This window comes from Convolutriloba macropyga, chromosome 4, assembly GCF_964194025.1.
Source record: "Convolutriloba macropyga chromosome 4, txConMacr16.3, whole genome shotgun sequence".
Taxonomy (NCBI): Eukaryota; Metazoa; Xenacoelomorpha; order Acoela; family Convolutidae; genus Convolutriloba; species Convolutriloba macropyga.
In genome coordinates, this window is record NC_134471.1 from 48581910 (window position 1) to 48653998 (window position 72089).

The 72089-nt window shown below is 35.3% G+C and overlaps 1 protein-coding gene across 1 annotated transcript; it reads right to left on the reverse strand.

Annotated features, from left to right (window-relative positions):
* Positions 1-262: 262 nt before the first annotated feature.
* Positions 263-29617, reverse strand: LOC142338469 (procathepsin L-like). The gene is made up of 7 exons (XM_075388237.1): positions 29359-29617; positions 22973-23118; positions 18678-18843; positions 15980-16120; positions 12835-13029; positions 1028-1200; positions 263-574 (listed from the first exon to the last, which is right to left on the reverse strand). Exons 1-7 carry the CDS (start codon positions 29450-29452, stop codon positions 446-448), a joined length of 1044 nt encoding a protein of 347 aa, XP_075244352.1. The 5' UTR covers positions 29453-29617; the 3' UTR covers positions 263-445.
* Between the last annotated feature and the right edge of the window lie 42472 nt (positions 29618-72089).

Sequence of the window (72089 nt, forward strand, 5' to 3'; positions counted from 1 at the left end):
AAAACTGGGAAAATTGTACCTACTCGCGGCTTTACGTGTACACTGTTCAGATGAATTAACCTGCACATTATTTAGAGTGCTGTTGCTAACTGAGCAATATTGATTTGCAAAATAAATGCTTTTTTGCAAATGGTGGAGGGAGAATGACACTATGACAAGAGTTGGTTTCAAGGTTTTACCGGGAAATAATGCAACAGTTATGGCGTATAGGAGTTATGAAATAATGTTTTACTACTACGCTCCCGCAGATGTTAGACGTGAATGCAAGTAAGGACTCCACAATTGCTTCAAGATTACAAAAACCAATCAATGATTTATTTCACGCCTGTAAAATTATTGAGTTATAAAAAGCCTTAGAGTTGTTCTTTGTGTATTCTTCGAGTTAATCATTTGAGAAGTTTTCGGTCTTTTAATTGAGTATAAATGTCATCTAGCCAAATCCAGCTCAGGTAAGTGGGTACAGGGCATTAGTGGCAATTCCACAGTTGTTGTTTCTATTTCTGGCCATCTTTATGTACCCACTCTCTCCCCAGTTCACTCCCCATGAATTCTTCGCCAGCCAGTAGTCTTGACCCTGAAACAGTTTGATCAAAATTGAATGCATGTAAGAATATGGCACTAGACTTAAGATGTTCGGCTAAATAGAGAAAGGGCGCTAGGAATCGGAGCCCAACTTTCGCAGAGCGCAAGAAAAAAAGATAATCAAGGCGGGATGGCTCAATATGCCGCAAAAAACTGGCTTTTAAGTGATGCGTTCAAATCTGGCCAATCAGAGCTCGTACAAAATTCTGCTTTAATTCTCATTTTAGGCCTCTCCGCTGTACGCCATTTTGTATTCATTTAAAATAGTATGTAGCAGTTACAATAAAGACAAGCAGTCAGTAGGAAATGAAGTATGTCTTATTTAGTATAAAACCTGAAAAAAAAACAAACATCAGAACTGATTGATTTTTTGGGTACGAAAAACTAGAAACAATTAAGATGAAATGCGCGACAATTATGGTAACAACCACTGATTTGGGCGCACCTGTTCTGTTCCGTAACCCACAACGAGAAGAGTGTGGTCCAGATTATTCGAAGAACAGTCTGGCTCGTAGTAGACCACACCAGTGTACAACTGGAAACTGAAGTGACTGGCATCTACGTACACAGCCACTGGACCCACCAATGCAACTGCTATTTGAAGTGCTTGCTCATTGCCTGTTACATATAAGAAAACAGTAAACACATAGATTCATAACCCTAGAGCGGGCCGCAGAAATGCCTGTCTGGTGTAAACTCTTAGTATTGTTTGACATTTTAGCTCCAGAAGACAATGGGAACCAATTAATTTAATATATAACAAACTAGCAGCATCTCTTCTGCCCATTACATGAATTGGTTTGCAACTTTTGTCTATAACAGTTTTCCAGCAAACTTTCTTGGAACTTTTCACCGAATAACAGCAATTTTTTGCAAACTTCACCCCGGAAACGGTTTTAACCAATTGTTCATAGTTGAACTGAACCACATTCCCACAAGTAGGTACAAAAGATCAACAACTGCTTTTTCGGTCAGAGAAAATAAAAAAATTAAAAAAACAACTTTGCAATAAAATCCAAGATATCTTTACACCCAGCATAAGCAATAGTTGTTAATTGTTCTATCAAAACTCAGGAACTCCTTTAAAAAAGATACCAAACATTTATTTCATACTTTTTTATAAATCGGAATTGGCCAGAATTTTTAGTGAACAGATTTTTTAATTACTGTTTAGCCAGCATAGCAGTTTCTGTAATTGCTTAGAAAGGATAACAAAAACGATATTTATTTCGTATGAGAAAAAAATCGAAAAGCAAAGATGTGTTATTAAAGGAAGGTATCAGTTTCTGCAATAATTTTTTGTGAAGATCTTGGTGTTCATTGGCGGTTTCCTTGTTTATGTTTTGTAAGAAAAAAGAGTTTAAAAATGTAAAATTGTAGCGAATAAAAATGTAAAATTGTCTTTTTGCTAACTTAAATTTTAACTTCAATTTATATAAATGTTTGTAAAAACTTAAGCAAGTACTTTCAAAAATTGGTTCAAGCCTTCCTCTGACAAAGTTTGAGTTGAGAAATCAATTTAAAAGGCAGTGGAAAGATTATGACAAAAAAATACCAAATTTTAAAGCATAGGAAACCAATTTTTTTGTTATGGAGCTATCTTAAATGGCAGGCATCTTTTTTTTTAACAGAAACGAATATTTGGAAGCTAATAATGTAAGTAATGTCCATGCGTGTTTTTTCTGAAGAATATGCTGAAGAAACCTCAAATTGATGGCTCAATTTGAGATACTGCGGAAACATAGCAATTAGCCATTGTTTCGTTGGGCAAACTTTTGTTCGTGTGATTGACTCAAAAACTATTTCCACCCTTTAAGGTTTTGTTCGCGTAATTGTATTGTACGTAAAATTGTACGATTTTCCTATCCATTACAGGACAGTCATAATAAACCAAGCTTTACTTGCATGTTATAGAATAAAAAAATTCTTAGCTTATCAAAAACGCCCGCTTTACGATAAACAAGACTGGAGTTCAATTTAATATTTTACAAAATTTATACTAGTGAGTTTCACCTAATATGCAGCTTAAATTTAATGTTGACTTATATATTTTTTGTTGTGAAATTAAACAGTTTACGTAATTTTGAGCTTGATGTAAATGCGAATCTGATAAAATTGAGTTAACAGTTGAACCAATGATTTTTAACCAAGTTTTACGATAAGTTACTGCAAACTATAGTACACGTTTTTTATAAGGCCGTGCGGTTTGACTTTTGAGATAAATTATAGGTGCATTCCACGTTCAGATCAGCTCAGGTTTGTATGGTAACTCTTTTTTACAAGCGTAGTCATCAGCTTGTAATTTGGGTGAGGTAAATATACAAATCGGTAGCCATAGCATTACTTTGTCATGACCTTTTTTTTACATTTTCTCAAATAATAGATCAATTTTAAGTGGTTTTAAATTTCAGCAGCATTTTTAGATGTCAATGTTTGAAAAACGGAAAGAATACTTCAGAAAGTTATTAGGAAAACCGAAAAATCCAAGAGCCACTTTTACTCTATGGATCTTGCAAATGAATTTGTAACAAATTTCTCTCGTCTGCATTTAATTCCTGGGTCGAGATGTCAGTGACGTTTCCGCTCATTTTAGTGGAAAAAATGTGTTGAAGACGTTAGAATTAGATAAAACAGCCACTGAATGCGCTGAAATGTAATGAAATTTCGAGAATACGCGGAAACTTTAAAAATTCAGCGCAAGTTCAACACATTTCTTACATAATTTTACTACCTTTTCAGCACATTTCCAGCTTTAGTTTCAAAACCACTTTCAGCACTGTTCTTACAAAATTTAAATGCATCCTTTCCTAAAATTCAGCGCCTTTCAACGCATTATTATTATGTAGGTTATTTGTGCCCCGTAAACTTTTCCACCTAATTCGACATTATTTTGTTAATCATTGTTCTATAAGAAATATGCTGAAGAACGCTTATATGCGTTGAAATTATGTAAGACACGCGCTGAATTTTCAGTGCATATCTTTCATAATGTCAGCGCACATCGGCACTTTTCAGTGCGTTTCTTGCGAAACAATTCATTAATAAAAAAACAAACTAAATAATTAGAAAGTCAGGATGCGATGGTGTAATGGATTTCCATTGAGCAATTTGATTGGACTAAAAAAGAATGAAAAGCAAGGCAGTTACAAAAAGGAGAAAAGAGAACAGCACGAAAAAAGAAAAAGGATAAAAAACCAAAGTCTGCAAAAATTGAATAAGGGAAAAAAGGAATGAAGGAGAAGCGAGTCAATTTCATTCGAAAACAGTGGGTTTAATATTCACATTACGCATTTACTCTATCTCCAAAAACCAGTTTTGCAACCTTATTTAAATCTTTCACAAGTTAGGCAACGAGCCCCCGTTGGTTGCTGAGGTTAAACTCTAGTAGCCAGACCACTCCGCTTTGAATGATAACAATAAGAAAACGTTTCGTCAATAAGAGATTTATTTCACTCACCAAAAGCGTTTTTATGTAGTTAAAAAAGCACAAGTTAAGCATTCAGATTTGAAGGATAAATCTGGGTTAGAGATACACAGCAAAGCAAGTAAACAACATGGTGGGGCAAGAGTTATGCCTAAAGTTATAAATAATTTTCGTCAATAACCACGTCTTCAGAAAAGAGGTTTTGACTGAATTATGAATTTTACCGAAGTTCATAGCCAAAATCTTCGCAGTAAAATAGACGATAGAGAGGGCCAAATACTTTTTTATAGTTTCTCACCTTGTCTTAACCAATTGCGTTTACTCTTCAAGGAACAAAATTCCGATATTCTATCTGTTTTCGTCACCGACAGTACCTCACCTCATTTTGAACGAACTAAAGCAAAAATTCAGATGTCAAACACAACACTCACTTTTGCAGCACAATATTCATTTATATTACCAATTGCAGAATAATTTGTTCTTTACTTTTTATCACTTGTCAATAAATGGATTACAATAGATACAGGAATTATGAATTATGTCTCAACTAAAAAAAGAGGAACAAGAACAAACAGTCTACTTGAAAATTTTACATTTGGACGTCTTTGATTAACTCTCAAGATAATTGAGGGATTCTTTGAATTTATTTTTCGAAAAAACGAACAAATTTAGTTGCAGAAAGTAACAATCAGCCGTACACTCAAGATGACGACTGCGATGAATCACCTATTTCACCACACTAAGTTGATTGGGGACGTTCCGTTGTGCTTGAGTTTGAGGAAACATCGACTTCTCAACAAAAACGAAAACGTCAACAGATAAGTTATATCGATGCTCCTAATACAGGTTTGTGAAAAACGAGTAAATTTTTGACAGTTAGCTTATAGCTGTAGACTCTTTCATTTCTCATTGCATCATTGTAAATGCATGATTTTAAAAAAACAGAAACAATGGTAGTGAAAATACAGCCTTGTATATAAGTTGACAAATTTAGTGGAAATTTAGGAGAATCTTTTGACGACTTACGCTCCTCCATTGAATCCGCAGTAGCATAAGCAGGAATTGACTATGTTCTAAGAACGTAGATTGTGAGAATGAAATTAGTTAAGAGTGCTTTTAGGTTTTCTAACGGCCTTCCACAAGCAGTGAGCAACGATTTCGACCAACTAATGGATAGATTGGGTCGCCGATATAACAATACAGATAACGGAGCATTCCATGTCTTAAGATTTAACGGGAAAATTTTCGACTCGAGCAAAGAAATAGCCGAGGTCTTCTTAGTTGCATTTCAAAAATTAGCGGATCTAGTTTTCCCAGACAATGTTGCCACAGGAGTTAATAGAGCTCAGGAGTGGACTGATCGAATAAAAGAGACGTTCATACAAGGAATGCCGTTAAAATATAAAAGCAAGTTTTGAAAGCACCAGCCGCTGTAGACCAGTTATGCGACAGAATCAAAACAGAAATGTGGGCCTCTAACACATATCCCGAAACCAGCTACCTTGCTTATTTCAATGCTTTGCAATCAGAGGCTAACCAAAAGTAAGACGCCTTCTTCAAAAAACTAGACAGGTTGGTAGACAAAATGTCCAAAATAAGTTCAAGAATCAATGAAGCTTCTGCAACCATCGTTGTGACTGTAAATCCACAGCCACAACAGCAACAGCCCACATATGCACCAAACTGCCGTACTAATGCGACACAAAGTTCGTCAATGCGTCAATATGATCCTCAATTCCAAAATTTGTACAGAAATTCGCTTCCGAAGGACCACAACCAGAGAGGAGATATCCACGAAGTCCAACACACGCACGAGACAAAGGTCGTAACTGTGATTGCAGAGGTCATACTCAGGGACAGTGCTGGCAAAGACCAGCTCCAAGAGTTGGAGAAAACATTCTATTCCAACGTCAACAAAAAAACTAACTCAACCACGGAACTGCAGCACAAAAACCTCTCAAAAATCAACCACAATTAGATATGCATTTTTTTCTATAATTTCTCTAGATGAGGATTTCTCTAGTGACCAAGCCTCAGCCATTTTTGTAGCACGCCCATTTTTTATTAAACTTGCATTTGGATCAAACTGTAAACAACTAGCTCTCATTGACACAGGCGCGTTTTGTAGCGCAATGTCGCAATGAACGTTTCACAATAAAATTAATTTGAACCCCTCTATATACTTCCAAAAGCATAACCCGCCCAAATACAAAGTCTCGGTGACATCCCGTGCAAAAGATGACGTAGTCTTTCAAGTCGTTTTAAAGTTCCAATTGGGCAATAAAAACTTTCTGGACAGATTTCTCATCTTACCAGATACGAAAGATATTCTTTTGGGATTACCCGTTCTTGATAAAAATAACGTAGTGGTAGACTGCAAACGACGCTTTCTTCGCTTTCCTGATTTCACATTTTTTTTTCATTCTCTTAGAATTGAAGGCTAAGAAAAGAAAAAACTGTGAAATGCAGAAAACAATTTCTCACAAATTTGAGAGGATTCATTTGATTTGTGTCCCTCATCATGACACATGATTCTTGTACACTGTCTAGATGGAGAGGATTTGAAAGAATTTACAGGTTTGATTGATCCAAACAAAGAATTTGATAAAGCATAGTTTGAGTATCACCAGTGCAATTGAGACCACTCATGATAAAGGTCGAATATGTCTGGGCCTCCTTAACAGATCAGACACAATGGTTGAAAATCCTTCGAAAGAGATGTTAGCCGAATTTGAATTAGTTACCCCATATCAAGCAAAGTTCATCATTCCAAAAGATCCAAAGCTGCTAAGGTTGGGAAATGACACTGAATGCGACAAAATTCTGAACGAAACAATCCTAGCATCAGTAAGCAAAGGTCAAGCTCCCAAAAGAGTACCATGCAATTTCTGGTTTCCAACTCTAGAAAACTGTCAAAACCCTGATTCCCTTACAGGAATAGAAATACAAATTTATGAGTCTTTAGTTAAATTCAGAGAGCAGGAAGGACTGAATCCTGAAAATTCCCCAGAACAGGAAAAACAATTTTTTCAAAGGTTTTCATGGGATAAATCATTTATTTCGGCTTCGGAACGTTCACAGATTGAAGCTTTGTTGAAAAAAGTTCACACAATTATTGCCAGACATAGACTAGATGTGGGTCGCAATGATGACTTCAAAGTTCTTCTAACGCCTGAGCATGACAAGCCAGTTTACTCACAGAGTCCAACCACAGCAATCCATATCCGGGACGAGCTCTTAACTGAATTGGCTTTACTTTAGTATTATGGAATCATAACGACCATACCTTTTTTCCAAATACTCTTTTCCAATTTTTGCTCAACAGAAACCAAGTGGAACACTGAGACTCCTAATCGATTAAAGGAAAATCAATTGCCTTCTCCGATTCGATTATGACTCCAATAATTTCCCAATTTCAACACTTGCCGATGCAGGAGCACACCTCGCGGGAACAAAAATGTTCTGTAAGCTAGATTGTAGCCAAGCCTACTTTGCACTCAAAATGGCAGATCAACGCTCAGCTGAGCTTCAAGCATTCAATTTTGCATCTCCAACCTATGCATTCTTACGATTGGCACAAGAACTAAGTCGAGCAGTGAGCACATTTAGTTTCTTCATGAGACAAAAGCTGGATCCTTGTATCATAACTGAGTAGCAGAAATGATTGACAACCTTTAGTGCATCTTCAAATGCATTCAAATTGCAGGACTAAAACTCTTTCCCAAAAAGTGTGAGTTTGGAACCGAATCTATTGTATTTTTGGGACAAACAATAACTTCAGAAGGTGTTCAAACCACAGAAGAAAAAATGACAAATTTCCTCGAAAAGCTACATATTCCCCAAACCGAGAAACAAGTCAGACGCTTCATCGGTTTCTTGCAATTTTACAATTGTTTCATACCTCATCTTTTTGAATAACTTCTACCATTCTACAAACTATTACATAAAGACCATGACATTGTAATCGAAACAATCCATCAGGAAATATTTGAAGAGTTGAAACATGAACTAAAACGTATTTGCCAAATGACATTGAGGTTACCAAAAGTTGGTTGTTGGTATGTTATTCTTGCTGACGCATCATATCATGCAGCAGGGTTTGTCTTAATGATAGAAGATTACGTTTTTAACAATGCAGGTAGGGAACTGAAAGTCTATAGCCCAGTTACATTCGGATCCAAAATCTTTCAGCCTGCACAGCTGAAGTTGTCTATCTACGCAAAAGAGTTTCTTGCAGTCCACTTCGCATTCGATAAATTTGCCCAGATAATCTGGGGCACTGCAAAACCTGTTCTTGTTTAAACAGACAACCGGTCTCTCAGACGCTTTTTCCAGACCTTGGCAAACGCAGACCTTGGAAAAGCAGACCTTGGAAAGTTGATCACTGAATCTGAAAAGCTACTTTCTTCCACTACGCTCAAAACAAGAGAAAAACGAGCAATTGGAAGGTCTCTGGGCATTGGAGCAGGAATAATGGGCATTGGTTTAGGACTAGCGTCAGGTGAATCATTTTTCTTAAGAATCCTTGATGGCTGCAACAAGCTCGGAAGTCAAAACAGGAATGCAATACTTACAACTGATAATTAACAACATCTGTTAACAACATCAACATGAAATGAAAAGAATCAACTAGAACTATTGACAACAAATTTTTTATTCTCAGTGAAGAGATAAGTGACATGAAAAAACAGCAGCAAGACATCACAATTGTGCAAAACTCGAATTTTGAAATTCTCCAAAACCAGATGTTGGCCATAGAAAAGGTTGTCCACGAGTTACGAAATTGCGATCATTTTTTTGCGCCAACAGATGAAACAGCATCTCTCTAGTATTTCGTCAATTTTGAACTCCCCTTAAACAAGCATTAGATCATACACACTCGCACTAGACATTTTTTCGAAAAAAACCTATAAACCTCTCAGCCATGGGGAATGGAGTTTTACAGCTTTCTATCATCTCAAAAGAAAACCTACACGAAATACTATTGGCATTAATGACAAATGAAATCGAAAATGGAAGTAGGTTAAATTTAGCAATAACACTCACAGAAAGACTGACGTAGTATGAAAGCAAATTACTTCAGAAAATTGAATCCAACGAAGCCCGAATATTTTGCACTTTTTCTGTTCCACTAGCGTCAAAATCCACACTACTTACGGTATACGAAGCAATCCCAATACCGATGCCATTGCAGGATGGTACTGCAAACATATAAAAATCGGAGGAGCGACATATCGCGACAACTGAAGACCAGAGCGAGAAAGCAGCGGTATCAAAAAATGATTCAGAGAAAAACGTTGGTTCAAAGGCTTACAAGATATGCAAACAAACATTCGCAATGGAAGAAACAAGCTCAACATGCTTAGGAGCTCTGCTAATGCAAGACCAGTATCGATCGCTAGAGTATTGCGACTTGAAATCAATAAAGTTACCTTTGAAGGTGAAAGCAAAAAACCTACGCTTTGGTGGATGGCTTATCACATCTGCGCATTCTAACTTCAAACTACAAGAAAGACGAAAGAATTCCAGCTTACCCATGCCAGTGAAAACCCATGAAGCCTGCGCGTTTTGTATAATAACCATCAGATGCGGACACAAAATTCAAAGACCAAGCATTCACCTCACGTGTGATTTGGAAACTTGTTGCAAGGAACCAGCTCAGTGGGCTGACGTTCAACTTTCCAACCCACTCTATGATTTTTTCAACAACTTTCCAGAGCTTGACAGCTTTCCAAACCTAACAGAAATTGCAACAGCTTGCATTAAACTCTTTCAAAAGGTACAAAAGCTGATAATTTGCCTGCCAGAGGAGCAGAACAGCAACCTTGTGCAAATTAGCGCCCTTACACAACCGATAACATTCCAGACGCAATAACTCAGAGCCACACTAACAGAACATATGTCAGGTTTTACAGCAATCAAGATCTCACTCATTCCCCTTCCGATTAATCCTGGAGGGACAAGCAGTAAAGACAAAACCAGTCTCTGCAGTTTCCGAAGAGGACTACAATTATTTGATGGTACACCCTGACCACAAAATTTACAAGAAAAAGTCGTTATTCCTGAACGACAGTTTCAGATACCAGTATCAGAAGTACCATCTAGAATTTTGCAAATTCATCATAATGAACTGTACCCAGGCATGGTTTAATGATTTAGCTAAATGCATGACCTCATAACTTTTACATGATAGCCTGAAATTAATCTTTAAAAAAAGAAGTTCATGACTGTTAAGTTGTGGTTGGCTTCTCAGTGCGACGAAGAAAAAATGTTCCGTGGTTGCAAAAAAAGTTCATTGTAGAACGCGTTGAACTTCCCATTCTATCTTTCATTGCATTCTTAACTTCAAGCATTATTATTTTATCAGAAGCAGTAAAATTGTAAATTTCATTTTTTTAGAAAAGAAGATGGATCGGCATTTGCTTACAAGACGAATGAAGTGCCAATTTCAATCAGTAGGCAAGTAATTGACTTCCATTGAACAATTTGGTTGGACTAAAAAAGAATGGAAAGCAAGGTAGATACAGAAAGGAGAAAAGAGAACAGCACGAAAAAAGAAAAAGGATAAAAAACCAAAGTCTGCAAAAATTGAATAAGAGAAAAAAGGAATGAAGGAGAAGCGAGTCAATTTCATTCGAAAACAGTGGGTTTAATATTCACATTACGAATTTACTCTATCTCCAAAAACCAGTTTTGCAACCTTATTTAAATCTTTCACAAGTTAGGCAACCAGCCCCCGTTGATTGCTGAGGTTAAACCTTAGTAGCCAGACCACTCCACTTTTAACGATGAAGGTAACATAACCATAAAAAAACGTTTCGTCATGAGATTTACTTCAAGAGCATTATTCACGCAGTTAAAATTAGCACAAGTAAAGAATTCAGATTTGAAGGATCAATCTTAGTAACAGATACACCGCACAGCAAGTATACAACAGATGGCACACTGGATTGGGATAACTAACAAACAAAAAACAGGGTTCGAGACTCAGGCAAAGTGAAAAGAGTTTAACAATGAGCTGAAATTTTTAAAATTTCCGTGGAGTTCGGCGTGTTTCTCACAAAAGTTCAGCGCACTTCAACGCATTATTATGTAAGGTATTTGCGCCGATAATTGGGGAAATTCAGCGCATTTCAACGGATTTCCTTTATAATTTTCAGAAATTTTCTCGACCCGGTTGCTATTTTTCGTATTTTTACGCCTCTAAGCTCTACCTACAATACCGCGAACCGTTTATATGCAGAAGAAGGGAAACGCAACCAAAAACATATGGACTGATCAACTTGATTAAAGAGTTGTTTTTAAAAGTGCTCAGGAGTTTCAGTTTACTCCAAAAAAATTTACGTCAAATTTGATCCAACATTAAGTTTCTACATAAAACTGTTGTGGTAGCACTGCTCTCGAGTGGGGTCTGCCCACTCGTTGGGTGAGACTGAAAATGGTCTCACTGGCTGAAGACACTCACACAAAGAAATGAATTCATCAAACGGAACTAGACTTAGTTGGAGGCTATTTTTATGGAAATGTTATTGACTCGTCATAACTAAGCCCAGCGGTAAGATTAGCCTCGAGGCAACAAATAACACTTTTACCAATTTTATTTTTTACATTTCAACAATTTTACACGCCACATCCACCACTTTAAAAAATACACAGTTAGCCACTTTGCTAACGAGCAGAAACAAATTTTACAATTATTACAAGTTACAACTTACAAATTTCTCGTCATCATTCCAAGCAGTCAAATTTTTTTTACAAATAGTACGGCAGTATTTAATATACAATATTAAACTTTTAAAAAACATTCTCTGAGACAAACGGTATTGTTGACTATACAACCAAACCTCTCAAGAAAAATCTCTAGCAACACATGATAATTGTCAGATGGTACTTGAGCTGAATTATCACAATTAAATGAAAATACTTAACCGATTCTGCTATCAAATGATCTTATTTTTAATTATGCGAAGCCTCATTCTCTTTAGTCGACCAGACACTAAAAATCGTTTTTTAATCTATTTAATTGTTTGTTTTGAATTAAATTTGTTTTCATTTCTTTCAAGTTCTCGGTTACTAATAGTTTTTTATTATAGCATGCCCGGGTTTGCATCTGCTTATCACTACCCGGGTCGAGGTTTAGCGGTGAATTTTCGTAAGAAATGCGGTGAAATGCGGTGAAAAAAAATAATTTTCACCGCGTATTTCTTACATCTTTTTGCGGTGAATGCGGTGAATCGCGGTGAATTATTTCTTTTCACCGCGTTCTCAGTATTCTTACAAAAAAGAAGCTTCCCCAGACGGGTTCGAACTTTTGCCCTCCTGCATGCCTTCCTCTGCTCAGTCCACTGCGCCAACTGTCACTTACATCTTAGCAATTTCTTGTGAATTCAAATCAGATTGAGTAACTTTTGGAAATCATATGCGGTGAATTTTTGTAAGAAATGCGGTGAATATCGCGTTGAATGTTTGTAAGAAATGCGGTGAAATGTGGTGAATTATTTTTTTTCACCGCATTCACCGCAATCACCGCATTTCTTACATTAATTTGCCATAATAGTCTATGCGGTGAATTTTTGTAAGAAATGCGGTGAATTTGGTGGTGAATTTTTGTAAGAAATGCGGTGAAAAACGCTGAATTATTTCTTTTCACCGCATTCACCGCAATCACCGCATTTCTTACAAAAATTCACCGCATTCACCGCATTTCTTACGAAAATTCACCCAAAAACCTCGACCCGGGTAGGGAAGATATGATGCTTCGCTGATTTTTACTCTAGACTTTACTGCCGACCAATTTGGTAGTTTTCATTATTTCAAGAACTCAATACCTTTAGGAACTTGAATGACAGTGGATATTGTGGCTGTCACTGGTTTTCCCTCCGCTTCGCATTTTCCTTTGGGCGACGAATAGTCGTCCTGGCTGATGGAGCCATTGGCCTCAATGTAATCCAAGCCAGATACCACAGAAGGAAAGCCAGTCACACAGTCTACCAGTTGGGCTTCACTTAATTTTACCAGATCACCTAAAACCACCACTTGCTGTAAAAAAGTCAATCATGCCCTTGAAAAGCACAGCCAGAAATGTTGGGAATGAAAAAAGCTGCTGATAACCAGCTTCTGCTAATACTGCTAATGCACATAAACTGAAGGTCAAAACTCCCATCGTATTGCCGCTGCAATTACGGAAACCAAATGATTAATATTACTATATCATTCTGTCAAAACTACCTATGGTTTAGAAAAAAAATGTGACTTGCTCGCCATATGTTAAGTCTTATTTCAAGCCATTTGACAAAGACCTGCACGTCTGGGCCAGCAGTTGCCCAAAATTTCTGTGCTCCTGAGCACGGCTAATCATAGCGCGACAACTTTATTGTTTTGATAACTCGATTAACAATGGCCTAAATGTAACAATTTAAAAGGTATCCATAAGTTTCATCGGCGCGAAAATTTAAAGATCCGTCTAGTCTAGACATAGATTAACTGATATGGGATATTTTACACATTGCATTTGAACAAGTTTTCCCACTGCCTTAAATGGCAAGTACTGCCTGAGAACGTGTCAATCGTATGCACCGAGAGGCATTAAGTTGGTTAGCAATAATAAATAATGATGGGTAGGTCGACGTTATTATCGAAATTTATGGTTTGCATACCTTGATAAAAGTGTGGAGTGAGCAATTTTAAAGCAACAATTCAATTCCAAATAATTTCCATTATCAATTGTTACTTTATTAAGATCGGGTACGGAATTTCCATTTAAGTTATCGACTTGGATTTGAGTGTCATAGCAAATTACAGTCTGAAAATTACCCGAGTGCCACAGCTAAATCCGAGCACCATAATGTCGTACTTTTATTGCCTACAACTATTAAATAATATAGTAGTGGCGAATGCAAAGTAATCCGATAGGCAAGCAAGCCGACAGAAAAGCAAGCCGAAAGTTATGTAATAGTTATGTAATCTATCAGAAATAATACATGGTCAGCCGTTACAATCAATACTGCGCGTAGTATTATAGTGCATAATGTTTTCCAATGCACCAAAGAAACAAAAATGCGTCAATTTTTAGACATCTAGTGGGTACGGGCCTCAGCAGACCGCTGTCCATGGCCATGCCTCTCATCCGCTGTGGGATGTAATCCGGAAATAGCGGGCCGGTTATCGCGGCGAAGCGCGCCCACCGACCCGCCAGGGGCAATTTAAAATACGGGTATCCGTAAATTTTTCGGCTTACTTGACCTCATTTTCAAAATTCGGCTTGCTTGCCTATCGGCTTGTTTGACCGCCACCTATAGTAGTATACAAGCTCTTTATACTTAAGCTAGGTTGTAGGCAATTACCATAAAGCCCATCTAGCTTATTAGTTACAACTTGCTACCCAAATAAATGTTACAAGAACCCACGCGGAAGTTCGAATTGCCTATAGAGCAAACCTTGATGGTGAATGTTAAGTTGAGCTTATTATTTTTATGCAGAAAATATTAGTCAAAAATTAGGACAAGCCATTTTAATTTTTGACATAAACAATGTGCTGGCCACCCAGAAAAAAACAGATCCTCAATAGAGTGATTCATCGCTGATCTGCTTTGGCGACCAACTACGGGTACTCGATATTTCACAAAAAGTCTTATTTTCTTGCTCTGTTTGAAAACAAACCTTTATTTCACTGTTTTATTAACAAGTGCTTAATCAATCCAAGCGCAGGGATCAGTTGAAACTGAAATGAATGTTATGTTCTAAATTCTTGTTCAAAATATCACCGTAAAATATTGACCTTGATAAGCAGCAGGAGCTAGCAATTGGCGTCATTTAACGCAATAACTGAATGCTCAAAAAGACGAAATATATATCTTTTAGGGTTTTTATTTGATTTTGAAGTCATATTTTGACTTAGATATCTTAAAATGAACATAGTGGTTCTATCTGAAAAAGACAATCTAGAGCAGTAAGCCTAACGTTTGCGCAATTGTTGAGAACCAAGAGAAGATAAAATGCTTCGCGAGAAAAGATTGAATATGCTTATTGAAATGTTTTCCCGACATTTGTTTTCAGTTATTTTGTTATTGGAATTTGTGATGGCAATCTCTTTTATGCTGGAGAATGTGGGAAGAGCTTCAATTTGATATGATAATTTGAATAGAACAAAAAATATGAGATGATATAAATTTGATTATTATTTCATAGACACGAATCAAATAAAGTCTTGGAATAATTGAATTTTTAATACAGGCCTGTCTGAAGAAGCATAGCTATAGATTTGCACAACACACGGGTGGTTAATCTGGTTGTTTTTATACTACAAGGCTGGAAAATCTATGGGAAACTAGCTGATTTGAGCAGTTTCCAAAGTTTAATGAGTCAAAGCTGCAGTCATTTTCGTCAAAATTATTCAGTGTCTTTTCGCATCACAAAAATTCAGTTCCACACAAGAGAAAAATTAAAAAAAGATACTAAAAAGAATTCAAACAAGCTTTTCAAAGATACGCTGTCTCTAGCGGTCACTATTATGCTTTGAGTTCGTATTATCAGTTTTTCTGGATCAGCTAAGAATATTCTTCTTTGTATACACATAGAAATTGGTTTTGTGACACCTGAGAACTTCCTCATGCGTTAACGTAGAAGGAAGTTCTCTGGTTTCCTAAACCAACGTTTCATAAGATTAGTATCAACCTGTAGTGACTTCTTTTAACAACTCTATTTGATACCACAAATCAGCTTAATCCCAAGATAAAAAAAACTTTGCAAACCGGTGAACATTAATCTCATCTGAATTTTATTGATCGAACGATTTGATAATCAACGTAACATTTATCATCATTTTTGGATGGTCTTATCAAAATACTCTCCGACGCTCTCTGTATGCTGTCTAGATTAAATAAATTCCATCTGCAGGATTAAAAAATCTACTGGAGCTGGAAAAAATACTTGAATAGGCTTTTCTGCAATTTTCAAAACGAAATTTTAGTCGACCTGTAACATTCATGTGCTGTGCCTCGACTGTTCCAGTTGTTACGAAGGTGTAGCTTTGTCCACTCTGTCCCTGGTCTTGTACCGGAGTCACCCACCCATTCTCCCGCCAGTCAACGCTGTCTGGCAAACCCTGTACCGAATCTGAAATATTCGAGTAGCAAGTCTAATCGGTATTAGAAAACGCCCAAAAATGGCTATTCCATAGTGAAAGTTTTCATATCGTGGTTACTATTTTTTTACAGAACCGCAATATTCCCCAGGTCGATGTGCCCAGACGGAAGTGACCTCTGACAAACCACCTTCGACCGCACACATGCGCATGTTTCGCTCGAATTACATGGCCTGGAGAAGTTGTCGAGCGCACTTTAGTCCGGACAATGCTCTGGACCATGCATGATTAGTGGCCCATTCGAGCGCACACTAAACTGATCAGAAAATGTTTTGAGCGGAATTGAGTTTGAAGAAAAAAATAATTCAAGCGCAGTTTCTAAAGATTTTGTTATTTTTTCTGTAAGAGACTCATCTATAGTCTGATCGTTGAGATCAAAACATAGGGGTCCAGTTGAAAACGTTTGCCGGTCCCCTTTACAAATAATTTTGAATAACTGTAGATTGCCACGTTTATTGTGGAAAGCTGTCTAAGTTCATCTAATTTTTCAAAAGTTTGCGCCATTGGCATACTTAACACTAATTTGTCAATACTTGATATTTCTTTTTATTAGAAACTTCTTAGAATTTGGTCGTCCCAGTTTAAAAAAACGGTTTTATGAAATGAGTTTGTCATAGCCACATTAAAAGATTTGTTACTGTTTGAAACCATTCTCTGATCAAATGGTTTTGAGCGCAGTTGAGCGTGATCAGAGGTAGATTCGAGCAATCACTACTCTGATCAGAGCCGATTTCACATGTGCACTTAAGTCTGCTTAGGAGTGATTTCCGATCTCACAATTGTCTGATCAGAGGAGGTTTTCGAGAAAATTTCGGCGCACTTGAACTCTCTTGGGCCTGAGTTGGTCTGATCAGAAGTCAATTTTGTGCAGGACGGTCTGATCAAAGGCAATTTTGGTCCTCACCTCAACCTGGGTCTCTCCACAAATCTAGAAAGATTATCTGTGGTTTAATAATACCTTATTACAACGTCGGCTCACTTTCCCATCTTTAGAGGTTAAAACTGTCTGTACATAGCTCAACAAATCCTGAATTTTTATTTTACAAGATTTTATAAATTTTTATTGACGTTTACATTGAATAAAACATTTTAACGAAAATAATTGAAATGAACATTGTGTTTTTTCGGAATACTTAAGGATGTCTGGTTCCCTTTTTTATGTATAATTTATTGAATTTGTAATGTAAACTCAGATTGTAAAATGAATAGGAAGCTCAATAACAAGTTTGTGACTAAAAAATTTTGTCTTGTTAACATTGAACGAAAACACGCAAAAACTTTATATTATACGACATTATCTGATGTTTCAAACAATTGATATTTATTGGAAATATTTAGATCTTCCTTAAGAACATAGATTCTGGAAAATCGCATGGGAAACGTGTACAAACAGTTCGCAAAAGTTGGATAGGTTGCACCAAAATTTTTTTTGAAAGTAACCTGAACTTAATATAAAAAACTGACTTTTGAAAACAATAAAAATATTTACCTATAACTGTTCAGAAGAAATACAAAAATAACTTAGATTAAACTAAATTTGTTTCTTGCAATATTTTGTTTACTTAGCATGAAGTAGAAAAAAGACTTTTTAATTATTATAACTTCATAACACAATAATTAAAATTGCCGGCATATACTATTGAGACTTTCCGTGTTCAGTATTTGCGACATAGTACTTTGCATTACTAATGAGAAATCTTGATATCTTTTATGAACTGCGATGTTACGTAGAAAAAAATAGCTCAAATTCTTCTGCTACAAAATTGAAGGGTTTCCCACTAATAATTCTGGCTGATTATTAGACTCTCATGATTAAATGATTACTGCATTATTACAAAAAGAAAACTGTATTCACCGCAAGTGACAGTAAAAGTGAACACCCAGGATTGACTAATTATTCTCGTTAATTTAAAAAAAAATAACACACAAGTCAATGTCTCGGATCTGATCAGAATCAATTCAATTGTTGTTTTTCAAGACCAAATTTAGCTTCGGCTCACAAAACTCTTGACAAAAATTTGGAGAAGTGTCTGGGGTCAGAGGGGGGGGGGATATCTGGACAATTGTCTGATATGGGTCTCTTCAGAGGTCACTTTTGTCTGGGATTATCAATTCAGAGGTCATTTTAGACTGAGAAGGTCTGCTCAGAGGTCCCTTTGGTCCGGGATAGCTGATCAGTGTTCCTTTTAGTCCTAAATAGTCTGATCAGAGGACTTTTTAGTCTGTAAATGACTTTTTTGGGAGACCGTTTTGCTTTGGGAGGTGTTATCAGAGCTCGTTTTGGTCCAAGATGGTCTTAACAGACGTAGTTTTGGTCTGAAATGCACTGATCTGAGATGTTAAACTCAGCATAGTCATTTTGGCCTGACACATCCACTGGTCAGCCACTATATTTTTATGCAACTCTTATTCCGAACATTGCCGCCACTTGCTCATTAGTGAGCTCAAAAGTATAAGAAACTTAATCTAGTTGAACAAAACTTGTTTTAGGATAGAAGGTGTGACGACAATCGGGTACCAATTTCTGACCTGGAATCCACTGATAGTTTATTCGATTCACGCGGGATTGTCTGAAGTTAAACTCCTTCCACTCTGACAACAAGTAGTTTGTTTTGTATTCCTCCAATGTAAGATCCGCAAAATTGTTCATTCCAGGTCCTGTTTGAGTTTGAGCGTAATCAATTAAGTGATGGAGCTGAAAATTTAACTTTATCAGGTTCAGTCTGCCCTAAATAATAGAAGACACAATCGATCTTTTATATTATGGAAATGCTCTCAAAATGGATGTCATTTCAAATCAGCAAAAATTTAATCTAAAAGGCACCAAAAGTGTACAAATTAGTCCTAAGTTTTGGGCCTTACCTAAATGAAATGTTGAAATATTGATAGCAATCACTAAGTAGTTGAGAGCCTAAGTAGAAAAAATATATTTGCTACTCAAAAGAAGGAAATTGAACTCAAACTTGGAGCCATGTGGCAGAAGTTTTTGAATGATCAAAATTAGTATATGCAATTGAGTTTAAAATCAGCAATATCTTCGTAGATGGCTCCTACGTTCTTGGCTCACTCATTAGAGCAAAGAAGACTCAGCTGCGTGACTCAGCCTGTTAATTTTTGAAAAAAAGTAGCAGTCGGGGAAATTAACCAACCTAGCATTTGAAGTTTCTATTTCTATTTGTAAGCTCTCGTGGCAAGCAGACGAAATAATTTTAAAAACCTGTGTGAGTGACAAAATGCTGCGTCCGAGATGTGTCATTTATTAGGGTAACAGTTTAAAGGGTAATTCTTGAGGTTGTCGTATAGTAAGCCAATCAGACAACAATCAAATTGGTGTCGCCAAGCATTAACTGAATAGAAGCTAATTGGAACCTGTCAGTTCCAAACATAGGCTAATCAGAAGGAGCGGATTCGATATCTCAAAGAAAAGCAAGCCTTTCATCTGTGCTTTAGAAGTTTGAGGACGAAAACCTACAACGTTGACAGTTCCCGAGCATTTGGACTGATGATCATAAACATACGCAAGAGCTTAATCTAGAATAAGGGGAGCTTCGACGCTTTGTCATAACGCAATCGGTAATACTGTCAAAAACTTTGTCGTTAAGCAGCGCCAACGCTCCTGTTATTCGAGGTGCTAGCCTAGAGTGACTACAATGGCTCGCTAAGCAACACCTGAACAGTAGTTACCGTGATTTTCAAAAGCCACTCATTTTCACGGACACTCTTTGCATGTGAGAGAAAGTATTCTAAAACTTTTAATTTTTAATCAGTTTTGGTTCTCAGGTCAATGATATTGGCGTTTCTGATCTTTAGACTGAATTAACTGAAGCAGTGTAATGTTGACCACCAAAGATTTTCAATCCCAAAAATTAATTTTGGCGGCTAAGCAATTTAAAGCTAACTCAAGCAGGGTTTTAGATTGCTTGTGACTAGCCATTCCAATTAACCCCGCTGAACATTATCGAACAGATGTAAGCACCATATATGTGAGTGAGATGAGCTAGGCTCTTGTTAGTGTCAATGCAAACTCCTGAAATTGATGTTGAGTCCCGCTTTCGTCTTTTTCTCTCTGCGTGTGTGTGTGTGTGTGTGTGTGTGTGTGTGTGTGTGTGTGTGTGCGTGCGTGCGTGCGTGCGTGCGTGCGTGCGTGTGTGTGTGTGTGTGTGTGTGTGTGTGTGTGTGTGTGTGCGTGCGTGTGTGTGTGTGTGTGTGTGTGTGTGTGTGTGTGTGTGTGTGTGTGTGTGTTGACAACAACGTGTGTTTTTGTGTTGACGACAACTGCTGTTCCGAAATCCTGATAATTGCTTCTCAACTTTTTTATTTTTTGGCTAGGTTTTTGTTTTTTAAATACATAGTCATCCAGGTATCCTTGGTAGTTGTCTGGTAGTTTCAAAAAACGTTTGAGAAAAAATTCAAGAGCCAAAATTAGAAGAAAATGGCGCGTAACACCACTTCCACTATTCATTGGAAGTTTGCGCTATTCATTGGAAGAGGAAAAGGGCACGCAATCCATTCCAGCACCTCGACTACTAATATTAGAAAAGCAAGCTTGAAATCCTTTCAATCATTTGATGAACTGCAAATGATTTTCGTTACATATGGTCAACAGATGTAAACAATTAAAGGTCAAAAAGTTTCACAGATAGCGGTGAGCACCATTTATTTTCTTCCTTTTAATGCGGTGTATTATAGTAAACTATTCATAGATTCGAGAAACAGTGCCATTTAGAAGTTTACAAAGTACAAATAGATCAGACAAAACCGACGCTCTAAATGTGGAACCTATCTTGTTCGTCTCCAAGCGACTGGTGCAATCTTCAAAGTTGTACAATTCTGTAACTTCGTAAGAGATGATATTTTTAAGTTCTAAAGAAAAAAAATTATTTCAGAGAAAAAAATTCTTATACGTTTTCTAATGGCGCATCACTCAAATAAATTACTGTTCCAATTTGCATTTAAATTTCATGTCAAGCACGAGCATTTGGTGTTAGTTCTGTCACTTTCTCACTCTGTGGAAAAGCCATCAATAAACATTTGCTGCTTTTTGAAGTTAATTATTAGAAAAAGCTCACAAATTAAACATCACTCATATTCTTTTAGGTTTTAGCTTTTTTAAATCAAGAGGTTACTAATTTTAGAAGTTGATTTTCTGGATCTCAATCTTAGTTGTTTGGTAATTGTTCGTTTACTTAATAGAAAAGTTTCTCTAGCTCATTTCAAAATGCCTAGCGCAATTTGACAAGATGTTCAAGTCTATAATTGGAGGAGAAAAAAATTGATTTTCGCTCAAAAAATGGGCACACCCCCACCAAAAATTTCAAATTGTAGCAACAACAAAATTTTATAGAAATGGAAAAATTTCCTAGGCGACTAAGTCTTGCCGATTGTTTATGCTGGCAAATTTCTGCGACCAATATTGTTAGATTTAATTGTCTTTCAGTCTCAGTATTAATAATTCTGATTAGTCCTCTGATGATGCATTACTCAAATAATATACTGTTCCAATTTTTGTGTTTCACAAGTTTTCCCAGTGTTCTAATTTTCTGCATCTTTCCTGATTTTTTCTCACGTGTCGGGGTATATGTTTTAATAACAAATTTGTTACACAAATAACTTGATATGTTTCATAGTCAAACTTGACCCACCTCACTTTTTTTATTTCATGATTATCTAGCTTTTCTTGATTTTAATCTGTTTTTGCATTTTCAAGTTAACTTTACAAGTGAGCTCAGAGGTGATTTTATTGACTTTTGCGCTTTCTATACGCCTGAAGTAAGAATTTTTGAAATGAAATACAACAAAACTAAACAAAAGCCAAGCAAGTTGGCTATTGATAAAGCTGTTACAAGCTGTTATTGATAAAGCTGTTACAATTTATCCGTTTGTGATTCAGTTTGAATACGGGATAAAAACTGATTTTTGGATCTCAATCATTACTTTGTGGTATAATTATTCGCTTACTTGAAAAAATTGTTATTTTTCTAATTAACAAAATTGCTTGAGAGCTAACCTCAATGCTGCCGCCCGGCTTTAGAGGTAATTTAAACATGTCGATTTCAATTCTATGTTTTAGTGTTCAATTTAAAGAAAAAAGAAGTTCGATTTCAGTCTTTTTTGTGTACACATCTGCCTTTTCGAGAATCTATCAAAATTTAAATAGCAAAATCATAACTACTTTTTTGAATTTCAACTTTGTCTGTGTGTGCTTCAATTGATGGACAATTCAGCCAAGAATGTGGATCAGTGAGCTCAGAACATTATGTAACAAGGCACATTAACGCACCTGCTTTTTGATATCATTAACATTTTTAGCCAACTGTTCCTGATGATATTCAAAAACGACTTCGTTTTACTAACAGGAGTTGCCCAAGCTTACTGGGAAAATGTATCGGTATTGGAAACAAAATTAAACAAAAAAAATGGGGAAAAAAGTAAACAGAGGTGCCGAATCGATCAAACCGCGTACTTAAACGTGTTTTTTAATTTCAATAAATTGATAAATTTTAGAACTTTAATCAGAAAAATTCTGACCGTATTTGGATGCCCCGAAATTGTCAAGAATTCCAAAAACCACCAAAAACAATAATTTTTTGGGCTGTCAGTCAAAATGTACCGCTAAACGTCGCGCACGTAGCCCAATGGCGAGTAATCTTGGGGTCATTGCGATGGGAATTGCAGCCCAATTCCAAGAATTATATTTTAGATACAGGATGATTATTTGGATTCACTGAGACTTATTGATTCTTACTCTCCCCGTACGACTATTAGTACAAGGAATAATAGAGTTAACAATGTTGTACAGTTCAATCTTTATAGCTCGTTCTTACCTTCCGTTGGTTTTCTATCCATATTGAGAACCTCTTCACCATCTCATTTCTGTTTGAGTACTGTTTCCCAAATGCGGACATCCACTTCTGCCAGTCAGAGAGAATTCTATCATTCCGGTAATTATCGTCAGTTATCCGGCCGAGGTCTACTTTTACTTTTGGATCTTTTTAGCCTTTTTGATTTGTTGCGCAATCGTAGTATAATTTTCACATAATGAGCATTATATTTCCAAAATACTAGAGATCTTGACGGAATAGTCCGCATTATGAGGCTACAGTTGCAGATTACCTCGAAAACATGTTGATCGCTCTGCACTAGTCATTCCATATTGCATTCCTTCACACAGCAAGCAACAATTTTACCAATAGTTTATATCTTAGAATTATTTATAGTATATTCAATGTTGAATGGCTGCCTGGGAAAACGTGCCTGACAAGCAAATAATCAAACTTATGTGCCTTCCCCCAAAAAAAAGCTTAAAATTGGGACTTAGCATCCGGCCGAAACATTCACAAGACTTTTGATTGAGAATAATTTAAAACCTAATATGAACAAGGAGACTCAGTAATGCGTGTTCGCACATAATGTTCCGACCCAGCTCCTCCACAAACTTGACTTAATTGGCTACCAAATGAGGAAGAGATAGAAAACTTTAAAAGCATACATATCGTTAAACAAACTACTATTGAAACAAAATTATGCCACTCTAGAGGGCCCATGAAACTTGTTGATAGGACTAATAGAAAAAAACACAATTATAGGAGTCAAATAACAAACATTAATTAGGACCAATAGTCGATTTCAATTTTTAAAAAAGGAAAAGTCAAACTCGCATCAGATAAAACCTAAACAAAACAAGTCATCCTATGCTTCCTTAGGAAAGATATGCGACTGGGCAACAGATCGACAAAAAAGAATAAAAAGGGGCGAAGTTCAAAAATACTTTTCAATTTTTAAAAACAATTAATTTCAAAGTGATTAAAATCTTTTTATATTAACTGAAATTGATGAAGTGTCAGTATTATTAGATATTAACTCAAATCACTAAAATGTTCATTTACATCTCCATAGCAAGCAATTGAGACTTATCATTATCCGGCTTACGTCAAAAGACTACAAAAAGAGCTTAATGACCGCAAAAATGGAAAAATTCAAATTTTGCGCGCAAAGTGCAGTCAAGCCGTTTAAACCATAAGTTTATGACTGTGGATATTTGAATTTTTCAACTGCTCATTTTACTTAAACCAATGGGACTTTTCATTATTGAATTAAAGTAAAATAATTAACAATCCTATAAATGTACAAATAAAAAAAATCTTGAATATCTTAAAATCTCGTAGTAACAAAGCTGATATCAAATGGTTTAAACTAAAATCGTTATGAGGATTAAATTATAACTAACTAGAAACCGGTTGTGACCTGTCTTTTCAGACACAAAGCTACAAATCGATCGAAAAGTGATTTTAATAGGTCTGGATGTGCTTGCAGCATCCTTAAAAGCCAATTTCGCCTGTTAATAAAAAGAATAATTTGTAAGAACTACGAAATAACAACGAATACAGCCGGACGCCAAAACTTAATAAAGACTTCTACATCACAGTGTTGAAGGCAAATTGATTAATTATTGGATGTTTATTGCTAGAATTATACGGTTCTTTGTTACAAGAGGACTACCCAGAAATGGCAACAAAATAAATTCAAAAGTTGAAAGGCATCGAAAACTCAAAAAACTCTTTCAAATAAGTTTGAAGCCATCAGACAAACCATATAAGCAAGGGAGAATTTAATGTTTGAATCGATAAAATTATTGGACATAAACTATTCAACGAAAATATGAACATTTTCAGATGCCCCTTTTTCAAGGCTAGGCATTCCTTCAATACTGCAATTTTTCAAAAGACCTTTCATGAAAGTGACAATTCGACAAAGAAAAAAAAACTAAGAGAAAATAGTGGCAAAGTTCATGAAATTACAGACATTTTCTTAAAACAAATATATTCAAAGACATATGGGACATTAGAGAACGAGTAATTGTCTAGGCGCATTTATAGCTTCTAAAGAATCCAATTGATTCCTTGATTGGCAAGATTCTGTCGTCAGATTGCAAAATTGTTTTAAGTATAAGTAAGCAAAGCATAAGAAGCCTATGAAACTTTACACAAAAAAATTTGATCAAAGCCATAAAAACCATGAGCTAAACTATGAAACTGTAATGTCTTCGTTGAACCTCAGTTTAAAATAAATTATCTCTCGATAAATGAACCCTGATTTGAAACTCAAGTCAGTAATTAAGACAAAAAATTACAATTGCCAAAGTTTTTCGAAGAAAAAAGGCCGCGCCTAAATAAAACCTAAACTTCTTTTACAGTAAGGATTCATGCTGAGATCAAGATGAGCCCTGCTTTTGCTGAGCGTCTAAGACAACAACTAATTGTTCAAAAGGTTAAAAATACATCAGTTTTTAAGCGAAATTTTCCAGTCTGTCAGAAATAAAAAAAGTTTTCTGTATCATAATCGAGATTATATATGCAAAACAGGCAAAATTCTAATTCAAGCTCTAATTAATCTCTTATAGCCAGCGAGAGTACAACTAACTCTCATTTTGTTGAGCTTTTGAAAGATATGTACGCAGTTTTTAGGTGTCTACGTCCAGCAAGTTTAAAGAAAGTGGGCTAAAATTGCATATTTGGTCCCATTTCTGAATGAAAAATACGAAAACGAATATTTTTTTTTAAAATTGCGCGAAATATAGCTATAGCCAAAAGACTTGGATCAAACAATTCATCAACCCTCCTCTATCTTTGAGGATTACACCAAAAACACTACCTTTAAAAATTTTAAAAAATTATACAAAAATTGGCCAAAAAACGTGAATAAATACAAACAGAAATCCGTCTACAATACACAAAAACTTAAACGTTCGATAAACCCATGTAAAAAACAAAATTCAAAAAAATCTTATTCATTCCATATTTTTCGCTGGACGCGCTTTCTAATGATACCTACAATGATTATATCGATCGGCCATATTTGATTGATAAAAAACTCATTTGAGTATATTGTTTCTCCCCCCATCAAAGTGGGTCGGAACAGCAAGGTCCTGAGATGCTGGTTGTGAACAACCATTAAGCATTAGGGCTCATATAGTTTCTTTGGCTCTGAAAAACTTTGCAGCCCAATTTTTCACTGAATTTGCCAATAGATTTTAGACATGGACAGGATAGTTTAAGTGAAAGGATTTTCATTGTTTTTCTGAGTCGCAGAATTTTTTAGTCAGTTTAACAAAAATATGTAGATTATGGCAACAAAAAAGTAGATTATGGCGACAATACGCGACTTATGATTCGCAAGTACGCGGAGAATTATTGAGGTTTGTCATCTTATGAGCTAATTATTTAACTGTTTTTTGTGCAATGTTTTTTGAGGTGTCAAAATTGTGACAAATTCTTAATTACTTTCTTTTTTATATTGTGCAGTACAAAAGTCAAGTAAGGTACGCAAGACAAAAAAAGCCTCATGTCTGAATTTCTAGCACTGTGGACATTGCAGCAAAAAAAGCAGCAACCGGTTTTCTGAATTGCTTATTTGAAAACTACTGTAGTTTGGATGTGCTTAAGGATGCTTCACTATTGCACCAGAACCTAACATGGCAAAACTTTCAAAAAATTGTAAAACTGCACGACGAGCAAAACTTCTCTAAATTTTGCATTAAGGTTGTAATGCTTACAATTGAAAATAAATCTCATGATATCAAATAGAATACAATTAATACACACTAGTCCAGACGACTGAACAAAAACGATGCGAAAAATGTTTGGTATTACGGTTTTCAACGTTTGGTAGTGGTTTTCAGCGTGGGAAATTGTCGGTATGTTCGGTTTGTTCGATATGTTTGGTTTCAAGCCTAAGAAATGCTTCGTATGCTAGGTTTTGATCGTAATAAATTGTCGGTATGTCCGGTTTCTTAGATTCGGTTTGTTCGAATTTGAACGCAAGATAATCGTTGGTGTGTTCTTTTTCTTAGATTCGGTGAATTTGGTTCTGAATGTATGACATCGTCGTTTTTTCCCAACAAAATTCAATTTTTTTAATTATATTATAGTCAAATATCAATTTCTATACAAATTTCTAAAATAACTTCCTGATCGGTGGAGTTTGAAACGTACGTCTTGGTCTTCTAAAACAATAAAAATCGATCGACTTCCTTCTTCATCTGTTTTATAAAGCTAGTTCAATAGCTAGTTAATTGTTTGTTTGTTTTTTAAATTAAAAATTTAACAGAATTTGTTGATAATTGTCGGGGATTATCAGTTCATTCAACCAAACTCACTGATCATGAGAACTGACGAAAATAAATCTTTCACTCATTATTTCTTGTGGTTTGAAACCGACGGTTTCCTACGATGAATAACGAACATGCCGAAACTAAGAGAAGGAAGGTTACAAATTTTATGTTCACTTTCTTGGATTTGCTATCTGAAAAACCAAACATACCGCCAATTTCTTACCTCTAAAACCGAAGATGCCGACGATTGTTTGCGGTTGAAAATAACGAAAAATACCCAAGTAAAAAACGCAAGAGCTTTTGTCGTTGTGGTTCAACTAAAATCGAACGCAATGAGGATTTGCTCACGTTCGCAAACAACATTTTCTGAAGTACGGCCATCAGGAGTAACCCGGGTCAACGATCATACAACTTTCTTTGATTTCGTACTAGGTCATATATGATTCTTAGTAATCATACTAGGTCATATATGATTTGTATGAATTCTTGGTAGTCATACAAGGACCATATATGATTTCCTAGAAATCATACAAGGATCATACAAAAAATTTCAAAGACTAAAAACTGTATAATTTTGATTTTCCATTGAAGTTGAAAAAATTTCTTTGATTTCATACAAGGTCATATATGACACAAAATACATTGACTGGTGCCACAAATTCTCGTATAGTGTAGGCAGAGGACTTGTTAAATTATTATATCGCATTTGCAATCCCCATTTGATTCTTTGTGTGCTCTTAAGGAATAACTTTGTGGTTTAAACTTATTCAGAAAACGAATTTGACGTGATATGCAAGTAGATATGCGAATTTGACGTGATATGCATTTGATTAATTTTTTTTATAAATGAGCATGTACAAGTATAAACTGGCTTCAGAGTATGTCAAAAATTTTGTTATTTGTTTGGACTTACTCTTTTATTTTGTGCCCAACTTGCAATTTTATTGGTACGTTAGGGTCTTTTGGCGGATCACAATGTGATGCCGGGATATCATATATGTGATGCCCTACCAAATAAAATAAAAAAAACATAAATGGGTAAAGATTTTCAAAAAATAGATGTATGATTCTTGGTATTCATACTAGGATCATATATGATTTCTTGGTAATCATACAAAGATCATATATGATTTCTTTGGTTTCATGCAAGAATCGTACTAAGAAATCAAGTATGGACAGTATGAAATCATATATGATCCTTGTATGAAATCAAAGAAACTTCAATCCGGGAAATGTATCTAAAATATGAATCCGAACTCAAAATTATGCATCTGTTAACTTCTTTTTGAAGCAGATTAAAAGACAAACTGTTCCCGAGGTTTTAGAAAAACTTAAAGTTCACAAAAGCAATTAATGAAATCTCCTGTGATTTGGAAACCCCTGAAATATTTGGTCATGAGAAATGGCGAGTAAGCTTCTGAAAATTATGGAAATGCCATGACGCACGCTGTTTGGTTTTTCTTCACTCAATTCAAGCGCGCTTTATATTCTCTGAAGGAGTGTGTTTATTTTTCCTCATACTTCCGGGGTCGAGGTTTGATCGAAAAATAATGCAAGATTAGCCGTGAAGAGCGGTGAAAAAAATTTTTCACCTCAAAGCGCCCGCATCTTTCAGCGTTGAATGCGGTGAATTTTTGCGGTTTTGAGCGCTGAAAAGTTTTTTTTCACCACATTCACCTGATTTCTTACAAAACAGAAACTGCCGTACAGGGGTTCGAACCTCTCACGTCCTGCATGTCAAAAACTTCTTAATCCACGGACCCATTTGTCACTTACTTCAATGATATTTCCTGTGAATTTAAGATAAGCGTTGAAATTAGCGGTAAATATTTGTAAGATTTGCAATTCTAGCGGTGTTTTTTTTTCACCGCATTCTGCTTAAGCGGTGAAAAAAAATTCACCGCTTAAAAGTTTTTCACAGCATTCATCGCATTGAACGCGAATCTTGCACTTTTACTCAAATTAACCGCAAATCTTACATTTTTCAGCGATTTTTAGCGGTGACACCTCGACTCGGGTTATAACATGATTTCGGCGTTTCTCACATAGTTAATTATGCCGTTCAGAATGATAATTTCGAACTACTTGCTAAAAAGATCCCTTTTTCTCCATAACAAACGGCGACGCACAGCAGAGACACAAAAATAATAATTGAACTGAGCAAGCGCGAATCAGTAACTTGTAAGAACTTCATTATTCTCTATTCACTAAGCGTTTCAGCTGTAATTTGTACCTCAAAAAGACTAATAATTTCGTTGCAATTATGAAACTTTTGGCGATCTGGTCGCATTAATGTACCTGAATATAACTGAGCTTATTTTCTGAAGTGTATATTAGAACAATGCGAAAGGTGGAGCTTCCTGGACCACCTTTACTCAGATCAAGCTTAAACTCCCAGTTTTATCTCGAAGTGTTCCCTGCCTTGATAACTTTGTCAAACAAAGGGCTCTATCAATTTGTAGTTCTAGAAGCAGAAATTGTTTAATTAATTAATTCCAATAATGGGTATGATTCGAGAGCTTGAGTTCTTGAGTTTAGATTGTGCAAATACAATCATGGCAATTTGGAGCACAGGCTGAGCTTTGAACTCTAATTTGCATCAAAGCAAATGGAATCGTGCTATACCAAAACTCACTCTCGTCGCATGTTCTTCCCCAAAGAATCGAAAATTTAAACACTTGATATTTTTAATCACGAAAAGTTTTATTAAGTTCAAATATGACGTCGTTGCTTTCACTTGGTTTAAACTTTCAATTAACTGTATGTTTAAATCAATTTATGCAACAATGCATACATGATCTTGGGTGTCTACTTGAACTTTAGAGTTCTTTGCCAAGATCGCCAAGATTTTTTATAAATCTTGAAAGGATCTTGGTAAGATCTTGGTAACAAGAATATTTCGTGAGAGCGCTTAAAAAGTTTTTGTCAAATCCCGATAACATTTTTTTTTATTTATGGCGTTTATAAACATTTTTGTCAGCGTTTATAAACAATTTGTATCAACCTTTTTAACGCTTGTCTACGTGTATACGTCTGGCATATTTTTTGGTGATTTTTCATTCCGGTTGTCGAATGACACCATGATCTAGTAAGAGTGCTTAGTCAAACATCTGTGAGCTCATCAGTTTTTGTTCAACTTTTTTCCATTCGAAAAATTTCGTGCGCTCCAGTGTCAGTATGTCCAGGCTATTGTGCGTTCAAAGTTGCCTATGTCCAGACTATCGTGCGTTCATTTGATTTTCCAGACCGTGTAATTTTGAGCGCACGACACCCCCCTTGTGCGTTCATTTCGGAGTCTGGAGATATTAACTTTCGGTCTGGGACCTCAGACTGGGCATTATTTTCGTGCGATATGTTTTTTATCTGAACGCAAAAATAATTCTCATCTTGACCTCATAGCGCAGAGGAAAACAGAAAATAATTGAAGCCAACCGATTACTAAAAGCAATTAAAATCAGCTGATGTTTAATTGCCGGAAATCTCGTATTTTCTTTTCTCAGTAACTTTTTTTCCAATTATTGAATCAAATGACAATTGGGAGGACTAGGCAGTCCATGTCCTAACCGCTAAGCGTACGTTTAATTGCCAGGTAGTGTTAGGATGAGAGAAGATGTGTTAATATCTCTTATTTCCAGTATTTCCCATCAGATACAGGAACCAATTTATTCCCAAAGGAAACCAGGAATACATCTCTTGAACTCAGGTCATCAAAGCGTTAATTGTATCAGTATGATTGCACTCTTTGTTTGACCTATAATTACAATGCCTTGTCTCGTTGCCATAAGTTTCAAGCTTAGTGAAAATGAAAACATATTTTGAATATGGCTCAAAACTTAGAGCGGATACTTTAAATGAACTGTTGAATTGTTTCAAGAAAATTTGAAATAAAATTTGAAATATTTTTCAAAACATTTTCAAATTCTGTTTCAATTGTCGTGAAGATCCAAATAAATTTAGAACTGTTTAGTTTGAGAGTATCGTTGAAGCTGAAGACGATAAACGAAAAACTTTTGTAGTGTTTCCTGCTGAAACAAATCTAAACAAACTATTAGAAGTTACATCTTTATTATAATAAGATCTACTGGAAGTAGCTGTGTCTCCAAGAAAAAATTTCCCTTTAGCGTTTTTTTGCAGATTTGTTCCCCAATTAAACCGTGAAGTTAAACGTTGCATTTTTTCAATTTTATAAAAAAAGTAAACCTAAAAAACAAGTCCGATGGCAAAAAGGTCCTGAAAAGAAAATTCTCTTTTTAAGGTGTTTGATATCCGAAAAGATAAACTGGCAGAATTGAATGAGCCATGTTTTCAAAGTTCCCTTCAGTAAAAATTCAAAAGGAAGTTTCCCACTAATTTAAATACCCTAATAACTACTAGAAATCTGTGAGTTTATAAGATCTCTCGAAATTATATTAGAAGCAATTTTGTAATTGCTTCGTGAAAAACGTACAAAACATTTTTTTATCAGAGCTCGAAATATATTTCTTTTCATATGCTTTTCAAACAGGATGTTTCAAAATTATTCCAATTTTATCCGACATCTTGCTTAGTTCCATTTTTTTTCTGATTGGCAGTTAACAACTCATTTATCATTCGCAAATTAAATCACCTCTTCCGTTTAGTAAAGTTTTTTGAGAAACTGTAAACATAGAGAAGAGAAATTAGAGGCCCTGAAGCGTTAAATTGAAATACATCAAGAATATTTATAACTAAAATTAAGATAGCTATGCAATCTTCAGAAATTTCTTAAGATCAATTCATTACACAGAATATTTCACGAATATGCAATTGAATGCTTCTGCATACTCCAACAAATGCTGTAAATTTTTAAATTGTTTGAAATTGCCAGAAAAATTTTATCTAATTTTAGGGCGACATTTGAGGCTTTTTTACTTAAGCAAATTTAAAGGTTGTTTATAATATGTCTGTCGGTATGTTCTGTTATTTGTATCAAGAAAAGTCTATCAAAAATGTTTCGCAAGATTCTTTAAAAGAAAGAAAGAAAAAGGAAGAGGCTCGGTAATGTGCGTTCGCACATTAAGTTCCGACCCCGCTCATCTACATTTTTCACTAATTGTCTACCAAATGAGGAAGAGATAAAAAAATTAACATATCAACATATCGTTCAACAAACTACTAAAAGAATAAAACAATCTACTCTGGGGGGCCTATGAGACCTGTGGCTACCATAATATGACTACCAGAAAAGACGGCAAAAAAAATCAAATAGTTACAAATATTAATTACGACCAAAACTTCTTGTCCATTTTTGAAAACCACTTATAACCAAATCAAATTGGCATCAGATAAAACTTATACTCAGAAGAAGATTAACCGGCACATTTTTGGGACAAAATATGGGACTTTTCCTCAATGCGACTTCGCAACGAGTCAACTAGAAATGAGCAAAAGTGGCAAAGTTCATTAAAACAGTGATTTTTTTTTTAAAAAAAAAGAATTAAATTCGAACTGATTAGAAATATTACGCATCAAATTAAATCATTGAGAGAGTCTTTTACACATCAATAGAGAGCAACTGAGGCCTTTCATAATCCAGTATATACCATGCAACTACAAAAAAAACGACAAGTACAGTCAAAAACTAAAAATTTGCACGAAAAATTATGCACGAAAAGCTGATCACTAAAAACAATAAAAATCTTAGTTTGCATTTTTTGAAGGTAACAAAATTTTTCAATCAAGTGATAAAGTGAAAAGAGAACAAAAACCTACAAAAAGGGGGCAAATATGCAAAAATCACAAAAATGGTTTTATGAAAATTGGTTGTTCCAAAAAGAAAGACAATTTGAGGAAAAAAATTGTTATGAAGAGCAAATTGTATTTGAATAGAAAAATGATTTGAATTGTATATAGAGATGCTTAGCTACAATTTTACATAACTAAAATTGGCAGCTCTCAAAAATCTATCTCTTTTTGTTTATTAATATTTTCAAAATTCGTAGCCAACAAAAGCTTTCGACTAAAAGAGTAGACAGTTTGTCTTGCAACGACTCGGAAAATTAATTGCGACTGTTATTAATGAGACTAAATCATAAGACTATAAAACAACATTAACTACAAGCTGAAGAAATAAGTTTCACAAACAGTTTTACGCAACCACAGTTTCGAAGCCATTCAATTTTTAAGATGTCTTATAAAACGACTATCACAAAATGCCAACATAAAAGAACCACAAAAACTGAAAGGTATCTAAAAAAGTTCACAAAATTCTTCTGAAACAAATTGTCTAAGACATCAATTAAAACGGTTAAACAACAGAAAAATTACTGAATGACTCAACAGCATATTAAAAAAGTCTAAAAAAATAAGGCTAATTTACCAAAATGATACAACATTGTATAATACGAAAAAAACGCAAACCAGAAAAAAAAGGGATAAGTTGAAGAAAACTATTACTCTTTTTTAGAAATTTAATTCGAAAGTCAAAAACAACCATCAGCTATTTACCGATATCAATTAGTAAGTTCATTTGTTTATCTATAGTGGGCCACTGAGACCTTTAATCACACAATATTTGGCATATGACAACAAAAAATAACAACAAATAAAGGGCAAAAATAAAAAACTCTACCAAAAAACGGTGTCGCAGCCCTTCAAACCATATTTTATGAAAACAAAAAATATGTTCAATTTCGAATGTTGTAAAACTTTTTTCAGTTAGATTGTTAAATAATGTTACATTATACAAAAGAAACAAAAACAACTGCAAAAATGTGAAATTAAGCACAAAAATCAGATAATTCTGTATCAAAACTCGTAGTACCAAAAGCAGGAAAACCTTCGGTTAGACCATTCGGCCACAAAATTAGTTTTTTTTCTATACGGAGGAGTGATTGACCTGTACTTAGTGAGCATAAACAAAATGTTGACTAAAATAATATAAAAAAATGACAAGTTCAAAAAAACACAGAAATTTCCCAAAACAAATACATTCAATAACATAGGAGACATTAGATGACAGCCGAATGAAAAGAAAAGGTTCGCTTGCACTTCTTGAGGAAAAAATTTAGATCTTCGGGTGGTTGAACTGAAAAATCAGACTGCCAAAAGAATAACAATTGAAGGCAAATAAAATAATTCAGTTAAGTTTTGCTAAAACTCTTCCTCAAAGCCATAAAAACTTTTTGGTTCTCTGAAAACAAACTGTATCTACATTTGGCCTCACATTTACGTAAATTGAAGCTGTCATTAACAGAGCCGTGAATGAAAAATATTGTCAGTAATTAACATGAAAAAAATTTTGAAAAAAGGCAGCATCAAAATAAAAACCAAAAAGTCTCTGATTCTAAGAGTCCATGATATTGTCAAATCTCTAGCTGATTTTGTCGTCCGCCCAGCAAACAGACCAAGGGTTCCATGTGTTTGCGAATAAGACCAATTGTTGCGTAGAATTCTTCAAATATTAAAAAGAAGAACGATGCATTTTGTAAAATTATCGAGTTAAATCTGCAAAAAACGGCAGATTTTTAATTCCAGAAGACTTTCATACGGCACCTAATTGCAAATAGCGCTTTTTGGAGATAAGGGAGTCTATTTCAGGGTTTCTAGTTCACTAAGTCTGGCAAACTTTAACAAATTGGACCAAAAGCATATTTTGTGCCATTTTTGATGAAAAAAGTTATCAAAAATTTTAGCCAAAAAAACTTCAATCAAACAATTCAGCAACGCTCTCCTCTATCTCTAGCGGTAACAACAACCCTCTGCCGTTAAAAATTTTAACTTGTTTTGAACTATATTAGAGAAATAGTGCCAAATTTTAGCAGAAATTACTGAAAAGATGAACAAAAACAGTCGAATGTTCACAAAACTTTGAACCTCGACACTTCCCAGTAAAAAACCAAAAGCGAAAAAATCTTTTTAATTCCTTATTCTACGCTGGACTGGCTTTTCAATGATACCACTCACAATTCTCTAAGATGAATATATCAATCGGCGAAAATTGACTTAACAAAAAAAAACCCAGTTGAGTATATAGTTCCTCCTCCCCACTAAAGTGGGGGTCGGAACAATTAATGATTTCTATGTTTCCTCAACAGATTTTTTTTGTCTGTGAAGTCCAGATTAATTTTGTTTTTTAAAAAGGAATTAGGAGTATTTGTCTTTTTGAGATAACAGTTCCTTATCTGTCAGGAAATTAGTCCTTTTTTGTTTTGTCCCCCTCATTTGCAATTCATTTGAAGATTAAGTATGAAAAATAGAATCTTAATTTAATTTCTTTTCCAACAAATAACAGAGACGATCAACCCCAATAGTTTCTGTCATAGACCAGAGCCTCATAAAGTTGGATTTAACCTTTTTATAAACTGTAAATGCTGTAAGATATAACAAAATACGTCAGAAAATGTCTAAGTGAACCAACCAATTAAAACGTTCTATTTAACCGGAAGAAATTGGTCGAATAGCCAGAGCGGAAATCTGTTGTCCGATAAAAAATAAGTTGACGTAAAACGAGATCAATTTTTCTGATTATTTTTAATTGACTAGATCATTTTTGGCAGAGATTTTATAACAAAACCGTTCAAAAAACTCTCGAAATATTCGTTCACAATTAGGCAGAATAGCAGACCTAGATTTGGTTCAAATTCAATTGTTTGTCATTGCATAAAATGCAACAACCTGTGACTATATGTTAGGTTAGAAACGATAAATACTTCAAGTAAAAACTAAACAGATCTTTATTCTACAACAGAAAATACCGTTAAACAGTAAGATCAGCCTGATTCAAAAAAGCGTGATTTAAAAAGCTTGATTCGAAATGCAAACAAAGAATTAAACTGAACCGATGTATACAAATTATGACAGATGAATTCGGCGATTTGTTTTATTTTGTTGCAAGTATGTTTAGTTTCGATGAAATTATATTGAAATTACATTTACTGATAAACGTATACGCAACCAGAAGTATTATTGATCCGACCCCTCTTGAGGGGGGAGGAACTATATACTCAAATGGGTTTTTTTTGTTCAGACAATTTTGACCGATCGATATATTAATCGTAGAGAGTTGTGAGTGGTATCATTAAAAAGCCCGTCCAGCGCAGAATATGGAATTAAAAAGATTCTTTTGAATTTCGTATTTTACAGAAAGTTATCGAGGTTTCAACTTTTGTGAATAGTGTATGGAAATCAGTCGTTTTTATTCACATTTTACGGATTTTTTGACCAAATTTTTGTCAATTTTGCTAAGATTTGTTAATATTTATAACGAAAATGTTGTAGAGTTTAATTTTCAGTATAACGGAGGCTTGTCGATTCGTTTTATCCGAGTCTTTTGGTTGCCGTGGTTTAAATTTTTGTGAATATTAGACCCATTTGCGTTAATTTAATACAATTTTTCCGGAATTTTTGCCTAATATTTCATCAGTTTTGCTGAAATATGTAAAGTTGTTAACAATAACACTTTTGATTTTATTTTTAGAGACAAAAAAATATTGTTGACGATTTTGATTTCATTTTTTGGCTAAAATTGTGGCTAAAGATTCCAAAAATTCGGCCTTTTTCATCAAAAATTTCCCGAAATATGCTTCTTTAGTCCACCTAGACTAAATTTGCCGGAAATAAGCAACCAAATTCAACTAACAAAACTTTTTTGAACACAAAAGGGAACCAGTCCTACCTTCACTTCTATTGAGAGTAGTCGGGAAGTAAAATTGTGCCGTTTTTGCTAACTTTACTCTACGATTATCAAAAACAGCATTTATTTATGATCTTTTATCTAATAAATATCTAGATCTAAAACTTTCGAAACAACTGAGTGTTCCTAATGAATAAACAGTGATAGCAAGGTTTGTTGGTCCAATCTTGGACTGTTACAATCCGAATACAATTCATATTGTAATCAGTCGGTCTTTAAAAAAATCGATTTTTTTATGTTAATTAACGAACAGAACAATTCGAATAGAAGCTTACCGTTGATAGGTTCAATTGGCTTCCTAAGCAGTTCCCAATTAGGGTATCTAGTATATTTACTGGAATCATTATGATTGTTACATTCCATCTAATTTAATTATTCTCTCATTCTTGAAAAATCCAGTATTGAAACTTAGTTGAAAACGCTTTAATTCCACCTGCGAAAGTTCATATACCAGCAGCCAATAGTACAAAATTTGTACAGTAATTTGCACCAATAGTGTACAGTTGTCTGCAAAACTAAAAATTGTTCATTTTCGATTTCAAAATATCAAAACGGGATACAATATTCAAATTGTGTTGCTCGTTTATGTTTCCTATCTGAGATCACTTTTGTCAGTTTTTGCAGAGTTCATTATCCGCAACCCCAATTTGACAAATGACTTAGAGCGTCGGTTAATTAATTTTTTCGATTAACTAATTACTCTACGTTAACTTTACTCTAAGATTATAATAAACGCTGCATTTGTTTTTGATCATTTAAATTATGAATTATCTGTATCTATAACATTCGAAACAATCGAGTGCTATTAATGGACGAGCAGCCATAGCAAAGCTGGCTTTGGTCCAATATTGAACTGTTACAATCCAAAAAATGGTTCGGAGTGTAATCAGTCGATTCTATTAAAAAAAATATTTCGATCTTTTTATGTTTTTTAAAAAACAAAAACAATTCAATTCAAAGCTCAGGATTGATAGCTCCAATTGGCTTCCTAAGCAGCTCCAAGCTATTGCATTTTGTTTTTTACTTGAAAGTTTAAAGCGTGTCGTCTTTTTAAAATGTTTGATTTTTAATTAAACAATGGCTTATTGAACATTGTCACTATTTTTCTTTTAATTTGGTCAACTTGTAGCTGAGTGTCAGCAAAGAAAGAATGCTTCTTCTTCCTTTTTTTCTACCGGACTAAAACTAAATCTTTTTTGAGATTTTACTTGTTAAGTTATGGTTTTTTGGCGTTGATACTACTAGTTTTCACAATTTGTTTTCGATTTTTAGGCATTGGCCCTTTTTTCACGATTTTTCTCGTTTTGTCACATTATCACAGTATTGACAGTTCACATATTACCTTATCGGTGTTCAAAATAAGACCCCATTGAACATATAAAAGTCTTTAAAGGCATATTTTTTGGTTTCAATGGCTTCGACACCCCTTTCTCGAAGAATTTAATTGAACTTTTCATATTTGTCTGTAACAGTAGTTTTTACTTTGTCTTTTTAGTCGTATGAAATTTCCCGGCCAATGATAGGTCTCATTGAATTTATATGAAGGAATGAACGAGCCAACGTTCTAATTTGAGTAGATAGCTGGTGGTTTTCATCACTTTGGAAACAATTATATTCAAAAATTAAAAAAAAAAGACTTTTTAACTTCGCATTCTTCTCTAGTCTCCTTACAGGTCATATATGACAATATTGCTCCCAAGCGAAGGTGAAATTGTACATAATTGAATGTTCTTAAAGAAATCGTGATGAATTTACTCGATACGACACGGGCTTTTCGCAAAAATTAAACTTATTTTCGATTTTTGTCTATATTTAACATTCATTTTGTAGACGTGAGACGCCTTCGGAATAATTACATGTCTCAAGGTTTTCTTTTTGACAAAAAAACGAACGTATTGAATTATTTATCTTTGTAGCTAATGGCTTTCATGACTTTAAAATTAATTGTTTTCGCAAAATGAAGAAGTATTACTTTGCAGTTTTTCTCTTTTTTTGTCTCCTTGTTTTCAATTCGCATTATTGAGAGGTTGCAGGTTGCATTTTTAGCATTGGAGGAAGGCTCAATCGAACAAATTTTATGGGGCTTAATCTTACTTTCCAGCTTCGACAGCATTTTCTCGCAAGTCTTAACTGAATTTTTTTGTCCTTATTTGTTGTTTTTTTCGTAACCGCATTAATAGCAGTTCTTGATGCCCTCCTATAGAAACGTATGTGATCATAAACATGTTGGATGTTTTGAATTGCTATCTAATGGTTTTCATTACTTAGAAATTAATTGTTTTTAAAAATATAAGCCAATTTTTTATTGCTGTTTTTTTTCTTTTTTGTCTAATTGTTACCAATCATTATTATGGATTGATTCCAAATGTTTTCTAGTGATTTACAAGTTTTTTTGTTTAAATTCAGTTTTATCGGACGCTATTTTAACTCTTTAATATGTCTTTCTTAATTAAAAAATGGACACAAAGTTTTGGATGTAATTAATGTTTCTTGTTATTGTTGTTTGATTTTGTTGTTCGTCTTGAATGGTTTTCCTAATGATGAATGATCCAATTAGTAAAACGGTATTTTTTACTCCACTGAGTTATTTCAGGTGCAGGCGATCTTTTTGTTCATACACATTTCTTTTTGAAAAATACTGTTGCTCGTTTGGTAGACATTTATGCCAAAAATGGGGATGAGCGTGGTCGGAACTTTATGTGCGAACGCATATTACCGAGCCTCCTTGTTATTTTTCAGCTATCAATCCAACTTCTCTAGTTTTTAGTTGAATATCATGCAGAGTGGGAAAATTGGCGCCCGTCTGTTCCAACAGACACTTGGTCATTTTTGTGAGCAGCTGGATTAAAAAATTAATTAAATATTTTTTTTAATTTCATCTCTACAATTTTGGCGGAAGCATTCAACAGAGTTATAAACATAAAAGTTTCTATGATGAGGTTTTGTAACTATTTTTTAAATATCTGTTTTGCTTTAACAAACGCTTAATGGCAGATGACGAGATTCTGGATTGAAAACATTTCAGAATCTAAATACAGCATTTTTCGAGTTCCATTTCCTCTCTTTTGCGTAATCGTACGCGCCTATAGGATTCAGGGGAGAACATACCATATATAATTCTTACTCTCGTGCTCATTGTCCTCAGCAATTTATTTTTCTCTTGCAACAAATCTTTTTGACTCCTGTTGGCGCCTTCTCAGATGCTCCAAAGCCACTCTGCAAGGCTTGTCTCTACTGGTTGTTCTTTATAGCATCTTAACGATTAGTACAGTCCTCTATCCGATAAGAATCTTTGCGGCCCCCACACACAACATCGCGGCGACTGCATTTCGTTTGGTCAATCTTCAAAACTACGTTTAACCACCTTGCCTATGGTTGCTTTGCATTACCATCGGCACTGCTCTTTGCTCTAGGTGACAACAATTCTGACTAGTCGTTCTGGGCAAATTTTAATGGTAGATGGTCGATGTCTGGGCCCTGCATGCTGTCTCCCAATCTCCAATCAAATGCCAACATATGTGTCTTGCACCTGACTATTTAACTGACTTGGATTTGACGTTACACTAAGCAATCCGACAGCCCTGGTGGAGCAAAGCTTACAGCCAGCTTGAAAAAAAGAGGTGGCTCGTTTTAATTAGTTCTTTAAATAATTTATTTGAGAAAAAATATGTTTTTCCGTATTTTTCTTTTCTAACAAGATCATCCCCACCACAGCTTATTGGGCATACCTTTTCGTCCCCCTCCCGCACTCGAGGCACGTGCTATTTCTTACAGTAACGTGCTATATAACAACACATTAGTTGTGACTTGGGGTCATAAAAAGCACTCGGGGACGAAAGAGAATAAATAGATCCGTCTAAAATTGAGATGGTACCGTATGTTGTAAAATATTAGTTGAAGTGATTTCTCAAAAATGTGAGTGAACAGTTCTCAGCTGATGCAGTCTGATCTTAATCCATTCAGTTATGTTGTACTTACTTCTGTCATACTAAATTATAAAGTCTTTTTCTGTATTTCTTCAACATGTTTACTGATATGCTTCAAGGTGTGGCCTATGAATCTGTTCTTGTGTTAATGGGGAACAACATTATTTTTGTAATGGGCCCATATCTTTCATATCCTCGCTTTTTCAGGGTTATTTATTAAACAAAGTTACCGCGACCTTTGATCTCGACATGTCTTCCATAATTTGTTCACAGACACGTGAAATTAGAAAAGATAATCAAGAGAAAAAGGAAGGGATCGGTAATTATAGCTCTAACATTAAACTGTCAGCATTACAGACAAGCATTTAATCAGTCGGTTTTCCATCTGATTTTGTATTCCTTTGGGATATTATTTTAAACCCTATATAACATTTAATTTCTTTTGTGACCTCCCTACTTTACTACTGGCGGGCACATGAGGTCAATAATTACATCGAAATTAGACTAAAGGGAGCTGTAAAATTTTGCTAGTCTGTTTATTCTAGAAAGTTTATTCTACAAAAAATCAGCGTACGCACCGACAGTTACTTATCGGAAGGCTAAAAGGAAAATAATTTCTTTAGAAATACAAACTTGGTAAACGAAAAACAAATGCAAGGTGGTTTTTTTTTCATAAGACTGAGCTTGTTTGGAAAAAGATTTTTGAGAAAGGTATCATTAAAATGATGACGATAAGAAAGCCACAAGAATACACCTTTCCCCTCTTAAGTAGCTAAAAATAGTGAAAGACAAATAACTATCACAGTCAACAAAAACGAAGCCCACAAAAAGCTCACTAAAGAAATTATTTTCTCTGTGCACTATATAAAAAGCAGATCTACAAAATCTTTAGCAAAAATTGGAACTCGAATATTTTTCAATTTTTCCGTTTTTCCCGCCCGAGGCTCACGCGTAACAAACTTTTCAAATGTAGTAATACAAACTCGTTATTGAATTAAACTTATATTATATTTACTCGTAGTTTGTACATATGTATCTCAAGCATAGCGCTTCCGTAAGCTGTCTCTTCCGACCACACTCATCTCGTATGCTCCGCTTGGAACAGAATGAAAAAGCGCACATGGTGTCTAACAAGTTTCACGTTAAGTCGAGTTCAATTTTATCCCGCTAGTCCTTTCACAACCTAGAGGTGTTATTCGCTATAGACATATTCGGTCGACAAATTATCGACACAACATGGCACAGTCAGCTGCAATCACTCTAATGCGAACGCCAGTGGGAATCCATTCTCTTGGACAGTGGTATGGCCCTCCAATGAAATGACTCTGAAACTCGCAATAATGGCAAAAGAGTCCATCAACGTCGATTCCCTACTGCGACACAATCCCGAAGCTAAAGATCAATTTTACACAAGAGAACCCACATAGGAGCAGAAGGTCAACGCATATACTATCAACGTTTCCCCACGCGAAAATAGATACTATCACAACCTTTGAATTAGCCCATTACCTCTCCCTCATCTTCACTCTTCCCCGCAACACAACATACGACTACTTCCTCCTGTTCACATGCAAACAGAAAGAAAACGGAAAGCTTGAAAATCTCCACCGCATAGTAAAAGCTCTAGAAGCCAAGTGCCGCTTAGGAATTGCCGATGATGATATAATCAAGGATCTGTTCATCGCTTTTATGTCAAATTCAGAAATACAAAAAGAGCTCCTTATGGAAACAAGAACACCACAACAATTGTGGAATTTGCAGTAAATCGTGAAAGAGAACAAAAAAATCAGAAGGCATTTAACGTACAACTGAACCGACCACCCCTTCTGAAAAACAAAATCTCCCTCATCTAATAACAAAAAACCACCCATGTTCCCAATGCACATCCACACCCACAAGGAGACAAATACTCCAACGATCTTTAGTGTACAGCAACCCATGCAGAAAATGCGGAATCCAATTTACCCTAGAACACCTGGTTGTATGCCCCGTCAAAAAACTGCAATGTAACTTATGCAGAAAAATTGGACACTATAGCAAAGTTTGTACATCAGCCGAAATGCTATGGAAAATGCAACAAATCCAGTCCAAACAAAACATAATCCAGAAAGACACATAACCAGCCCGCCGAGTCCGCAACGTCAGAGAGACAAAAATCACAACCCATCTTACAAGAATTGAGTCGAGTATGACTTCCAAACAGATTCCTCACATGAAACACTTGACCCAGAAGGCACATACTATATCCAGGAATTATGTGACAACTGTAACATAGTAAATTTTATAAACAATAAAAACTTTATTAAAGACACCCCGTACAAAGACCGCCCACAACTAAAAGATGAGATCTGGATACAAAAAGCTACTAAAAACTTTGAGCTTAATTAAACCGCCGGCACGAGAAGCCCTGAAAGCTTCCTAAACAAATCCCAAGTGGAATTAATCCTCCGAAACTGTAAAGGCTCCAGTTGGGTACAATCCAAAAAACTTTACCCAAATACAAATGCTTGATCAATGTCGAAATGCCAATCCTAGGATCCGTACAACTCAACCTCACTTCAGGAAAAAGGGTGGCGAAGGAGAACGAAATACTCGTAGTAAAAGCCACAACAGTGAGACTTTTTGACAGAGACGTCCTGGCAAAACTAGGATTCACACAAACCAAAAACAAGGTAGACACATAAACCATATGCAATATGACCTCCTATTCCATTTACAATTAATCACAAAATCCCAAAACCTGCGCTCAAGAATAGGGAAGTCAAAAAAATCAAATCGCGGCGAAATCAGATATCAATCCCACCCAACACAAAGGACGCCGGGTTCCACTCCACCTCTCCAACAAAGTCGACAAAGAAAAAAATTCTCCTTGACATGGGACAAATAGTCAAATTAGACAAATGTTTTGACAATGCTTTCATAAGTTCAGTCGTAATTACAATAAAAAGCGACAAATCCATCAAAAGTGCCCTAAACTCCAATTATTAAAGACGCAACAGAAAAAAAATATTAGTTGCAATCTATTGACAATCTAATGGAATTAGTCGCAAAATACATTTCTGACCACAAAGACTCCACAGGGACATTCTTTTTCAGTAAATTAGACCTAAAATACAAAACCGTCAAATCCCATTACATCCAAAAAAAACACTATGCAAATCAACAGGAACTTATCAATTCATAAACGGGTTCTATGGCCTATCGGACATGCCGGCCACATTCCAAAAATCATTGGACCGAACATTAGACAATATTCAAAACAAATTCAAGTTCCTAGACGACATATTTATAATAACAAAAAGATCCCTACAATAACATGAATCAGACATAAACCTGGTAAAAAAACGCTTCGATTTCGAAAATCTAGCAATAAAAGTGGAAAAATAACGCACAATAACTTGGCTCGGTTGCAACATCAACCAAACGGGCATTTCCCCGACAGTAAAAAACGAACTCAATTCTAAACATTCAACCCCCAAAAAGAATCAAACAAATACGCTCCCTTAAGGGTTCAATTCACCAACTAATAAAATTTATCCCTAATTTACTCAGTCTACTTGACCCCATCCGCCAACTACTCACAAATATAAAAAAATATCAAAAATATCAACCTCCAAATATCAAAAATTGCGGAGAACAAGCACTTGGATACATTGAAAAACAAATGCGTTAAGTGTGAAGCTAGTCGCATAGGCCTAGGGGCGGTTCTAGAACAGCAACACCGAAACGGGTGGTTCCGATAGCATACGCAAGTAGACTCCTCAATAGCGCAGAGCAAAAATACTGCACGAATGAATTAGAACTGTTAGCTGTAGTTTGTTCTACAGAGCTATTCAAATACTACCTGAAGGTGACAACGTTTGACTTGATCGCAGATCATAAAGCACTATTTTCAGCCCTTAAATCCAACAGGGGTATTAAATGCCGCCAAAGTAGATTAACCAGATAGGTAGATCGTTTACTACCATTCACTTGTAAAGCCGATCACATCCCAGGCAAGGGCATGGGCTCAACCGATTATTTGGGTAGAAACCCACACCTACAACCCCACCAAATAGTAAAGAAGATGAACTATTTGTAGTGAACAGAATTAAAAAATTCACATTCAGGTTAGAAAACGAAAAAAGAAAACACACAATTTAGGCCAATCGAAACGCTCCAATCGAATTCACTCGGTAAATAAATTATGTAAGAAACCACGCTAAAGAAACACGAAGTAAACACACGCTTTTTGCCATAATTCGCTTAAAAAACACTCGCCTGTGATTTTATCCATTTAAGTTTTATGTTTCTCAAATTCTTTACTTAACAATAAATCACACTCTAACAACAAAATTTACATAGTCACTCGAAACAAATCCCCACACCAAAATACTTTTGAAATTCCTATTATCAAATGCTATAGAGCCCCCAAAAAAATTATGAATCCGATTTCCCCCCTCTACTGACTCCAACATTGACCCAAACTCCAAAGGGAAACAAACTGAATAGCCCTCAACTCTTTCCAACATAGGCCTGGGCCGCTCCCCTATAGACGACACTAAACATTTCACACTCTTTGAATACGGAAATGATCCCCCTCCAGAAGACCGACTAAACCTCACTAGAGTTTTCGGCGATAAATTTTTGGCCGAGGCAAACTTAAAAGGCAAACACTTACAGTCTAAAAAAAACTAGTAAAAGAGAGAAATTGGGACCAACACAAATTGTCAAACAAGTAATTTTACCAATTACGCAACGACTTCGGAATTGCCTCATCGGGGTGCTTACTCTCCGACAGGAAGCTCGTCATCCCTTATCAACTACAATCTTTGGTTATTAACGCCGTACACCATACCCATCATAACAAGTGGGAATGAAACGCTTAGCAAACTTGATCTGGTTCCCCAAATTCATAGGACAATTTCTATCAGAGCCGAAAACAGCAGGCAATGCCTGGACAAGGAAAGAACCTAAAACTTCTCTCCCAAAATTAATCTGGGCTCACTTCTTCAACTCAATGAACCAAACGAAGAAATTCATGTTGACTTTGCGGGTCTCATAGCTTAAATGTATACTAGTAACTCCTACCAAAATATACTAGTTTCGGTTGAGAGATTCTCTGGATACCCGGCAGCCGTAATACACACAAATTGCGACGGACAAATGGCAATAGAATTCCTAAAACAATATTGCGCGTTTCATAGCATACCACGAAGTATCCGTTGCGACCAAGCAGAGGCTTTCCAAACAAGAACATTTGAGCTTTTCTGTAAACACAAAGACATTAAACTAATATTTTCTCCCATAAATGACCAGAGAGGTTCAGAAATGGTCGGCAGACTAATCCAAACATTAAAAACTTGTGTGTTGTTTGTGATGCATGAATTCAGAACTCTTTGGGACAGCATATCCCTTTCGGAAAAAACGCAGCAATAATCTATCCAAAAAAATTAATAGCCAATTGGATCACAAAAAGAGCCTCCTTCGAATCACACTTTGGACGACCCCGCAATACAGAACTCTCAAATTTGTTGACCACTCCGATTTCTAACAATCTATCATATAATAAAACCAACTCTTTCTACCTAGATGAACAACTCCTCCAAAATCTGATACAGGGACACCAATTCAGAAGCAAACTTAAACATACGCTACTATTAACCAAGATCCCGCGTTCCCTCTTCTGGAAGTTCTGGAGAACTGGACTCCGACAATGCCCCTCTGGGATCCATTTCCAAGAGTACAATAAAACCTTATAAATTTCCTTTCCGAATAAGAGACAGAACCACAATAATAGACCAAACAAAAAAAAACTTGGCACGTAAAACTTTAAGGAGATTTGGCCCGGAACACCGAAGCACATTAAAACCACTTAGGTCAATCGACCCAGATGGGACTATAGTCGACTATACCCCAAACACAAAAGGATAAAGCTGAACCCACAGTCAAGACGCTTATAGTAGAAAACACTGTCTCTTGCCTTCCGCTCTCCTCAGCGCCCAACTCCACCACGGTAATAGACACTTCCAAAAGTACTCCTCTTGGAGAACCCTCAACTCTTTGTAAAGTACCCCAACGGCAAACTTCAAACAATCACTGGTAATCCTCTTTTCAGATTCGCAAGGATCACGTCAATCCTTTCTTACGGAGACAACTGCATCACACCCCATTCGGGCAGCCTCTCCAGTACAAGAAATTAGCAACCCGTTCTCCGCCCCCAGTTTTGTCGTCAGAGATGCCCAGTCGGAACACCTCTCCGACAACTCACTCAAGGACACTCCAAGATTAAGCCATCAGTAAAGTTTATGATCTTCCTCAGGGGGAATGTGGTGAGCCTGATGCTCAATCGTAACAAAGCTTTCAAATGTACTAGTAGAAAATCGTTAGGGACTTATATTTATATTATAATTACTCATAGTTTGTTTATATGTATCTCGTGCACAGCACTTCTGTAAGCTGTCTGGTCCGACCAGACTCATCTCGTATGTTGCGATTGGAACAGAATGAAAAATTGCACGTGGTGTCTAACAAGTTTCATGTTAAGTCGAGTTCATTTTTATCGCGCTAGCCTTTTCATAGCATAGAAGTGTTATTTTCTATGAGCATTTTCGGTCGTTAAACTATCGACACAACAAAAACGAAATATCAATAATTATCACAGTCAACAAGAAAAGTCCCACAAAGGACTCGTTGAAGAAATTATTTTCTCTATGCACTATATACAAAAAGCAGATCTACAAAAATCTTTTAAATTTGAACTCAAATAACTTTACATTTTTTTCGTTGATTGAAACTGAATGTAGTCATTCGATCAATGTGTTGTTCTTCTTCAAGATTTTTGATAACAGATAACAATGCTTTTCAATTTCTTGACGAAATTCTCAGGCAATAAACAGACTTTAATGAGTAAAAGTACTGATGATAAAACTTGCACAATTTTTTTTAAATTGGCATGAATGCTTTTTATTGAAAATCAAAAGCTGTCTAGCGTTGACATTAAAAAAATCAAACACACACAAAAAAAGGAATTTTTTCGAGCACCTGTTTTGTTTTAAATAAACAATGTATCTATGTCCTGAGCCGTCTCTTATTTTTATGGGTTTCTGAGCCGTCTCTTTATGGCTTTTATCAAGTCTTTTAAACAGTACCCTTGGTTTTTTTGACACCTGAGTTATCTCACGCTCAATTTGATTTGTAGAATGTTTTTGTTTTCTGAAAAAGACATTAGCAGTAGAGAAATCTTTTTTCATGCCCTACATGAGAAAATTTTGATACTAAACGAAAAACGAAGAAAACCCTTATGATTGTTTTTTGGCATCGTTGATATTAGAAAAAAAATCGATAGGATTGGTTTTATGCGTGGGGATCCGTTGAATTTTTCGGTTTCAAAACAAAAATAATCATAATAAAATGACCTTATCTATTTTTTTGAGATGGTATCACAGCTCCATGAAGGAGACAGATTGAACTGAAATCCCTTCAATTAAGTTTAAAAAAATTCAATAATGTTGAACAACATCATGAAATTGTTGCTGTAGGTTTAAATTTTTTGCGCACACAAGGGTACAATGACTTTGAATTATTATAAAAGAAAAGTTGTTTGTATGGAAACAACTTTTCCATACAAACAACTTCTTCTGACAAATTCTTCTGTTTCCAACCAGACATTCACACACTTACCTCAGTTTCAAACCAAAAACACCAAAGACTTCTTGCGTTTGTAACATCAAACACGTCAAAGAGCCCTTACGTTTCTAAAAGCGAACACAACGAACAAATGCTCAGTCCTAAAAACCGATGATAAAGAGGAAAGAGAGAACTTCAGAGTTATTTTACTTTTGAAACTGAACGTAGTAATGATTCTTATAGATTTTGTGTCTTTTTTCGGTATTTTGGACTACAGTACCGGGCCTTCGATGAAGTGTCAGTGAAGTGTTTTAACCACTATTTTTGTTCAATCCATCAACGCTCTTCATCAGTAAAGCGGCTTGATAACGCTTGATCCCGCAGTGATAATGGTTATCATCGAGGTTTCAATTCCCATAGTTTCTCTTGTTTGGTTCCTTTATACATCAATAACATCATTTTACATTTTACGGTTAGAGTCGACTTCTCATTCTCTTACAATTTTGGGTTATAAAGTCATAAGAATCAATCTTACAATTGCGGTAAAATCATCGAAGTTAATGTGACGCATTAACATCCTCGGGGCCCACACAACCTAACCCTAACCTGCTAGTGGGTTTGGGGTAAATGTGCATAAGTTTCACTGCTGGTCTGTTTAATTTGCCTAAAGCGGTTTTAACCTCGCAGGACCTAGCTATGTTGTCGGGGCCGGTGAAAGTATCATCTAAGTTAATGTGAGGCATTAACACGGCTTATGTTTTTACGTTTCTATCACGTGTGGCAGTTTTTGTTTCAAGTTCAGTCCATAACATATTGGAGAGATCGAATATTAGGCCAAAAAGGACTTTTTCAACGTCTAAGAAATATTTTCAAACTCATACTTTTACTGAAGACTGAAAATCTACATTTTAAAAACTTTTACCAGTGGTGCTGATGGGCCTCAAATTGTGGTAAAAATGAGCAAACAAAAATAGCAAAAAACTGATTCATTGGTTTAAACTGTTCTAAAGAGGAATTTATATCTGAAAGCGACAAAAACAGCCCAGTAGCTGCAAACGATCAAAAATGGAAGAGAATAAACTATTTGTTCTCTTTCTATGACACATTGTCTCGAGAAGACCGAAGTTTGAGACTTTTGACAACTTCACAATAGTAAGACTTTAAATTGGTGCCTTATATGTTCTAATTGGTGTCTAACTAATTTTCAGAGGGAATTTTTAAAACAAGCGACTAACAGAATGAGTTAAAAAAAGAACATGTAAAGGTTTCTCGAAAGATGATCCTTCAAATAAAAATGAACAGAAAACAAGTTGATTTGTCCTTAAATTAAATGCCACAAGATCAACTTTTGTTTCTGGTTCAATTTTTCTACTTAATGTCTATATGATTTTATTTTGTGTAAGTGAACGCTTTTTTCAATATCCTTGTCGTGCCCAAATTTTGATTAAAAAAGGCACACCTCTAATTCAATTTGTAAAAGTTTGTCTCCACTTCAACTTTCTCTAATTCAATTGTCTGTCGTGCGACCAAGCTCATTGTCTGGACAAATTTTTTGTTGTACCGCTCCGTCTGGTCCATGATTGACTCGGGACGGTTCGGTCTGACCCATGTCTGATTTCGGTATGTTTGGCCCGGCTCATACCCGTACTAATTCTATCTGTTTGATCTGATCCGAGCCCACTATTTAACACAGCGAGAAAAAAAATCATTTCAGCTTATTAACTTGATAAAACAAACTATCTGGACTGATCGGAGCAAGAAGTCCAGCCCAATACAAAAATCTGTCCTCTGCTAAAAAGATAATGCATTCCAACGTAATAGAGGGATAAACAAACGTAGAATTTTGATTACTAAAAATTGCTTTGTTCTTGTAGTTGACGCTTTTTTAATTTCAAAAAAAATTCGAAAAATTTGAGGTGATTTTTTGGCCTAAAATTTAAAACGCATAATTATAATTTCTAATTATGCTTCTATATGTTTATGTTGTTCGGGTCTTTTCGATCTGTCCCAGGGTCTTGATTGTGCCTGAAAATTCTGGACCAGGGCGGCCAAAAACCTTTGGGTCTGTTTGGTCTTGAAACTTCTGTGCGCGACCAAATGGATGTGACCCGTACATTCTGGCCTGTACATATTTTGGGCCAAGGACCTCATCCGTGGTTTGTTTTGGAAATTTGAGTTACAAGTTACCGTTCTTTGGTTTGTTAGAATTCGATGAAATTTGTTATGTTTTTGTCACTATGACATGCTCAGCAGTTATTTTTAATCCCGTAATCCAAGCATCAACTTAAGAAATCAACTACGATGTCTGGAACCTGAAATTTGCGCTCGATATACATAGTCAAAGTTGAGAAAAGTTGTTCAATATGTCGAGGCAAGGTCTTAGAGCAATGTCGGAGAAGCATGGTTGGTTCATGGGTCGAACAAAGAAAATTTTGTGATTGAATGTGACTAAGAAAGTTCATTGTAGAAGTCTCGTTCTTTTTAGACATAGCAGCGTTGTTTCATGTCGTTTTACGTCCAAAAAAGAATTTGAAAAAAACCTTATTCCCATTTGGTAAGGGATTGTAAGCGATGACGGAGCAAAAATGGTGACCATATTACGAGCATTAATGAACAATGACCGCGCGCGTACAGGTCATCAAAGCAAAAAGCGCATTAATGAAAAGATTTTTGTTTGACTCACGATTTTGCTAAAGCTTGCCCCAATTTCTATATCCAATTGTCTGGTCGAGGGAAAATTCAGCGTGACAATTTTGTGTCAACCAAAAATCGAGTTTGATTTTTTGATCGATTGAAAATGCATATTGACAAAATTTTCCACAAATTCCAGATATTCCCTGATATCTATCAAATGTCTTTTCTTCGCATTTTTGGGTACAACATTGTTTTTTATAGAAATTTTGGTCAATTTTTGTCTTTTCAGAGGTCGATGTCTAGGCTATGGAGAGTCTTTGTTTTTCTGTATCTCATGTTTTGAAAACGATGGCAGTCAATTAAGCAAGCCGATTGGCCCGCAAGCTGAAATTTGAAAAGAAGCCCAGGAAGCCGAAAACTTTTATCACAATTTGTTTAATTCGTCGCGATTACCCGCCCGCCGTTTCAAGATTGAACAGCGGATGACATTACAGTGCAGAGGTATACCCAAATCGTCGCGGGCAGATATGCCCGATGTGTGTATCTCGTGTTCGTTTTTGTTATGTTAATACATTGAAAGTGGTACAATATTGCGGAAAATAGATACTTTAGCAAAAACCGGCAAAATGGAAGGGAATATCGTATCCCGTGTTCGAAAACGTGTCCTAATTTTAGCCGCGAAATACAAGTACAAACTCAAAAACCTATTTTTTGCGCGAGTTGTATCACGCATCTGCTCAATTTACGTATCAATTTTTCGCACGCAATGTAGATTGATTTCGCATATAATCCGCAATTAAGCCTAAATTAATTACTACTTATTAAATTAAGCCTTACTTATTACTACTAGTAGTACTTTATTACTACTTTTTTACTACTTATAGTACTTTGTTACTACTTATTACTACTTATTAGTACTATTTATTATTACTTATTAAAATTGGCCAGTCCCACATTGATATACAAGGCCTTTGATGTGCGAGGGATTTTTCGGAAAAAAACCAGTTTTTGTGGTTGCATGTATTTAAAGTACTTTAAGGATTTGAAAGCTTCAATTAAATCTTTATAAAAGTGCTTATTGCATGCTCAAAATGCGCACGAATAATAGTTACCTAAATTCAGCGGAAAAGTACTACAAGATTTGTTACCTACTTTTCGCACCGAATGTTCTTTTATTTCGCAAAATTGGTGGAACCCCTTTTGCGAAAAGTAAGATACAAAGGATGTCATCTAATGTCGTTTATAGTATGTAACCAACTTTCGAGCCAATTTTACTAAGGTGGAAATTTTGGGGTATACCTCTGCATCGTAATGGAGAGGCATCACTTGATCTCTTGAAAATGACCTGAACTTTGTTTTTCTTGTGCACTGGAATACATTATGATTTGCAAATACTATGCGCAAGCTTGATTGTATCGGCGTGAAAAGGTGTTGTTTTTGAAAATTTGCATTCACCACACAAAAATCCATGTCAGTTTCGAAGAGAAGTGAAGAACTTTTTGGGAAGGGGAGGCATTGAAAAGATTCAAATATAAAAGTTACCCTTCAGGATGGAAAGTTTTCGAGAAATTTTAATTATGGAAACTTGATTTCTCCCTTAATCGGGGGACTACCAAGCTGGTTGTAACCATGTTTGGTTGAATTCAATTTTATTATTATTATTATTATTATTATTATTATTATTATTATTATTATTATTTTTAATATTATTATTATTATTATTATTATTATTATTATTATTATTATTATTATTATTATTATTATTATTATTATTATTATTATTATTAATATTATTATTATTATTATTATTATTATTATTATATATTATTATTATTATTATTATTATTATTATTATTATTATTATTATTATTATTATTATTATTATTATTATTATTATTATTATTACTATTATTATTATTATTATTATTAATATTATTATTATTATTATTATTATTATTATTATTATTATTATTATTATTATTACTATTATTATTATTATTATTATTATTTTTATTATTATTATTATTATTATTATTATTATTATTATTATTATTATTATTATTATTATTATTACTAATATTATTATTATTATTATTATTATTATTACTATTATTATTATTATTATTATTATTATTATTATTATTATTATTATTATTATTGTTGTGTGTGAATCGCTCAACAATGAAAAGAGCAAGAGTTAATCTTGAATTTTGATAACTATTCTCTGAACGCGTTAAGGCAGAACTGCAATCGAGTGCTTTCGCACTTGTTGGTCAAGACACAATACCAGTTGTACTGTGTGGTTAACAGTTAACAGAAATGTCAATCACAATCATCAATCTATGTACAATGAGTTGTCACCAATTGGTTAGGTGTTAGCATCTAGATAAGTACGTATGACAGCAAATGAGTTTGTTCTCCGGATGGAGATTATACCATAAGATAAATATGTATATAGTTTAAGAGTGTTTATATTAATACTTGATATACTTGGTTGCGATTTGTGGATTCCTCCACCACACTCCCCCTTCGTCGGATCTTTCGCTGACTAGTCAAAGAGTTTGTCAAGGGCGGCGATATCCTCTGTGTTGAGGGATGAGATGGAGCTTGATGTTAGGCTTTCGCCATTGTCCTCCTCCATGTGGATTAAATCAATGGGTTCGTTGGCGTTTTCTCTTTCCTCTGGTATGTCTGGTTGTGCTTCGATGTTGTGTTTAATTGTTTTCTCGATTTGTTTTTGTTTCGGATGATCGTTTTGGGATCTTGTGTCGTCGTTAGTATCCGCTGGACATGTAGTATGTACCAGTTGGTTACTGTTTTTGTTCTCGCAAATGGTGGTTGTGGGTGCGTTGGTTTTTACCAATTGGTAATCATTTGTGCTGGTCCTTGCGATATTCTGAGTTGTTGTCATTGCTTTGGTTATTGGGTCTACAGGGGTGGACTGGTGTGAAGGAGTAATTTGTGTTATGTCTTGGGATAGTCCTGTGTGGTTAGTTGGGGTAATTGAGGTTGGATTTTCGTCGTTGTTTTGTTGTTTCTTTGGTGAGTGGGTGATGCGGTGAATGATTTTATCTATCTTTTTGTTTACTTGTTCTTGGGACTTTTTCCTCGCTGGTGTTGACATGAAGGCTGTTGTGTCATCTGAGGTAAATATCTTTATCGGGCTGCCTTGTGAGGAGTCCGAGATTAGGTTAATGACTTCTATAGATTTGTTTTGTTCTAACTTTGAAGTATCCAGTTGGATTCTTGGAGAGTTGGAAATTCTTCGCTGGTGCTCCTTTGCCTTGTTTAATTTCGATTGGGCTATAGCCGCTTCTTTTGATTTTCTGTCAAAATCGCTTTTGGGTTTTGTTGTTCTTTTTTGGGGCTGTTGTTTTCTTTTTCGTTGAGATGGGAATCGGTTGTTTGGTCCGGGGGTGTCGAAATGGTAGGATGGTCCAGGTTGCGAGTAGGATGGTCCAGGTTGCGAGTAGAAGTGGGTTTCGTTTGTGTTGGTTTGCTCTTCTGGTCTGTCCAGTTGGTTTTTCTGCTTGGACTGTTTGAGTTGTTTCTTTTCTGTTAACAAAAATTGTTTTATTTTTTCCTGATTTCTATTATATTCTCGTACTATTTTGCATGCTACGAAGTGCATTAGTCTTGGTTTTGTTTCGTTTATGATTGCCAGGTCATTTTTTCTGATTACTGTATTCTTTCTGGTGTTCGTGTCTAGAGTTATTGTTGTTGGTGAATAGTTAGTGATAGTACCATCTGGTATTATGTTCCAAAGTGGTTTTAGTGTGCCGCGTGGTTCAGGTGCTTTGCGTGCTAATGTTTTTCGTGCTATTTGTTTTCGTGTGTTAGTTATTGATGTTGTTTTATCACCGAATGTTATCATTAGTTTGTCAGGTGTAATCTTAATTGGGGAAGTGTTCTTACGTTTGATGGCTTTCTTTTCAATGTTCTGAAGCGTAGATTGGTCCGAGGAGTCATCTCCCTCGATTGTTGGTTGGAATTGTATGTCCAGATGTGGTTCAGAATCTGACTCGAGATTCCATATTGTGTCGGCTTTCAGCATCGGTTGTTTTAGTCCTCTTCGTTTATCTAAATGGAATTTTGTTATTTCATTGTATGATAGATTTTTTGGTGATGTCCTGGATGTGATGTTTGATATTGATGTGTTTGGTTTTCTGCCGAAATGAGCTGTGAATGGTGCGATTTTTGTAGTTGTGTTAGGTATGAGTTTTATTTCTTGTATTATTTCTGTGATTTTATCTGCAAGTGTAATTTTTGACCATTTGGGGTCGTTATTTAAGACTGAGAGTCGGCGTTTTATTGTTTGTAATAGACGTTCTATCATTCCGTTAGCTCTGTGGTCTCCAGCTGGAGCTAATATTAGTTTAATATTGTGATTGTTACAGAAAATTTCGAATTGTCTGGATTTGAATGCTTGAGCTTGGTCGCATCTTATATTTCTAGGTATTCCGTGAAATTTTGTGTATTTTTCTAAAAATTTTATTGCTGTGTCGGTGTCGCAGTTGTGGTATACTTTTGCGTATGGGTTTCTGGAGAATCTATCTACCGATGCTAATATATACGAATTATTATTTTGTTCGTCTAGTATGGGGCCGGCAAAATCCATTTGGATTTCTTCGTTTGGTTCGTATAGCGGTGGTAGGTTTGCTAATTGTGATTTTGGTATTATTGGTTTTAGGTTCTTGCCTATTTTGATGCACGGTTGGCAATTCTGTGTGAGGGTTACTATCTCTCTGTGAATTCTTGGGAACCATATCATGTTTGCTAAGTGCATCATTCCTGATTGTCCTGGGTGATTGCGGTGGATGGAGTTCATGATTAGTTTACGCAGTTGTGTAGGTATATACATTTTTCCGTCATATAGTATGCAGTCAGCTGGTGTTGTGCTCAGATCTCGTTTTAGGGAGTGCCAGTATCTGCTGAAGTGTTTGAGTAAGTCCCAGTTTTTTTCTTCTATGATTTGTAGTAAATTTTTGCTATGTGGGTCGTTTCCTGTAGCTTCGGCGATGAAATTTTCTCCGAATACTCGGTGTAGTTGTTCGAGGTAATTGGGAGTGTTTTGGTAGTCTAGTTCTGGGATTGGATTGAATTCCTCTTTTTCATCTAGTGATTGGCGTCCTAGTCCGATGTTAGATGTTTCATCTGTCTGTGTGGCAATTGTATTTGTCTCCAGTTGGTTTGTCATCATTTTTGTTTTCGTTGTGTTTGGTGCTCGGTATCGTTTTTTGATTGGGACCTGGAACGTTTCTAGTTGTGGGTTGTTTCTTGTCGTGACGTGTATTTTGTTTCTAAATAAATGATTAATGGAATTGTAAGATCGACGAGCTAAATGTTTTGGTAAAGAATTTGTAATAGGATTTGTAAACGAATTTGTACTGGATCTACTGGGTAAAAGTGTTGATAAAGGATTTGTGATAGGGTGAATATAAGATTTGTATAAATAATTTCCGATGACTCTATTTGTATTTGTAGAGATTTGTGTTAATTTTGAATTATTTGAATTGTTTAACGTGTTAGGAGGCAACTGATTTAAAGCGTGTAAATGGCAAAAAGCGTTCTGTATTTGTTTGCTTGGATTGCACTGGTATGTGACGTCATTTAGTTCATTCTGTTTTCTAGCGATCTGATTGGTTAATTTTCTTTGTGTTGTCTGTAGCGTATAATGTATTGCCTCTATGGTGTTTATTACATGATTATCGTCGAGGTTTTCACCAGTTGGTTGTGTTGTTGGATGGCGGCTTAAGTAGTCCGCGAATCCCATGTTTTTCCCCGCGATGTGTTCGACTTTAAAGTGGAATGGTAATAATCGGTGTACCCATCTAGTTAATCGGCTTTGGTATGTTTTGTTGCCTCTATTGTTTTTTAGCGCGGAGAGTAGGGCTTGGTGGTCCGTTTGGTGTGAAGTGTGCTCCATATAGAAAGTACTTAAAGTGTTCGAGTGACCAAACTACGGCCAGTAGTTCTAGTTCGTTTATGCTATATCTTTGTTCATTTTTGTTGAGAAATCTGCTGGCGTATGCTATTGTTTGCCATATGTTGTTTTGTCTCTGTTCAAGGCACGCGCCTAAGCCTTCTTTGCTGGCGTCGCATTTTATTCGTGATTGGCAGTTGAGGTCGAAGTGTTTTTGTTCGACGATTGTTTTAATTGGTTGTTTGATTTTGTTAAATGCATTGGTGTGTATTTCTTCCCATTCTACTTTTTTGGGTGTTTTGTTTGTTGGTTTTGTTAGTAGTGGTCTGTTGGATAATCAAGGTCTTCATTTTCTGGTCTTGGTTGTAGTAGCTTGTCGACTTGTATATTTTCTTTTACCATGATTGCTAGTTTTACTGCAGCTAGCCATTTTTCCCATTCTGTTTCGGGTTGGTGACCTTTGTCCCAATAGAAATTTACTCCTAATGGGGAGCGAGCCATAGTTGACTGCGCCATGTTGTGTGTGAATCGCACAACAATGAAAAGAGCAAGAGTTAATCTTGAATTTTGATAACTATTCTCTGAACGCGTTAAGGCAGAACTGCAATCGAGTGCTTTCGCACTTGTTGGTCAAGACACAATACCAGTTGTACTGTGTGGTTAACAGTTAACAGAAATGTCAATCACAATCATCAATCTATGTACAAGGAGTTGTCACCAATTGGTTAGGTGTTAGCATCTAGATAAGTACGTATGAGAGCAAATGAGTTTGTTCTCCGGATGGAGATTATACCATAAGATAAATATGTATATAGTTTAAGAGTGTTTATATTAATACTTGATATACTTGGTTGCGATTTGTGGATTCCTCCACCACAATTATTATTATTATTATTATTATTATTATTATTATTATTATTATCATTATTATTATTATTATTATTATTATTATTATTATTATTATTATTATTATTATTATTATTATTATTATTATTATTATTATTATTATTATAATTATTATTATTATTATTATTATTATTATTATTATTATTATTATTATTATTATTATTATTATTATTATTATTATTATTATTAATGTCGAGATGAATAAAAGAGCAGTTCTTAAACTTTCACAATTCAACTATTTTTCTTTCACGATTCAGGCAAAAAGCGATGATTAAGTTCACGGCGTAGAGAGATAGAGGCGAGACCAGACAATACCTGTCATCGCTGTGTACAGATGTTAGAATTTACATAGGTGTTAAGACAAGTGATAGAAAGTTTATTGCGTACAACTGAATTGAGTCATCAAGCGATTGAGACTGAATGAAATGAACTAAAGTTTGAACAGGTTCCCGAATGGGTGGATAGTATAATAATATATGGATGTTAGTAGTGTTTATAATAGTAGGTGAGTCTTTGTTTCAGATCCTGACGGGTACTTCCGTACCACACTCCCCCTTTTTCAGTTTTTCGGCATTATATGTCGAAAATGTGGTTTAGGTGGTCAACGTCTTCTGGGTCCAGTGATGAAATGGGGCTCTGTTCTAGGGTTGTGCGGTGCGGAATTTCCGAAGGGGCCGTGCTGTAGCTTGATTGCGGGCTATCACTGTGGTCCGGGCTCCTGCATCTTTCGTCGTCAGACAGTGAGTGTTCTATGGAAATGTTGGTATCTTTGTTTGTTATCTTCGTGGGCTCTGTGGGTGGGGGTTCTTGTCCTGCGGTGATTGGCGCTGTTACTGGTTCCTGTGGCATGATATTGTGGTCGCTGTCCGACTCAATGAGGATGGTTACTGGTACCTCGTCATCTATGTTGTGGCTGGTCTTTGTTATGGTTGGTTGCTGTTGTTGTTGTATGTCCCGAGTGGTTTCTGCTCTTGTGGGTTGAATAAGCTGCTCCATGTTCCGAACCGGTGCGGGTGGGGTTTCTACCATATTGTCTTTGTTTATGGGTAGTTTTTGCACGATTCGTTCGACGGATCCTCTGCCTTTGTTAGTGGTGTGCATAAAGTCTTTTGGTGAACTCGAAGTAACTATTGTTATCGGGCTTTGTACTGGTGAATCGGATACTAGATTGATGACTTCTACTGTATCCGAGTTGTTCCACTTGTCCAGGTCAGTGCTTACAATGGAGGAGTATCGTCTTTGCCTTCGTTTCGCTTGTTCAATTTTTGATTGGGCTAGTGCTGCCTGTTTTGATTTTGTTTCGAATTGTGGGACGTGTATTCTTTTTGTGGGCTGCTGTGGTTTTCTTCTGGGGCTACCTGCTTTGCCTTTCCTTTGTTTCTGTCTTTGTTTTGTTGAGGTTTCTCTCTTGGTTGGCTTGGTGGCGGCTTGTTGTAATTGTCTGCTTGTGCCCGGTTGGGGTTCTTGTTGTTGTGTTGGCTGTTCTGCTGCCCACTTCTCGTTTTGTTTCTTCTCATCTAAATAGAATTTCTTAATTTTCTCTCTATTTCTCTTATATTCGCCGACGGTCTTGCACGCTACGAAGTCTATCAGTCTAGGTTTGTTTTGGATTATTTCTGTGGCTATTGCTATGTCGCTCTTTCTGATTACTGTATCTTTTCTTTTTGGTGTGTCGATTGTGATTGTGTGGGATGTGTAATTTGTTATTGTCCCATCCGGGATTATATTCCATAGTGGCTTAAGTGTGCCTCGCGGTTCCTTCACTCTACGCATTATTGTTTTTCTTGCTACTTGTTTTCTTTCTTTTACTAATACTGATGTTTTATCTCCGAATGTAATGCTTAGTTTGTCGGGTACGATTTGTATGGGAGAAATGGTCTTACGTTTTGCGCCATGGGTGCGCGTTTTGTGGCCAGGGGTTCTTCATCAGAGTCTGATTCAGCGCTGGGGGACTGGTATTGTATTTCCAGATGTGGCTCAGAGTCAGAGTCTTGATTCCAGATGCTTGCCTCGCTCAGCATGGCCTGCTTCAGTTTCTTCTTGTCTAAATGGAAATTCTTTATTTTATTGTATGATAAGTTTTTGTAGTTTGGCTTTTTTAGTATGTTAGTTAATTGTGTGTTTTCTGTTCTACCAAAGTGTGCTTTGAATGGAGTGATGCGTGTTGTTGTGTTGGGGATCAGTCTAATATTCTCTATTATGTGTGTGATTTTATCGGCTAATGTTTTTTTGTCCAATTTGGGATCTATATTTATTGCCGATAGTCTTCTTTTTATTGTTTGTATCATACGTTCGACTAATCCTGTCCCTCTGTGATCTCCTGCTGGGGCTAGGATTAACTTAATGTTGTTTTCTTTGCAGAAAATTTCGAAGTTTTTAGATTTGAACGCCTGTGCCTGGTCGCACCTTAGCGATCTTGGTATGCCGTGGAATGTCATATAGCTTTTTAGAAATTCAATTGCTGTTTCAGTGTTGCAATTGTGGTATGCCTTTGCGTGGGGGGATCTAGAAAATCTAGCTACCGAGATTAGGATGTATGTGTCTTTATTATTGTCTAGTGTTGGTCCTGTGAAGTCTATTTGTACTTCTTCATTAGGTTCTTGTAGATTGTTTAGATGTGTATGTTTATTTTTTGGAATAATTGGTTTTAAGTTCTTAACAATGGCTGTGCAAGGTTTGCATCTTTGTGCCATTATGACGATTTCCCGGTGTATGCGGGGAAACCAGATGAGTTGCGCCATGTACATCATTCCCGCCTGTCCCGTATGGGTTTTGTGGATTGATTGTAGTGCAATATCGCGTAAATTAGGAGGTATGTAAAGTTTGCCATCATAAAGGATACAACCGTTTTCCCGTTTTCGTTCACGGATAGGTCTTTTTTGAGTGTATGCCAATAGCGGGAGTAATGTTTTAGTGCAAGCCAGTCCTGGTTTTGGATCATTTTGCGTATGCGGTTACTCTGGTTGTCTAATTTGATCGCTTCTGATATGAAGTTTTCGTTCATTACTTTGTGTAAGTTCGATAATGGGATGTTGTTTTCCAATTGGGTGTTATCAAAGGGCTTTTTTGCCCGAGTGGGGTCTAGAGGGGTTAATCTTTTACCTAGATTATTGTCGGTGTCTGTTTGTGTTGCGATAGTGACCGATCTTGGGGGATTTAGTTGTTGGGGTTGGTTGTTTGCGGTAGTATTTTCTTGAAGGGGATTCATCTTTTTAATTTGGGGGCGTTTATAGATTGGCTTGTTAAAGGTGTTAGAATATGGTTTATTTCGGGTAGAAACGAACACGTTGGAATTTGTGTTATGATTTGGAATTGAATTTTGATGAAAGTGTGAATTAAAGTAATTTGAATATGGGATTGTTTTTGAAGAATTTAAAGAATTATTGTGTAAAGAAGATTTAAAGTGATTGCACGAGTGCGACTGATTTGAACGACATTTTTGGCAAAAAGCGTGTATGTTTTGTTTGCTTTGCTTACTAGTCTTTATTACGTCATGATTTCTGTGCTTTATTGTTTGCGCATTCTGATTGGTTGAATTTCTTTGAGCATTTTTTAGTGTGTATTTAAATGTGTTTATTAAGTTTACTACATAATTTTTGTCGCTTTCGAGAGGTTGGGGTGCTGGAGAGATCGGATATCTGCTAAAGTAGTCTGCGAATCTCATGTTTTTTCCTGGTACGTGTTGTACTGTAAAGTGGAAGGGTAGTAATCTGTCTACCCAACGGGTCAGGCGGCTTTGGTATGTTTTGTTTCCCCTGTTGTTTTTCAGGGCCGAAAGGAGTGCTTGGTGATCTGTTTGGAGTTCAAATTTGGAGCCGTATAGGTAATATTTGAAATGTTCTAATGACCATACAACCGCTAATAATTCTAATTTGTTGGTACTGTATTTTTGTTCATTATTATTTAAGAATCTGCTAGCATATGCTATTGGGTACCAGTTGTTGTTTAAATATTGTTCTAAGCACGCTCCAAGTCCATTTTTACTTGCGTCACATCTTACCCGTGTTGGTTTTGATGTATCGAAATGTTTATTTTCTATAATATGTGTTATTGCGGTTTTGATTTTGTTAAATGCTGAATCATGTTCACTTGCCCATTTTAGCTTTGAACCTTTTATACTGTTTTTTGTTGATAATAATGGTCTTAGGGGTGCTGTTAATTCTGCTAAATTGGGAATGAATTTTATCATATGGTGTATGCTGCCCATGAATGATCTAAGTTGTTTTAATGTGTGGGGTGGGTCCATTTCTGAGATGCATTTTGTTTTCTTTTCGGTTTGGATTATCCCGTTCGGGCTTATTCTGTAACCGAGCCATATGATTTCCGTTTGGGCGAATTCGCATTTATGAAGGCTTATGGCTAAATTTTCTTTGTCTAGTCCGGATAGTACTCTCATTATTTCTTTTTCATGGCTGTCTAAGGATCCTTCAGTGATAATTATGATATCGTCTAAAAAAGCGTGTGCTGAATTTATATTGTTTAATGTGTAGTCTATCGCTTTTTGAAATGTTGCAGGCATGTCAGTGAGTCCGTAAAAGCCGTTGATGAATCTGTATGTTCCTGTGGCGTTTCCGCCCAGGATATTAAAGTTGCAGTGTTTTTGTGTGTCTTTGTGTAGTGGGATTTGGCTGTATGCATATTTTAAGTCAATTTTTGAGAAGTAGAATGTGCTTGGTTTGTTTTTTTGTTCGCAAATTTTTTTGGATATGGTGTCCATTAAGTGGTCAATGCTCTGCATTTGATATTTGTATTTGTGTATCGCTTCGTTGAGTTCTTTTGAATTGAGTGCTATTTTGATAGAGTTGTCACTTTTTCCAGTGATCACTACCGGGCTTATGAAATACTCGTCTGAGCATTTTTCTAGTTTAATTATTTGTTTGTCTTCTATTAATTTTCTTAGTTCTTTTTCGACTTTGTCAATTAGGTGAATAGGTACCCTTCTTCCTTTGTGTTGTGTTGGTTTGAAGTATTGCTTAAATGTTGATTTGGCTATGTGGTTTTTTGTTTTTCCCAAACGGGTGCATAAGTGTGGGAAGTTTTTGAAAATTTTGTGTGTTATTTGTTTTTGGTCCGGATTGATGAAATTAACTGTTTTCTCACCTTGTTTCGTTTGTGTCAGGTGGATCCCCAGTTTTTGTAGTATGTCCCTGCCCAGTAGGTTCACGGTATTGTGTGGCACTACCAGTATTTCACAGTCTTTTGCTACTGAGTTTCCTGAAGAGAGGTGTATATTGAGCGTACTGATTATTTTGATTTTATTGTTGTTGAAGCATCTGAATTCTCCTAGTTTGGGTGCGTTGTTTTGTATTTTCTTTCCAAGTTTGTTTATCAACGTATTTGCTGTTTGTTGTGATATGAAGCTTCTCGGGCTTCCTGTATCGACTAACCAATGTATCTTGCTTTTTCCCGATTGGGTCTCTAACCAATATTCTCCCATTTGGGTTTTATTGATCTTGTTTACTCTTGTTTGTTTCCAGTCCCATTTAACTAGGTTGATTGTGTTCCAGTCTTCCATCATTTCCTTTATATAGCATGCGTTTTCTGGGTCGATGGATTCATCTTCTTCTGATTTGTTGCTTCCTGCATTTGATAAGTCCTCTGTGGAAGTTGTTTTAATGTTTCTTACACTTCTTGAGTTTGGATTGTAATTGTTGTTTTGGTTGGTCGATATTGTACTTCTGTTTCGTATGTTGTTTCTGATTGGTGGTTTTTGTGTTGGTCGGGATGGCATTTCAGCTCTGCACATTTTGGCATAATAGCCTATTTTCTTACAAATCCTGCATATCTCGTTCTTTGCTGGGCAGTTGCTGAGATGCCCGGGTATAAATTTGTATCCGCATTTCCAGCAATCTGGGATTGGTCCTGATTTTGGAGTTTGTAGTATACCTGTGCGTTGTTGTATATTTTGTCTGTATTGTGTGTTGTTGCGTCTTATGTATTGTACGTCTGAGGATCCTTGTGGGCTTAATTCGAATTGAGATCTACTTGTGTTTGTCATTTTTTGTTGGTTTTCTTGGCCTTTTTCTCTTGCCAGTGCGTATTGTAGTGTTCCAATCGGGTCTCGGTCTTCCGATAATAAGTCCAATTGAATTTGTGGATTTCTCATGCCTTGAATGAAAATACTTTTAACGAGGCTATCTTCGAGGGCTTCCCAATTGCAGAGTGCTGCCTTTTGTTTGATTCTAGAATGGAATTTTTCCAGTGATTCGTTTTGTTCTTGTTTGCAGTTAAAGAATTGAAAGCGATCAAATGTTTCGTTTCGCACTTCTTTAAATGTTTCCTTTAATTGTTCGACAATTGCATCTGTTGTGCATTTTGACATTTCCGTGTGGGGATTTCTTTGGTGAAATATGTTTGTAGCCTCTTGGCCTAGGGAGAGGTAAATGAGGCTTTTTATTTTTGTGTCGGCCTCGTCCCACGGGGTGTTGTCAATGTAGGGGCCTTTGTCTTCTACTGCTAAGCATTGATTTTGCCAGTCAACTTTTCTTTTGATGTTGCGCTGTTCGCGTTGCCTTTTCTCGGCTGTTGTTTCGTCTGATGTGGGTGGTTCATAACAGGGCTCGTGTGGATAATCGAGTTCTGCACTTTGTCGTCTGGGTCTAAGTAGTTTTTCTACTTGTATATTTTCCTTGGCTGTTATGGCCAGTTTTACTGTTTCGAACCATTTTTCCCACACTATATTTGGTTGTGGTCCGTTGTCCCAATATAGTGTTACTCCTATTGGGGATTTAGCTATTGCTGACTGCGCCATGTCGAGATGAATAAAAGAGCAGTTCTTAAACTTTCACAAATCAACTATTTTTATTTCACGATTCAGGCAAAAAGCGGTGATTAAGTTCACGGCGTAGAGAGATAGAGGCGAGACCAGACAATACCTGTCATCGCTGTGTACAGATGTTAGAATTTACATAGGTGTTAAGACAAGTGATAGAAAGTTTACTGCGTACAACTGAATTGAGTCATCAAGTGATTGAGACTGAATGAAATGAACTAAAGTTTGAACAGGTTCCCGAATGGGTGGATAGTATAATAATATATGGATGTTAGTAGTGTTTATAATAGTAGGTGAGTCTTTGTTTCAGATCCTGACGGGTACTTCCGAACCACAAATATTATTATTATTATTATTATTATTATTATTATTATTATTATTATTATTATTATTATTATTATTATTATTATTATTATTATTATTATTATTATTATTATTATTATTATTATTATTATTATTATTATTATTATTATTATTATTATTATTATTATTATTATTATTATTATTATTATTATTATTATTTTTATTATTATTATTATTATTATTATTATTATTATTATCATTATTATTATTAATATTATTATTATTATTATTATTATTATTATTATTATTATTGTTATTATTATTATTATTATTATTATTATTATTATTATTATTATTATTGTTATTATTATTATTATTATTATTATTATTATTATTATTATTATTATTATTATTATTATTATTATTATTATTATTATTATTATTATTATTATTATTATTATTATTATTATTATTATTATTATTATTATTATTATTATTATTATTATTATTATTATTATTATTATTATTATTATTATTATTATTATTATTATTATTATTATTATTATTATTATTATTATTATTATTATTATTATTATTATTATTATTATTATTATTATTATTATTATTATTATTACATGACATTTACGTCGGCTTACTTTTAATTCGGCTTACTTTGCGTTCATTTTTAAAAATACGTTTTAAGCATCCTAAAAAATCCAAAACGTTGCTTGCCCATGGGATTTTGCAGCTTCAGCTGTAATTCGAATAGAATATTTTCGTCACTCAAGAACTTATTTCAATAGTTTCATTGCATTATTTTCCCTCCGAACGTACCTGTGATGGTTGACCTCAACACATTAAGGTTTTGATATAGTAATCTCTTCTCCGCGTGATCGTTCATTTCTACCACATCATAGAAATCCTTAATGCTATTGCCAGTTTGACCCAGACGTTTTTGAAAGCACTGTAATTAAAAATGACACCATTTTTTGTCACAAACTCACGAAATTAGTTATCTCTGTTTGAACTCGGATTGCCTCGTACATTCCGACAATTTGAAGCCGTGGTAAGTCTTTTTATTTATATAAAGTTTCTGAACTTGAAGTTAGAGAAGTAATCGCGAACCTAGTGTGCTCTTGATCAAATTAATAATACTCCTGTTAAACTAGTAATAATACCCAGTAATGACAGTCCCCCTAAATCACTTCTTCAACTAATCGTTCTTCGACCCAGGCAAGTTATCTGAAAAGCTGGAGCCAGTAAAAGTTTTACCTTTACACAAAGTGGCTCGGAACTAGGGATGAGAACTCTCCTCCTTTCGCGCTACTCTTAGTCTGGAGAAAGACATTTGAACAGAGTAGTGCTGTACAGAAGAGTTAAATTCGACGCTCCTATAGCGTAAAAAGCAAAAACTGTTTTTTCTGGATTAAAGTAAGGCTTTTGATTCAATTGATCAGATAATGTAGATATATTAGAAATGTACAGTATACGAGGCTTCAGCTCGTATGTTGGAAATTAACAAGCTACGGCGTACCTCAGAGATTCATTTCTCGGGCCTCTTGTGTTCTTTATATACATCATTGGTCTGCCCTTAAACTCTACAGGCCGAAATACTTTTTCTGACGATACAAACCTCGGCTGCGTTGATGTTGACTGCCAAGAAGCAAAAATGGGAAATCATTATAGATTGTTTGCGGCAAATGAACTTGATTTAAATGTTGAAAGTCTGTTTTATTGAACTTTAAACAAAGCTCAGGAAATGTATTCTCTTTTTAAGCTAGTTAATGGCCTCTTTAAATGAAGGGTGATTCCTCAAAACATCATCGTGTTTTTAGTAAGTTATTATGACATTATAAAGGAAGTCTTTGAATAATTCTTCAAGATTATAAACTGCCTATCTGGATAAATGCTATCGTAAGTACAATTTAGGGTTGTGTTTGTTTCGTAAAATCAATATAACACAAAAAAAGCCTCTGAAACCGTTTATTTTTTGAGATATTGTTTTTCTCCTAAAGTTTTTTAAGAAATAGAAATAAAACTTGTGATTTAAATGGAATTTAATTTCCCATTTGTGCTTGTTGGTCTTATGTGCACATATTGTTAACCCGTGACTACCGACAGGTGTGAACTATGAAACTGCGAAAAACTTCATTAAAAACTCTGATCTGATATAGAAATTGGTGTTTTGTATTAGTATTTATAATGCCAAGTAAAAAGTAAAGATTGAGTCTCCGAGTGCAGGATCAGAGGGTGTGAATACCTCGTAACCTGTCCCATTTGATCATGGTAAAGTTGATATTTGCTTCCTCATTTGTAAAAAATTGCATTGTATTTTATTTTACCTGATCAAAGAAAATTTCTTTCTTCGTTTGTTTGTTTCTTTTTTTCTTTCTGACCCTTCCGTTGTCGAGCAGGTAAAGGCACGCCGACCCTGCGACCAAAGACCTATCCACCGAATCCAGTGTTCCGGCTATTTAAGAATTTAATTCCGGAAAACACCTCCCAAAAATAGTGTTTTAATAGTTTTAATATCTCGATCTGCGATGATAAAAATTGACTTTTAGAATTGCTTGCAGTGGGTCATTTGAGCAACCAGTTATTGTAGTAGTATACAACGTCTGTAATTTACTTGTTTTTTTTCAGAAACTATCTTTAATCTTCCCTAATGTGTTCCATCTCCCTCCAGTGGTAATATTTGTCGATGCTGTTTTAAAAAAGTGTTCAATTTTGGTAGCTAATTTTATATTTTTTCTCTGGGTATCTACTTGCATTAAGTTCCTATGCAGTTTTGAGTGCATGCATCAGTGCTAAGTACAAACTTTAATTGCAGATTATGCGTGCAAGTTCATCCATTACCATTACCACGGCAGCGTCCGCTGGTGCCAAAATCAAGCTTCTCTCGAAGAAAGTGGCTATGACTTACAGACCAGTTAAAAGGATTAAGTGTGCTTACAAGTAGTACAATTGTAAAGTGTCTTACGATAAAAAATGGAAGCCAGTAGTAAAAGTGGGTAAATTTACTCAAAAATTGGGTACGGGCAGACGCCTGTAGATTCATCTTAAGGTCATTGAACTGTATCGAAAGGTTGAGGCCGTTAAAGCTCTCCTACATCAGTTCGGCTGAGCCAATTTCATCACACTTTGCACAAGAAAGCTTCATCAGTGTTCGTAATTTGTTTGTTTTTTCCTTAAAATGTGAAAAAGGAACGTGTCAGAAATTTAACCAAAATTTGGAAATCCGCGCAATTTCGCTGATAATTTGGGCACTGATGCAAGCATTACGAGCTTCAACCGGTACCGAAAAAAAATCTACTTCCAATGAAAGTAGCTGACGCTTTCAGGTGCCGACTTCCGTTCAATGCAGAAAGCGCTTAAATTTTGCGAAAGTGATTTCCACAAAGCAATTAAGAGCCCAAAAATGATAAATAGGATCGAGCAAACGTGAAAAGTAGTTACGATTGGCTGCAAGGGCATTTCACAAAATTTTAACCATTTTGAAAGGATGTGATTTTAAGACAATAAAAATAATTGTACTTAAAAATTGTTGCAAGTACTTGTCGCGAAAAAAAAAGAAACTTATACTAGATTTACCATACTAGTACATATTTTATACCAACAAGGGATCTGTTTTCCACTTTTTACGTTATCAATTTCCGTACTTGAACTCCTTGGTAAAAACCACAATTTTGACTTATTCCATTTTAAATTGACTTTTTTTTACCTCGGTCATATTTCTGTATTCTGCAAACAAAATAGAAGCGAAGAAATAAAAGGGAACTTTTAGAAGTGATTATTGTTTCCATTCCGTAAAAGTGCGACATGCGGTCCTAAATTATGGGAAATCTAATCACGAGAATTTTTGCGAATGGCGCTTCCTTTAAACGCATTTTGCGTTGAAAAGCGGTTTTCAATTTTCAACTTCAAGCTTAAAAGTGAAAACCACTGTCTGGAATTTCCATGAAGGGCACCGACTTTTCGCGAAATGCAAAAGTATGTTTCACACGCACAAGGTATTATCATAGGAGAAACGAAATCTGGCAGGGGAAACGAGTGAATTTACTCGAAAATTTGGTTCCCGTAGACGCTGGTAATGCGAGTTTTCATCTGATAAGATTCGTCATAACTTACACCAATGAAACAAAACAGAAGTTTGTTCCACAATGATCAGATCTTGCATTTTTAATTTTTCAAGCTTACTCCCCAATTTATTTCTAATTCTCATTCGATTTCATTTACAGAGAAAGTTACCGTGCGTATAAATTTTCCACGAGATTCACCGTGAGCAGATTTCAAAACAACTGATAGATTGTTGCAATTTTTATAAAAAGCTAAATTAATGCGAGCTCATCAAATTAGTCTTGACGCATGTAGAGAAATCATTATTGCCGTAGACTCTTTTTCAATATGAGCCATCGAAAGAAGAACACTATGACCTCCTGTTTGAACTTTTTGAACCTCGAGTAGTGACTTTCTTGCTTTTTATTTCATTTCCTTAACCTAACCTTCAAATTATAATTTATGGAGCGGGACCTTATTCTATCGGAATTGTCCTTCGGGGAGCATTAAAATTTAATGCAGCTCCTTCATAATCCGTTGAAAGTTATCATTTATTACTACCTCGGTTTACCTAATGGAACTCTAATGGAAATTTTGTTTTCAAGGTTGCGAAAAATGTCATAAATTTAGTCCCCTGTTTGGGACACCAAATTATACAAATATGAAAGTTATGCTTATATTATATTTTAATTAGTGTCCTATCGTGATCAAAACTAAATAATTTTATAATTATTCAACCCTCGCCCTGGACTTAAATCGAAAGGACAGTTGATCGAAAGTGGTAAATTTTGCAAGAATTAAGACAGTAGATATAGAGTGAATAGAAACAACCCGTATAAAATATTCTTCCAATTGAAAACTGTTAATGTCACATTGTAAGTCAGCGCTGAATCAGAGTATTTCTCAGACTGTGTTTCAATATGAACATGAAAAGAGCATGTCACTTTTTACCATGAAAAGAATATGTTCAGACAAAAAAACGAACTCTGTACAGAGTAAAACCAGAGCCGCAAATTCAAACTTAGCATACACTGTTCAGAATTAGTTTTCAGTCTTTTTTGTCACTGATCAGCATTCATATCATAGTAAGGAAAAAGCTTGCTACAGGAAAAAAAACCTCTATTAGACAACCTCTACTAAACTCTACTGTAAGAAACAAAAGCATAATATTTGATTTATGATAGATTATGTAAACTATTATGCAAAAAATGATTCCTTTACAATAGCAGAATTTGGGTCTCGTATTTGGATTTTATGAGTTTTACTGTTCATCAAACCATCGAATTGCCATGACTTGGCTTCTCTATGGCTTTCTATCATGCTGTCTAACATGACACTGTCAACTTCACTTCTCGAGGCCGCTGCTCTCTCGTGATATTCTCTCAAAAGTAATAATTTTAAGTCTGGCTACATTATACGGTAAGTTTTGGCAATAGTCACTTTTCATTTACAATATATGACCTTGATTATAAATGATATGACCTTGTTATATATGATTTCCACGAATTTTTTTCTCCTGAAAATAAAAATTACAGTTTATAAATTTTTTGGCCTTTCAATTTTTTTTATATGATACCTCGTTATGATTCCAAAAAATAATATATTAAATTAAACTATATTGGTTTTCAGAAGCTAAGGACATGTTAATCACTCAACACGAACACATCACTCAGTTCCAACAGGTCATCAATAGGCTTCAAAGAAGCCTAGTCTGGTGATGCCTTGAAGCAGTTTAAAGGTACTTGACCGGAAGTAAAATTTCTCCTCTCCAAATGCAACAAAATTGACCTATTTGACAAAAAAATGGAATTAAAAACCAACAAAAAACTTAAATAAAGATCTGTAAAATTTTGAAAGTATTACAGCATTGCCTTGAATGTAACATTGGACACACATAGAGGTAAAACTTTCCAGTTTGTTTTTGTTCATTGCTTTTTTAATTTTTGCAAAGCTGGGATCGTAGCTAAGCATGATGTAGAGAAATGTCCTTGTCCTTACGCCAATAGAATTGAAGCTGCAGCCAGTTGCGTTGTTAGATGGTTTGATGGATCTACATAAACTTCTCGACTTTGATACCTTCTCAAGTTCAATAAAAATTATTATTGATTAAATCTCCTCCAATTGGCTCTCATTTCTCAAAACAATGACTAATAACTTTAGGATTTCGTTGAGATGCAGTTGTTTTACAGTTAGAATCTGATTGTGTTTGCTCACACTACGAATTGAATCTTGTTTTATCAAACCGCATATAATCCTAACCAATTGATTCAGTTTAGATTCCAGGGGCCCTAGGGGTGTTATGCACTCCGTGCCATACAAATCGCAGATTATTAAACAATTGGTTGTACATACACCATATAGTAAAACAATAGCTGTGGAAAAGTCAGCCATTTTCTCAAGCAATAAAACGAACTTATAAACTTGTTCAACTTTTCAATTAGGTTTTGAAAATACTCTTTAAAATTCAAATGGTTGTCAATAAAAACTCCAAAGTACTTTACACAGGGTTTTCAATCAATAATGTCACCATATATTTTGATAGTTTGAATAGTAGCTTGCCCCTGTAATTGCTCCTGTTACTCCTACTATAAATAAATTCAACTGTTTTTTCACAATTTATTGTCATGGATTTATTATTCAACAAACCGAAAACGTCGTTAACGCGTTTCTGGTAATGTATATTTTGTTCATTTCGTTCTGCAGAAGAACTGTGTCATTGGCAAACAGAAAAAGGTCATGATCATTGTGGAAAAGTATGTGATCTTATTTATATATAAAATGAAAAATAGAGCCCCCAGAACTGAACCCTGTGGCACCCCAATTTCAATTGTTTTCCAGGATGATAATTCATTACCTATTTTAACTCTCTGACTTCTGTTTGATAGATAGGAAGACATAAGTTCTAGTAACGGACATCTGAAGCCCAGATCAAGAAGAACATTAAGCAGGTGTTTATGGTTCATATTTTCAAAAGCTTTTCACAAATCCAAAAATGTTGCCCTTTTTGATGGATTTTTTTTATTTCCCGTGACTTTTGGTGTTGTTTCAGAC

Bases quoted from the DNA above. Each gene is read 5' to 3' on its own strand.
- LOC142338469 (XM_075388237.1), bottom strand. From the start codon at position 29,452: ATGAAGTTCTTACAAGTTACTGATTCGCGCTTGCTCAGTTCAATTATT. The intron at 16,121-18,677 runs GTCAGAAATTGG...CGAATATTTCAG, and splicing joins AAACTATCAGTGGATTCCAG to ATTCGGTACAGGGTTTGCCA. The intron at 13,030-15,979 runs GTCGACTAAAAT...TGGTGGTTTTAG, and splicing joins ACAGCACATGAATGTTACAG to GTGATCTGGTAAAATTAAGT.